The sequence below is a fragment of the Bidens hawaiensis genome, unplaced genomic scaffold (genome assembly GCF_021521415.1).
Source record: "Bidens hawaiensis isolate Kalapana, Puna unplaced genomic scaffold, B.hawaiensis_p1.1 tig00001521_1, whole genome shotgun sequence".
NCBI lineage: Eukaryota > Viridiplantae > Streptophyta > Magnoliopsida > Asterales > Asteraceae > Bidens > Bidens hawaiensis.
The window spans coordinates 2349635-2421723 of NW_027491087.1; the positions used below are offsets into that span (position 1 = coordinate 2349635).

The following is a 72089-nucleotide window of genomic DNA, read 5'->3' on the forward strand; positions in this document are numbered from 1 at the left end:
AGAAAAAGTAATAAAATACGAAATTTGCAGGTTCGTTCCCTCGGTATTGATAATGTCAGTTCTAATACGAGAATATTGTTTTTTTGTTTGATGATGTATGTTGGCTTGTCGGTACACCAAATTCTTCTTTGTTGAGGTTTTTAAAAGAAAATCATGATTAATAAATTTATTGGAATTTCATACCATTATAGTCATATCAAAAAGAATTCGCTTGCAACTCTGCATTTTAGAAAATGTATGTATTCTAGATATGTTGAGGTCAATAATATTTTCTAGCAGACTAGTTAAAGATAAATGTTATGTCGCTTTAGACGCACGCTACCTATTAATTCATCTGCATACAACAACTACTTAATTTCGTGCAATTAGAGGCTTGTTAGGAGGGTTATATTGTTATTATTTATCACGAGACTTGCACGTGTCTATTTCCATGTGTCTATTTCTGTTAGTTGGTAGATGAAATATATAAGAAGCTAATATTGTAATTAGGGATTTTCATGAACACGAGTTTTTCCCCTTTCAATTGTATCAAAATCTCATGGTATCAGAGCAGGATTGCTCTCTCTGATCTGTGTTTCCATAAACCCTAATCTTCATCATAAATCAATTTCGCATCTGATTTCAATTTTGTTCGATCATTTTCTTCAATTTCGTCTGAATTCTGTTCGACCTACTGATGTTTCTCAACTGTCTCTTTGGGAACGATGCAATAATATGGTCATCTCATGGATCTTGAACACCTTATCGCGAGAAATTGCTGAGAGTGTTCTGTACACAGAATCAGCGTATCAACTTTGGCAAGAATTGAACGATCGGTGCCAAGTTATATCAATTGCAAAAGAATTTGTGTCAGATTACTCAAGGTAACAGTGATATTGCAACTTATTTTGCTAAGGTCAAGACTAATTGGGATGAATTAAATTCTTATGACATAATTAGAGGAAGTATCCTCATGATGCAGCCTTTGCCTTCAATCAATCAAGCATATGGAATACTAATTCATGAAGAAAAGCAAAGAGAAATATCTGCCACAGGACAATTTTTCTCTGAGTCTGCATCGATGAATGTGAGTATTCAATATCAAGGATTTAAATCTGCAAAGTTTGATAATAAGAAAGATATGTGCACACATTGCAAGAAAACTGGTCATCTTGCAAGTAAATGTTATCGACTAGTTGGTTTTCCTAAAGATTTTAAGTTCACCAAGACTAGACGTGGGGCTGCAAATATGGCATCTGATCCCAATTCTGATTCATTCACCCAAGTTTCACAACCTAGTCCTTCTATTACTGTGGATCAATACAATGAACTGATGCAAATGCTGCAAAAGAATCAGTTAACTACAGAATCTAATTCTGATTTGTCTATCAAATATGCCAACTTTGCAGGTATGATAGCTTGCGATTCAATTCATTCTAAGGCTAATTGGCTCATAGATACTGGTGCTAGTGAACACATGTGTCATGATGAAAGCATGTTTTCGAATCTTTCACTGATTTCAAAACCTTTTTCAATTAAACTTCCAAATGGACATATTATTCCTATTCACAAAATTGGTACTGTTCATTTAAATCAAAGTCTTTCTCTTTCTAAAGTTCTTTTTGTTCCACAATTTCAACACAATCTTCTCTCTATTCTAAACTTTGTCAAGACACTCATGGAATTGTTTATTTCACTGATTCATGTTGTATGCTACAGGCCCCTTCACTGAAAAGGCCACTGGCTCTTGGTAAACTTTTGCGTGGACTTTACATTCTGCATGCAATAAACAAGTCTTGTCTTGATTCTGTTCATTTTACAACTTCATCTTGTAACTCTGTTGTGAACAATTCTATTTGGCATTGTAGACTTGGGCATCTACCTTCTTATAGGATGAAACAATTACCTGTTATTTCTAATGCTCATATGCACGATATTGATCATTGTGATGTTTGTCCTAAAGCTAGACAACATAAACTTTCTTTTCCACATAGCATTAGATCAACTGTTAATAGTTTTGATCTTATTCATATTGATGTTTGGGGTCCTTATAACACATCAACTTATAATGGTCATAGATATTTTCTTACCATTGTTGATGATTTCACTAGGACCACTTGGACACACTTATTAGCTACCAAGAGCAATGCATTTCCTGTTATTCAAGGTTTTATTGAAATGGTGAATACTCAATTTCACAAAACAATAAAGTGCATCAGAACTGATAATGCTTTTGAGTTAGGTTCAATAAATAAAGAAGCTGCCTACTTACTTAGTAAGGGCATTTTTCATCAAACAAGTTGTGTTCAAGTTCCACAACAAAATGGTATTGTGGAACGCAAACATAAACATCTTTTAGAAACATCAAGAGCTTTACTTTTTCAATCCAAACTTCCTTTAAAGTTTTGGGGTGATTATGTTTTAACAGCCACCCACTTAATCAATAGATTCCCTTCTACGGTTCTTAATGGATCGTCTCCTTATGAATTGCTAACATCTAAGCCACCTTCTTATACTCATCTTAAGGCATTTGTATGCTTATGCTATGCTTCTACACTCAAGCAAGGGCGTGATAAATTTCAACCAAGAGCTCATCCTTGTCTTTTTATCGGGTATCCTCTTGGTAAAAAGGGTTACAAGTTGTACAATTTACACACCAATCAGATTTTTATTTCACGGGATGTTGTGTTTTTTGAAAATCTCTTTCCTTCTCTTTCTCATTCTGATCCATCCTTTATTTTTCCTCCAATTGATCATTTTGATACTTTCTTTAATGATCATGTTATTTCACATGCTACACCTCCTCCTATTTCTGAAAATTCCATTTCTACCCGTGTTCCTAATACTCCTACATCTCATCTTCCTGTTCCCACTCATGTTCCTCACATTCCTACTGAACCTATTCTTTGTAGATCTACAAGGCATAGTGTTCCTCCTTCTTATTTGAATGATTTTGTATGTAACCATGTTTTTACTTCTTCTGAACATCTTTTTCATTGTCCTCATACTCTTGTTCATAGTTGTTGTGCTTCTGCACAAGTTACAGTGGATAGTCTCACTTTGCCTAGCCAAAAAATTATTCATTCTCTCGACATGTTGGAAGAACCTACTTCTTACAAACAAGCTATCAAACATCAAGCTTGGCATGAAGCTATGCAGAAGGAGTTCACAGCTTTGCAGAATAATAATACATGGGCAGTAGTTGATTTGCCATCAGGAAAGAAGCCTATTAAATGTAAATGGGTTTATAAGATCAAGTATAATGCTAATGGGACTATTGAAAGGTGTAAAGCCCGTTTGGTAGTTCGTGGTGATACTCAACAACATGGTATAGACTATAACGAGACTTTCTCCCTTGTTGTCAAGATGACTACTATAAGAAGTTTGATTGCAGTTGCCACAAAAATGAAATGGCCTATGTTTCAATTAGATGTCAACAATGCATTTTTGCATGGTGACTTAGATGAAGAGATTTATATGTCACCACCACTTGGTATGGAACTTCCCTCACATCAAGTTTTGCAACTAAAAAAATCGCTATATGGGCTAAAGCAGGCCTCTAGACAATGGTATGGAAAGTTGTCATCTTCTCTAAAAACCAAAGGTTATGTTCGTTCCCCAAATGACTACTCTTTATTTTCTAAATCCATGGCTTCTTCAACTGTTCATGTGGTTGTCTATGTTGATGATATATTAGTAACTGGAAATAATGTTGAAGATATTAATAGTCTTAAGGAGTTTTTGCATACCACTTTTCAAATTAAGGATCTTGGTATCCTTAATTATTTTCTTGTCATTGAGGTTTTACATCATTCTCTTGGCACTATTATGACACAAAGAAAGTTTGCTTTAGATTTGTTAAAAGATTTCAATGCAGTGGATCTAATTACAACAAATTGTCCTCTTCCTCCTCATTTACAACTCAAAGCTGATGATGGTGTTCTTCTTGAGGATCCTTTATTATATTGACAATTAGTTGGCAAACTAAATTACCTCACTCACACTCGTCTTGACTTAGCATTTGCAGTCCAATTTTTAAGTCAGTTTATGCAAACTCCTTGTATTCCTCATTGGCAAGCAGCTTTACATACACTTGCATATGTTAAAGGAACTGTCTCCCAAGGACTTTTCTTTAATAATTCTTCAACTTTTGATCTTCAAGTATATTGTGATTCGGATTGGGCTTCTTGTCCGAACACGCGCAGGTCAGTTAGCGGGTATTTTGTATCACTTGGTGGTAGTCCCATCTCTTGGAAGTCCAAGAAGCAACCCACTGTGGCTTTAAGTTCTGCGGAGGCAGAATATCGATCCATGCGAAGAGTGACTGCTGAGCTTGCATGGTTAACACGTTTATTGGATGAGTTCCATGTTACAAATATCACTCCAGTACCTCTTAAATGTGACAGTCAATCAGCTATTCACATAGCTAAAAATCCTGTTTTTCACGAACGAACGAAACATATAGAACTGGATTGCCACTTCGTTCGAGAGAAACTTCAAGAAGGATTAATTTCTCTATCTCATACACGCACTACTAATCAAGTGGCTGATATATTTACCAAGAGTTTGGCTTCTGCACAACATAAAGAATTACTGTGCAAGTTGGGGATTAGTGATCCTCCAACTTGAGGGGGGATGTTATTATTTATCACGAGACTTGCACGTGTCTATTTCCATGTGTCTATTTCTGTTAGTTGGTTTCAGTTTAGATGAAATATATAAGTAGCTAATATTGTAATTAGGGATTTTCATGAACACGATTCAACAGTTTTTCCCCTTTCAATTGTATCAAAATCTCATATATCGTGTCACTCTTTTCTAGTGACTTTTTGGGTGACTTATCACCATTAGTTACAACTTATGCATGATTTGTATGATGCTTGAAGAAACATGAATCTAATATCTAAGTAGTTAGACCAATGAGTCCACAGGGTACGGGTCGGGTAACTAACAATTCGGTAGTACGAGTCCAATCTCACAAGTCCGATGACGGAAACCTGCAAAACAACCACCGTGAGCTCGTTATGGGAAGGACAAAAGGGGGGGCGGTCTTCCCGTAACCACCATCCGGCGTGAGAATAAGTACCGTTCTGAAGAGAGAAAAGTACTTGAAGTATTTAGAGTAATCCGTGGGGAGTGAATGAATACCTTAAGATGACGGAGAAGGTATTTATAGCCGAAGGGTCCGGGAATATTATTGGACCAGCTGTCCCTTTCTAGAAGATGTCTTCGTAACAACCTAGACATGTGTCCGCATATGATAGGACGAGCTAGCTGGCCATGTGCACGATTATAACAAACTCGCCAGCTATCCTCCTCTAATTGGTTGTTCATCACGTGCTTTCCAAGGAAAGATCTTCGCGTAAATCTTCTAGAAGAAAGTTACTTACAGCTGATCCTCTGACGTCACCCTCTAGTCATCTTCGCGCACGAGGATAACACCTTGCGAATGACTTCTGTGGACGTCTTGATCAACCCGCATATAGTCTCTGGAGTTTATTCTTACCTTTCCTTTGACTTGAGTTATGCGGGTGATGAGAATGTTCCGCGGGTGAATTCTGATGGAGTCCTTGTTGACCAGCGGACGATATTTCATGGGTATTTGGGTTTTTTTTACTACCCTACCTCTATAATGCTTGTGATGGTATGTCCGACCTTAGACCACAATATCCACTCGCTCTCAACTTGCTAAAAGTTAACGCGTATGGTTGGGTGTGGAGCCAAATAGTAGGGCAGTTTGATCACTCATAATGTATGCAATCAATACTATCAAACATCAAGAGAAAGTCATGTAGTTCTTCATGTACCTCGTATATTTGTTGAATGTCACTAGGTGCCGGTCTATTCATATGTCTTTTCTCATAGAGTTCAATGACATCTTTTAATAATACTAGTAGTAGTAGTAGTAAGTAGTAACAAATATCAAATATCTCATCATACATGAGACTGTCACAAATTAATATACAAATGTTGTACAATTACTAGCAACCACACACTCTAGGTTAGGGCTTTTTACGAGCCGAGCCGAGCCCGAGCCAAGGCCAACTCGAGCTCGAGCTCGATATTCAATCGAGCTGGCTCGGCTCGAGCTCGAAATCTAATCGATATGAATATATGAGCTCAAGCTCGGCTCAATTATAAATCGAGCCGGCTCGGCTCGACTCGATTTAGCTCGAACAACAGCAGCAGTTATGGTTATTAACATCAGCAGCTTATAGTGATTACTATCAACAACGGCGTTATGGTGATTAATAGCAGCAAATCGATCGAAGTTATGGTGATTAATAGCAAAAACGAGAGATAGAGGAGCGGAGTGATAGGATTTTGGGAGAGGCCGTGCGTGACAGAGTGAGATAGAGGAGCGGTCGGCGGCCGGCGGCGTGCGTGATAAACTGATAGAGGAACGGCTGATGATGGTCGATGGGTGAGATTAGGGTTTGAAGAAAATGGTGATACGGAGCGGCTGGTGAAGTGGTGATAATCAAAGGATTTGAAGCTGCTGGGATGGTATTTTAATTGTATTGGGTATTTGGGCTGGATTAGTTGAGAAAGGAAGCCCACAGCCCATATGTTAATTGTTAAATAATTGGATTAGATAATTATATAAATGTATGTATATATATAATAAATTAGAATAAAATAGTTCGAGCCTATCGAGCGAGTTCGAGTCGAGCCGGGGCTAGCTCAGGCTCGGCTCGTTTAGAAATCGAGTCGAGCTCGGCTCAGCTCGTTTACAATCGAGCCGATTTCGAGCGAGCTTTTTTCGAGCGAGTTTCGAGCGAGCTTCGAGCCATGAGCTTTTTGAACAGCCCTACTCCAGGTCAATTTGGAAGCTGTTTTGTATACAGACATGAATTTTTGACATGATGGTGAATATATTGGATTGTGGCTAGAGCCATCTCTATGATTAGCTCGTCTTCCTCGGTGTATATATGATGCTGAAGACAAATTCATTTTAAAAACATGGAGATTTAGGTTGTGTTTGTTTTTGCTTATAAGGTAGGAGCCTATGTCTGCGGGCGCGCAGACATAAGCTCTTGAAGACTGTTTTTATGGTCTTAAAAAATAAGCTATTTTCATCATCTTCACACTTCTTCACATCATACCAAGTCCAACACTCGATGTTCAACACCACCACCACCCACCGTCCGCCACCACCACCGTCCACCGTCTGCCGCCACCACCACCCACCACAACCGTCTGCCGCCACCACCACCCACCACAACCGTCCGCCGCCACCACCCGCCACCACCACCGTCCACCACCACCACCACCACCACCCATCGTCCGCCACCACCACCGCCAACCACTCACCACCACCACCGTTAACCACCCACCACCACCACCGTCCATCACCACCACCACCCCCGTCGGCCACAACCACCGTCCACTACCACCACCATCCACCACCTCCACCCACCGTCTGTCGCCACCACCATCCAGCACCACCCTCCACCGCTACCACCCGCCACCGCCACCACCACCATCCACCACCACCACCTCGCCACCACCACCACCACAACCATCCACCACCACCATAGTCCACCACCCACTACCATCGTTTATCACCACCACCACCATAGTCCACCACCCACTACCACCGTTCATCACCCCCACCACCCATTGTCGGCCACCATCACGGTCCACCACCCACCATTACAACCGTCCATCACCACCACCCATCGTTCATCGCCTACCACAATTGTCTACCACCACCCACTTCCATAGTTCGTACACCATTACCAATTATTTTAGCAGTATATAAACGTTAAATGACTTTTATCTACTCTAATATATATGATTGGTAACTAATTTTCAGCTTATGCAGGCGATATCCAGTTTATAAAACAAACAGTATTATATTTTCAGATTGCAGACCTTCAGACCACATCTTCAGTTGCAGACATTAAATCAGATGAAAACAGATTGCAGACAATTTTTGTCTTCAAAAACAAACAGCACCTTAGGCTACAATGTTAGAGGCATTAAGAAAACAAGTGAAGGTTGAATGGTATTTAAAGATTTAAATTTAATTTGAATGAGCTGTTTGGCTCATTTCCTAACACATCCCCAATGGTCACCCCTTGGCCACTATCCCTCTCGTACCAACTACTTTGGCACTTGCGCCATGGAGGTGTTCCACGTCCAAGTCTACTCACAAAGTAGTTAAGTGGATGGTTTGCGCCCCCACAACGAATGGTGTAAAAGTAAACTTATAGTAGGTGTGTGACTTACGATCAAGATTATACAAGAAATCAAATATGAAACCACACCATGAGTTATATCCAAACCTTTGTAGTGAGTATACCACTATAGAAAATAGCTAGTACTAGCGAAAAGTCATTTAAATGACATTTGGTCTAATGGTATATAAGGTGCTCATGTGCTCATTTCATTTGAAGGTTGATGGTTAAATCTTACATACAATTGGTGATTTAAATGGATTTATGTGTAGAATATTAGTTTATAAAAACTACGAAAATTCAACTCCAAAATCTGAGAGAAGATATAAAAACCTTCCTAGTTTGTAATATACCCAATAATTTGTTAATGACAGTTGAAGTGAGTTAGGAAAAGACAACACGTTTAGGGAAGAACAACGTTATTATCCGAAAAGGTTCCTAGGATTTGGCGTGTACGTAACATCTCGCCCCCACGTTCACTCTTATATCCAACTGCCAACTTCCACCATATTTACAATATTTCTAAATTACATTATTAAAGTTGATTAGCATTTATGAAATTTGTATCTTGTTAATACATATTCATGAGCGAACATGTTTGGACGTATGGTTGACTTTTTTATTTTGTAACATCAATTTGTGATGTAAAGTAGAACTTAAAATGTTAAAATCTATAAAATAGTTCATGGAATGTTTAAATTAAAAAGAACGATATTATACTATGAATAGAAAACTAAGATACTCCCATCCGGTTAAAAGGTGATATGGTGTGAGAGATATATATTTTTATTAAAGATTTTTCATAATTTGTCGTGTTTTAAAAATGGTTTTCACCTAGACTTAACCACACACATAAAAGGCAAGTGTATTCATCGTGTGGTAATATAGTAACAGTGAGAACCGGGTATCAATCCATGGACATGTAAAAAAGATATTAAATCTTGCAAATATAATAACCGCGAGAAATTAGCTTAATTGAGTGGTTTTTAAGGTTAATTTTTTTTAGAAAAACTTGTAACAATAATTTAAAACAAGTAACACGATAATAGAGATAATCAAGAATTAAGAAGCTATCACCTTAACTTAGAATCCACTCGACTCCTAATGTTTGTAAACTTAAATATATAATGAAGGGTAAAGTTAAAATACAAAGGACAACAAAAATGAGAAAGGTAAGAATGATTTTAATTCATTGATCTTATATTTGTATTGTGGAGATTAATTCAAGAATAAAAATCAAATAAAAATAGATGAGAAGGGCATGAAGGTAATAACTCATTTATGAAGACTTTCTCTCTCCACATGCAAGACACATGTCAATTCCCCATCATTTTAAAACGTCTATAACTTTTTCATACGACATTTTTTTAGAAATTTTTCTATCATAATAACAAACGTTTTTTTATCTTTAATATAAATATCATATTGTTATATAAAAATAAAAAAAAAGTTTGTGGGTTTTTTATATTGTGTTATTTGGTTGCCCATTGTGTTTTTAATTGGGTTTTTCTATGCAGTGTGTTATAAATTTTGGTCATTGTGTTTTTCAATTGATACTCGTATTAAAGATAAAAATTAACACAAAGATTACGTCATTGTGTCTTTCGTGCGTCATTGTGTCTTTGTGCTCAACATTTGTCATTATACTTATCATTGTGTTTTAGTCATTGTGTTCAATATCACTTAATTTGAGAAAATTAGTATTATGTTGTTTGTGTATTACGTTCAAGGCATTGTGTAATATATAGATTCCATTGTGTTTTATATTTCAGGTCATTGTGTTATATGTATTTACCATTGTGTCTTGCGTTTCAGGCCATTGTGTTATATTATTTATCATTATGTTATATGTATTTACTAGCGTGTCTTACGTTTCAGGCCATTGTGTTATATTATTTACCATTGTGTCTTACGTTTCCGGCCCTTGTGTTATATGTATTTACCATTGTGTCTTACGTTTCAGGCCATTGTGTTATATGTATTTACCATTGTGTCTTACGTTTCAGGCCATTGTGTTATATGTATTTACCATTGTGTCTTATGTTTCAGGCCATTGTGTTATATGTATTTACTATTGTGTCTTACGTTTCAGGCCATTGTGTTGTTATATGTATTCATTATTATGTTTTACGTTTCAGGTTATTATGTAATATGCATTCATCATTGTGTTTTATGTATTAGATAATTTGTTGGTATTTTTCATTATATATACAATTACACAATGGTGTTATTAGTATTTAAAAAAAACACAATGATTAGATAAAAGACACAATGGCGAAAAAACACAATAACAAACAGAAAGACACAATGACGAAAAAAGACACAATGGTACGCAAAAAGACACAATGACGTAAATTTTTTTTTATTACTATATAACAAAATTATACTCATATTAAAGGTATAAAAACGCTTGTTATTATGGTGAATTTTATTTTTTTTTAAAATATCAGATGAAAAAGTTGTAGACGTTTAAAAACGATGGGGGAATTAACATGTGACTTGCATGTGGAGAGAGAAAATGTGTAATATTACTTTTATACCATTTTTCCTTTGGTCCCTACTTGACACATGTCAATTAGTTATGACTTCTCATTATTCTCATTTTTGTTCCCATTTTTAGAATAACTTGACCCATGTAATGAATTCACTATTTTGTTTTAAAAAATAATAGTTTCCAGTTATAGATAACCATCCAAATGATTTTTTGGAAAACCTAGTATGAATTATACAAACTAATCACCTCAAATCATACCATAGTGTAAGTGAATTTTGAAATTTAAAGATATAGATTATCATTCAATTACGAAATTCAAATCTAACAACTGGTCGAAAAGATTACAAGAACAAAACATAATCCACCTATGGTTGATTAAATTAGACGAAGTTCAAGTATTCCCTTGATTTATGAATTTTCAACCCAAATGTAATATTAAAATAGTTGTGTTAACAAATTATTTATAATATTACTTAACAAGAATATCAATTCATAACAAATGTTTAATCTTTTCAAATCTAAATATGATGATATGTGTTTAACCAATTTTCATGTAGCATACAAGAATTATTTTAACTATTTCTAGATTAAAAGTTATAAAGTTGCATGAACAACATTTATAAATAAATGATAAAATCAAGAGTCTTTCAACATAACAAGATGTACCATTTATAATTCTTGTATATTACTTTCAATTGTTTAAACACAAGGTTTCATCAAAAGATAACCAAGAACTAGTCATTATTTTAGCATAAAATTATCATTTATTAATTCCAACCATTAAAAGTTGTCAAGTTTCATCATGAGTTAAGGTGATATAAAGAGTTTTAGCTCATGATAATTATAAAAGATACACCAAAATAGAAGAATATAGCATTCATGTTTAATATTAAGATAACCTAACCAAGAAATCGAGCTAGATAAATATGATAATGCTAAGACTTCTTGATGTTGTATGAGGGTTAAAGAGCTTCTCTTTTCTTTAATTCTAAGGATTATGGGAATGGAAATGAGTGTGTTTTTCTCCAAAATCGGTCACTCCAAATGAGCAACAAGCATGGTCTATATACAGGCTCACTATGCACAAAGCATGACCCATGCCTAGAAGGGGCATGACCTATGCTAGTCCTCATGTAGTACACCACGTGCTCCTGTTGTACTCTTTGGCATATTGCTAGGCACGGGGAATGTTTGGGTGAGGCATGGCCTGTGCTGGTGTAAGGCCCCGTTTCCGGTGCCTCACTTTAGCATCGGATTTACTCATAAACACAGTTCTTACAATCAGAGTTAATTAAAACTTTCGCGGAATAAATAAAACTTCAATCATTCTTTACAAAACATTACAAACTTGTCTTTAGATCATAACATAAAACATCGTATTTAAAACATCATTTCCTCCATCTTCTTATGCCAGTCATTCAATCCATGTCATGTGTCATCCTCATGCCATCTCGATAAACATATATACATGCATGCATACTAAAAGTCAGCTACGCTGAGTGAGTTCTAGTTAATCAAGCAACTTACCATACAACCATTACATGCAATCACATACGTATCCGAAGACACATAGTCCACTGTCTGACCTGTTCACCTTACCACTTATGACTTAATCACTTAACTGTCTCCTACGTCCTAGCCACTTGTTTTACGGAAGCACATAGAGGCTTGCCCTCCCACGCACTCACGTCATGCCACTTAATAACGAAGGCACGTATAGGCTTACCCTACCACACACTCTCGTCATGCCACTTTAATAACGAAGGCACGTATAGGCTTACCCTACCACGTACTATCGTCATGCCACTAACACCCTTACTAGACCCTTGCCACATCTAACACACTCTACCTCTGCTTGACTACAGCACACTTTCTATCATTACATCATTTACATAATTACCAAGTTACATAATAACATTTACACACACTAATAACCACTTAGAGATCATTCCCATTGGCAGTACGTGCAATATCCGAAGATCGTTCACGCACCGACAAACATTCATTCATAACATAGTACTTACTATCACATCAATCATTATAGCATACATTTACCACTTAAGGTAAGTGTATTCACACTTCACATCGAGTATGCACACAGCCCCGAAAACATAACAAGGAAATGGGGCTAGAAACTCACCTGAAGTCGGTTACGTTCACTGTTAATGGTTATTCCTTTCTTGAGCTGTGCACGGCTAACTGTATAGCATTTACACGTATTAATTAACTATCACTACCCATATCGTCTTTGTAGTTTAATTACTACCCTCAACGAACGGGGTCCGGGGGCAGTGCCCCTGGCAGCGGGGTTTAGGGACGGCATCCCCTAGCAGGGTCCAAGGAGCAGAGCCCTTGGCTGGGGTCGAGCTTGCTATAACGAATTAAGCCTAAACCCTAAATTACTATTTAATTCGCTATCTCATTTGCTATAACGAATTAAGCCTAATCCGTTATCAAAACACAGCCTAATTCGTTATCTTGACTTAGCGAACTGAGTGAGCTAATTCGTTATCTTGCCATGACGAATAGACGAGTAACGAATCAGCTAACATGGTCTGATTCATTATCCTAGTTCGTCATTTCTCCTTAACGAATCACTTAGCGAACTGTTTCTAGTTCGTCATCCCACCATAACGAATTGCCATAACGAACTGTTATCCTTGCGTTAACAAATTACCGCTAGTTCGTTAGATTTCCGTAACGAATTAGGGTTAGGGTTTTGTCAGACGTCACATCTGATGTGACATAACCTCCAGCGCCGCCGTTGCCCGAAAAACGTGAATCTTGCCGGAAAAGCGAGATCTCACTTGTTTCACCACCGTTTTCACTGTTTTTCATCCCGTTTGATCCAGATCTGAGCTAGGGTGATCCCTAAGCTCATCTTTTGACCGGTTTATACCCGATTCCATCCGGATTTCGTGACTTTAACGGTTTAAGGTGTCGGATCATCGTTTCACGACTAAATCTAGCGGGTTTAAGTTCATACATTATCATACTATCATTACCTCGGGTCGGGATCGGTTCTTCTTCTTGGTTTCGGCTAGAGAAAAAGAGAAATATGAGAGAGAGCTTAAGTGTGTGTTTTGGGTGGTGTATGAAATGGATGGGAAATGAGGGATTAAAGGATGATTATGGTTTATATACTATTGATCATAGGCTTAAGCCCATGGTCTTTTCTTACTAATCCAGATCCCACCTTATTAATATATTATTATTACTCCACTAACTCAATCAATTCGTCCAACGTAAATATTATATTAAATATTATTCTAGAATTTTCGGGATGTTACAGCTGGTCCCTCATGCATTTATTGCGCATGATACTGATTTGTACTTTCTTGGGAGGCTTCATTGGCATGGGGCATGCCTGGGTGAGGCATGACCCTGTGTGTCTTCAAAAAGGTGGACAATGTACTTTATTTTGTCATCTTCTGAGGAGGCGTGGGGCATGTCTGGCTTAGGATTGGCCCATTCTTAGTTGATATGTCTTCAGATGGAAATGGGGTATGTCTGGCTTAGGCTTGGCCCATGCTTAGCTGACAAACTTTCATTTTTCTTGATTCTTTTCTTTGTTTTTCGTCATTTTTGGTTTCCTAAGTTCATTTCTCCTATAAAAACAAATAAAGACTTATTAGAAACGATTCTCAACAATATTATCAAGAAAATAATATGAATCAGGTATAAAATGATGCAATAAAGATGTATAAATAGTTATACATCAAAAGGTATTTTAGTTAAGTGGTGAAATTACCATTATGCCCATCATATGCTTGACACAAGGTGTCACTTAACTGAGTTTTTGAATAAAGATTAGGAAAAAGGACGAACTTTAAGTGAGGCATTTTTTTAAAGGATGAAGTACATAGTTTAGCAAACGCTAAAGGTTTTGAATTGTAATTTAGTCTAAAAACTAAGATAAAGATAAATGTTTATTACCAAACTACCCTTGCTAGCAGGGTATAAACGTCATGTTTGGTTTCCTAAGCTCACTTCTCCTATAAAAACAAATAAAAGCTTATTAGAAACGATTGTCAATAATATTATCAAGAAATAATATGAATCGGGTATAAAATGATGCAATAAAGATGTATAAATAATTATACATCAAAAGGTATTTTAGTTAAGTGGTGGAATTACCATTATGCCCGTCATATGCTTGACACAAGGTGTCACTTAACTGAGTTTTTGAATAAAGATTAGGAAAAATGACAAACTTTAAGTGAGGCATTTTTTAAAGGATGAAGTACATAGTTTAGCAAACGCTAAAGGTTTCGAATTGTAATTTAGTCTAAAAACTAAGATAAAGATACATGTTTATTACTAAACTACCCTTGCTAACAGGGTATAAACGAACCAAGCCGAATGATCTCTTGTTCGTGTTCGCTCATTAAGCTTTGTCGAACAAGCAAACGATTCATGAATACTTTACTAAATCAAACTTTGTGTATGTGTTCTTTAATTAAGGAATTGAACTTGTTCGTGTTCGTCCGTGTCCATTCACTATGTTTGTAAACAGACACTAACGGACACAAACAGATACTAACCGACACAAACGAATGTAACTAGACAAAAATGAACATATAAGAACACAGACGGACATATATTAATTTGAGAAGAATAATAACTATATCAAAACAAGATCATCTCAACAACGAATATAACTTAATCGCAATAGTATAAAATACATAAATAAATAGATAAAAGTAGTAATAGCAAAATTCTAATAAACGAACATATGCATGTAAACAAATGTAACCAAACAAACGTAAACACACATAAATAAACGAACACATTATCGAAGGTTCACGAACACAATTGAACAAGCATAGGTTCTATTCATATTCATTCGTCAAGCTTACAAACAAAATTCTATATTCATGTTCGTTTATTTATTAAACAGGCGACCATAAACAAACAATTCACCAGACGTTCAGTTCGTTTACATCCTAGTTACTAAGGCGGGTGAACATAAGAAGGGTCTAAATGTAATTGTATAATTAAAAATAGCTTTCTCCACCTTCCCACCCTTTTCTCATTTGAGCCAACTTAACGCTGCTTCCTATTTCTGGTAACATTTCCACCAGCCTTTCTTCCTCTTCCTTCCCATTATTATTATTATTCACACACACATTTACTCTGTGTTTCTTTTTCTTGATTTCTTTCCTCACCACACAATTTCAACCCACCCAAACAACTTCTTTGTGTTTTCCTCTCCTATACGCAACAAATATATTCATTCCAGATCAATGGCACGAGGTAAAATTCAGATTAAGAAGATAGAGAACTTGACGAACAGGCAGGTGACGTATTCGAAGAGGCGTAACGGCTTGTTTAAGAAGGCCAGTGAGCTCACTGTCTTGTGTGATGCAAAGGTCTCCATTATTATGGTCTCCTGTACCGATAAGCTTCATGAATACATCAGTCCTTCCATTACGTACGTTTCGCCATCGGTTTTGCTTAATTTCAAGTACTTGAATCGGTTGATTGTTTTGCAGTTTGTTATTGATCGATTTTGTTAGATGCTTTCGAGTACTCGAATAAGTTAATTGTTTAATTTACGGTTTGTTATTGATTTTGTTATAATAGATGCTTTCGAGTATATTAAATTGATTGTCTTCTGTTATGATGTAATCACTACTTTTCATTTATAATAATTCTAAACAATTTGATTATATATTTTACGGTTTTTTATTGATTTTGATTAAATGCTAATTTCAAGTACCTGAATCGGTTGATTGTTTAACGGTTTCTTATTGATTTTGAATATATAAGTCAGTTGATTATTTTAGGGTTTTTAAAATGTTAGATGTTTACTACGAGTATTTGGATCGGTTGATTGTTTTAAGGCTTGTTATTGATTTTGATTGTGATGAATGTTTTGATCATGATCAGGATGAAGCAGTTCTTCGATCAGTATCAGAAGGCGTCCGGAATTGATCTCTGGAACTCGCATTATCAGGTGAGTGTTTTGATTAATTGATATGAACATATTGATGATTTTGGCTAGAAATTTTGTCAAAAGGTTATGACTTATGAGAAGATTGGACTGGTACTAGTCTACTACTAGCTAGATTCATGTTAAAAGTATTTAAAACACAATAATTGTTGATTAATTAATTTAATCAATACTAAGTAGTTATTATTTGTAAATTAGGTTATAATTAATCATTTTGCTAATATGATTTGTTCGACTACTAACTAACATAAAAAGGAGAATCTCAATATCTCTTGCGGATATTTATAAAAATATTGATACATGAAACAATTGCGTGGGTCATGTATAATGCATATAGTAATTGTTGGAATAAATGAGAAAAACAAATTAGTGAATATGGGAAATGAATAATGTTATTAAAGGTTGTACTTATGAATAATGTTATTAAAGGTTGTACTTGATTGATACATGTTAATAGATCATCCGTTGTGTTTTCAAGTTGTGACAAATTGAAGGCACGCAAGGCTGTAAACGAGTATAAACGTTTTTGATTTACTTGAGATAAGCTTGTTAAATAATTGAATCGAGTCGAGGTTAAATGGACTGGAATATGATAATAAGCTATGAGCTCTCACTTTTGAAGATTAAGTTGGCTCTGGAGACTAAACGAAGCTATTGCTTACATAATTTATATAATCTAAGGAAATCTTTACATATTAGTTAAATGTAATTACATGTGACATCAATAAAAAATGACATAATAATATAGCTGTAATAGTGTAATTATATATAAAACCATAAATTTTAAAAATAAATTAATAAGATAGTTATTAAATGATAAACGAGTCATTCTAGAGCTTAAAGACTACTCAAATGTCGAGTTAAAGATTTAGACATATAGCTCAGAATAAGTTGATCTCTCGTAAGCTAAATAAGTAGAGCCTGGGCATGACCAGTGAAGGAATCATGATTTTTTTTCTTCAAATAGTTTATTGTGTTTGGATGCTCCAATTGCATAGGGTTAGACATAAAAAACATCGGGTCGGTTTGATGGGTCGGGTTAGATAAAGTTCATCACATTAGTTTCATATTCAGATGGTATTTGATAATAACAGAAAATTAAAAGTAACCTTTTTATAAAAAAAATGCATGCTTCAACGGACGTTACTCTGTCTACAAGACTATAACCAAATAAGTTATTATGTTAAAGAGGCATTTGGCTTAATAGCATATTCCTCTCAACCAAGTGGTATAGTGGGTATTTAGGTGGTGTAGAGTTAGAAGGTGCATGTCGCGTTATAAAAAAATAAGATTTTTTTATATATATCTTTAGAGACGGTGTGTTTTAAAAGCCGGTTGAACCAGTTAAACCGGATTACGCACAGTAGGCCGGTATTTTGAGTCCAGTATTTTTCACCGGTTTGTTAGAACATCGTATCGGCGGCTTTTGTCTAAAATACCGGTTTTTGCCGGCAAACCGGTTTTCAGCCAGAGAAATTTTTGATATTTGCGGCTTATGTTTTTTCAGAATTACTTTTAACCCTACAATTAACGTGTAAACTTTAGGACTAGTTTTTTAAAATTAAGTGTTTTTGCATTATTTTTTTATTATGGATTAACTTTTGGATTATTTTTTGTTACATAAATCATTTAGTTTTGGGTTATTTTTGGATTAAAGTTACATTTATAAGAATTTATAACGTAAACTATTCAACCGGTTAAACCTCCCGTTATAACCCAGTTCAACCAGTTGTACCATTTTTAGCTCAATCCGGTACAAGTGAAATACCGGTTTTTAAAACATTGTTTAGAGGTGTCTCTATTAAATTTTTATTTTGTTAGGCAAATCTTTCATAATTTTTGCCTTCTTTTGGAAACTCTAATTTTAACCAATTTTAGCCTAGAAGTACATTAGACCCATGGACATTTCCCACCTCCTAAGGCGCGCACCTTTTAAAACCAAGGAAAAAACAAGATTATTAACAAAAATCAACTTCACATTTAGGTGGCTATATGAGCCGTTGGCATGTTCTACATATAAAATTTTAAGTATGAGTTGAGATGTGTTGACATATTTATGTCTAGTATTAGTCTTATTAGTTTTATACATGAGATTTAAGTTATTTTATACGGGTTAAGAGATGCAAATTGCAAAGTATAAATTGGTATAAACTGATCTAATTTCAAACATGATGATGATCAAGTGTCAAGGCGGCCATGTCCCATTGTTGGGCATAGAGGCGTTGTCTCCTTGTGACGGTCTAAAACCTAAATGGTATGCATGAATTCAAGCTAGCAATAGTTTTTCTGCCAATTAAATCGTCTGCTTTTACAACAGAAAGCAATTTGTCGTCTAGAAATGCAAACATATTACCGGTTTGGAAGATTGAAAAATACACTTGAAAAATTCTTTGTATTGCTTTGTTTCATGTCTAAAACTCGAGGGCCATAGACACTTGTGGAATCAAAACACTATACTATCAAACTCGCCTAACAAACTGAACTGAAATTTCAAACACTCAGGTAGAATGATAACAATTTTATAATATATTAATACCATCCATCCTAACAAACTGAACTGAAATTTCAAACACTCAGGTAGAATGATAACAATTTTATAATATATTAATACCATCCATATAGTCACAATCCAACCATTTCAATAAAAAACTAATTTATCTCTTTTCCAACTATACAACTCCGCCAATCCAGATTTTCACTCCCATTCAAAACCTAACCCAAATCATCTAAGAAACCGCTTTAAATGATATCGGGTTGCACCAAGTGTTATTCATATGTATTATTAATCTTTCAACTTGGTGCTAATAACTAGGGAATTGGGAGTAGGTTTGAAAGTATGTTAAAATACGCATAATGAATAGAGAGAAAATCCGAGTTTTGGTATATCTTTTACATTTTATGTGAATTTTCACATTTTAACCGAGCGAGCGGTCCCTCATCTGGTTCACTACAGTGGGTGGTCTAACAACTTCAAAATACTATTATTATAGCTTCTAAGAGTATAATATATGTTCCTATGTGGGTATATGGACCCATTAAAATGTTTTGAACCCCTCTTACTCATTCTGAATGTTTTGGATTTCAAATCTTCCATCAGGTTTCGCGGGTTCACTTTTTTATTTACAAGTTTTTATATAACAATAAATTTAATAATAAACACCAGGAAATTCGTAATCGATTTTTTAACTGTATCATAAGCACCCAACTCGTTTATACCGCCACCTTTGGTGCAACATTGTGGATATCATATATAAATGAAATCATTGATTCAAAGGTATAATTAATACAATGTTATGCAGAAAATGCAAGAAGAACTGAGACAGCAGAAAGATGTGAACAGAAATCTTAGGAAGCAAATTAGGTACCATTATTTTCCACTTTACTTCCTCAAATTTAATTATACTATTTTTCTCTATTTTATTTTTCTTAAATTAAATTATATATATTTATTTGTATAATATATGTATTATCAAATATACATTCATGGGTCTCTTTTGCCTTTTTCTTTATTGATGGATTCTGTCCAGGCAAAGATTGGGCGATTGCTTGGAAGATATGAGTTTTGAAGAATTGCTTGCACTTGAAAAAGATTCACAAGAGGCTGTTTATGTTATTCGTGAGCGCAAGGTTAGTTTTGTAATTTTTTTTAAATTACGATTTGCTTGGTCAGTTCTAACAAAACAATTCAGCCAAACCGCTAACTACAGTTTCATAAACAACAAACCAAACCGACTGGGTTTGGCGATTTGTATATTTTAAATTTGCACCATTTTTTTAAAATAATAAAATCTTAAAATTATTTAAAAAACGATAAAAAATTCTGCATATTTTAAAAATGCAAAAAAAGTTAACCAATCAAGGTAAAAGGTTCGGTATGCATAACATACATATGCATAACTGCAAGCTGTAAGCCGAACCGTATAAATCTCAAACCAGCTGATTTACTTTGGTCGGTCTATGAAAACCACGAAAAATACACCTTTAAAATGTTTGGTATTTCTAATTTATCTTGTTCATTGGAAACCATCTGCAATCTGCATTAATTGGTTATACTTTTGAAGATGTCAAAACTCATAATCTGATGTTAACAAAACAATGCAGCTTAAAGTAATTGGTAATAAAGTGGAGACTTCAAAGAAGAAGGTATTTTTCTTTTTTTTTAAATAAAACTTGTTAACATATTTTTTTTAATAAAATTAGAAACTAACTCTGAATTTTCTTTCAGGTGAGGAGTGCCCAAGATGTATACAAAAAACTCATGCATGAATTTGTAAGTATTCTTAACTTCATCATTATTTTCACCATATTTAACCGGTTTAAAGTGTTACAACTTACAAGTCACATATTCAATTTATAGTGTTAATCTTTCATTTTTATGAAATGCAGGATATAAGAGGAGAGGATCCACAATATGGGTTGATAGAAAATGGAATGGAGTATGAAAATGTGTACGGATATACACAAATGGGTGCACCACCACATCTTCTGACTCTACGGTTGCAACCGGACCATCCCAACAATCTTCATGGTCCGGTAACCGCCTCTGGACCCACTGCATCTGATCTCACCACCTATGGCTTGCTTGGTTAGCTATTATTTGACTGACTAAATAATTCATTTGAAGTTTAAGACGGTTATAATGTGTGTTGACTGTTTGTCGACTTATGATAGATTGACATTTTGAGTGTTTCTGGCTTATGTTATCAAGTACTAGTAGTAATTTACATTTTCCCATATATGGTATTTGCTTTGTTCAAATATATTGTTTCTATTGAAATTAATATTCTCCACATATTCTCCATATTATCATGATTTGCTTGTCATGCATATTACTTTGACATTCGTGAATTTTGCCACTGTATGAGGCTTACTTCCTTATTTATTTTATTCCTTTAAGTATTTATGTATGGTCTTGGCATATGGTCAATTATTGAAATACACAATAAACTTTGATTCCTTCTATTTTGAGATGGCATCAGAGCAGACTTAACCTAAAACACCAACCCTAGCCGCCTCTTGTCTTACCTCATGGCTGGCGATAAAGAAACTCCAACCTCTTCAAAACCACAAAACACCATGGATACGAACTCTCCGTTCTATATTCATGCGTCCGACTACCCAAAACAAATGCACGTTAATGAAACTCTCACTGATAACAACTATGCCGAGTGGTCGCAAGAGATTATAAACTTTCTCTTCGCCAAGAACAAAATGGGCTTTGTTGATGGATCAATCCATAAACCCGAGAAGACTGATGATGAATATATGCCATGGATTCGTTGTGATGCAATTGTGAAAGGATGGGTCACAACCGCCATGGAAAAGGATATCAGGTATAGCGTCCGATACGCTAGTACAGCCGCTGAAATCTGGACCGATCTACACGAAAGGTTTGGAAAAGAAAGTGCCCCTAGGGCATATGAATTAAAGCAAAGCCTTGCGGCAATCCAACAGGAAGGTATGTCGGTTTATGCTTACTTTACTAAGCTGTGTGGTTTATGGGATGAGATTGAATCTGTTTTTATCTATTCCTCGATGTACATGCACCGGCTGCACTTGTGACATAGGGAAAACGATGACTAACTTCAGGGGTAAAGAAAGGCTTTATGAGTTCCTTATGGGACTCGATGATAATTTTTTTGTGATTAGGACACAGATTCTTGCAAAGAGCCCAACACTGAGTCTCGGGAATGCCTTCTGTCTCGTTTCAGACGATGAAAGCCAAAGAAACATTTCCGCCAATAGAATGTCACCCACCGATTCCGCTGCCTTCAAGACCTTCATGTCGGGTCGACCAGGAACAAGTGCGGGGCCGCGTCGTGAGAAATCTGCCTCAAAAGAAAACAAACACAGCGATGTCGTCGAACATTGCAATTTTTTGGGGAAGGATGGACATAACAGGGATGGCTGCTTTAAACGGATCGGATATCCTGATTGGTGGCCGGGTAACAAAAAACGTGATCAAACCAAACCTATGGTAGCCTACACTGATACTGGTTCAAGTCCTATTCCAGGTTTGACTAATGAACAATATGAGTCTTTCTTAAAACATTTTGCAGAAAGTGGCAACACCACCAAAGACAACAAGACTCCAATGGCACATATGACAGGTAAATATAATCATAATGATGAGTGGGTAATTGATTCGGGTTCTACCGAACATATTACACACAACACGAACATTCTTGAGAACATGATAAATACTCGAAATGAGACCCCAGTTATGATTCCAAACGGAGATTGCATACCCGTTGAAGGAAAGGGGGAGTGCACCTTACCGGGGGGAACCAAGATAAAAGGCGTTTTACATATTACTAAATTCACTTGCAATCTTCTATCAGTCAGTCGGCTAAGCAAAGATCTTCAGTCAGCCATAACTTTTTTTCCTGATTTTTGTGTTATGCAAAAGCTCTACACGAGGAACTTAATTGGTGCGGTTGAGTGCAAGAAGGATCTTTACCGAATGGGGATGTTTGTAACCAAGAAGAGAGCCTTGATGACGACTATTGATGCTTGGCATAAAAGGTTGGGGCATGCTTCTAGTGATAAACTTACCCAAATTGATTTTCTTAGTAACGTTTCCTTCAATAAATCATGTGACTCGTGTTCTAAGGCAAAGCACACTAGACTTTCTTTTGAAAACAGTGAAATTAAAACAATAAGGTGTTTTGAGTTGTTACACTGTGATGTTTGGGGAAAATACCGTACGCCTTCTTTTTCAGGTGCAAGATATTTTCTAACGGTTGTTGATGATTTTAGTAGAGCCGTATGGGTGTTTTTGTTAAAATTTAAACATGAAGCAGGTGAATGTTTAATCCGTCTACACAAAATGATAAAAACCCCAATTTGAAAAATCTGTTAAAAGAATTAGGTGCGACAACGGTGGCGAGTTCACATCTAATGAGATGTCAAAATTTTATGACAAGGAAGGTATTTTGCTTGAAACAACGTGTCCATATACCCCACAACAAAATGGGGTTGTGAAACGTAAGCACAGACACCTACTCGAAATCGCCCGAGCACTTAGATTTGAAGCCAATTTGCCTAAAAGATTTTGGGGTGAATGCATTTTGACGGCTTCCTACATTATCAACCGATTACCTTCAACGGTAATTGGAAACAAAACACCATACGAAATAATTTTTAAATGAAAACCGGATTATGATTTCATGAGAGTTTTTGGGTGCTTAGTCTAATATAGAAGCACCGAGACCAAAGGGGACAATTTTGAAGCAAGAGGGAGACCTGGGGTGTTTTTGGGTTATCCACAACGGACCAAAGGGTATAAAATTTTTGATCTTGAAAATAAGAAAATAATAGTCTCCAGGGACGTAAGGTTTCATGAGGACAAATTTCCTTTTGACCAATTTTCTTCTGAAACTAGTGAGTTATTTGAACCACATGATATGCCTGTCTATGATGAAATTGAAAACAAAGTTGAGACTGGTGATATTGAGGTCTCGTTTGAAAATGAAAGGCCAAATGCCACATTGAGTCAAAGTGAAAATAATGAAGCCCAAATAGAAAGCCTAAGTGACCAGAATGAATTGAGCCCAACTGCTAGTAATGAAGGCCCAGTCCATGAACAAGAATGCCCAACTTCATATTCAGATGCAACGAATCAAGATCATCAGGTCCAAAATGAACCACAATGCCCAAACATCGAACCATTGCAAGAAAAAAGAAGTCGATCACAACCGAAACGTTTCAACGATTATTTTGTCCAACTTCCCCCATCGGTTGACCATGCACAAGCCTCACCATCAGGGTTCCTCGACGGTACATCCCTTGGCTAATTTTGTTTCATATAAACATTTTTCTGAAACTCATAAAGCGTTTTTAGCTGCCATCGACTCGATAGATGAGCCAAAACATTTTTATCAGGCTGTCAAAAATACTAAATGGAAGGAAGCCATGAAGAATGAAATACAAGCTCTAGAACAGAATGGTACGTGGACTTTAGAAGAACTCCCGAAAGGAAAACGAGCCATTGACTCCAAGTGGGTATACAAAGTAAAATACAAGCCCAATGGAGAGGTCGAAAGATATAAGGCACGATTAGTTGCAAAGGGATTTACGCAAATAGAAGGAGTGGATTACCATGATACTTTTGCCCATGTAGCAAAGCTTGTCACCGTGAGAGCTCTTTTAGCTGTAGCGGTCAAGAAAAATTGGGCCATCCACCAACTTGATGTCAACAATGCGTTTCTACAAGGGGATCTAAAGGAAGAAGTATATATGAAAATTCCTCAATGGTTTTCTAAAGAAGGAGAGACCAGAGTTTGTAGGCTAAGAAAATCCTTGTACGGGTTGAAACAAGCATCGCTTAATTGGTATAAAAAATTCTCTAATGCATTGCTCGATCTCGGCTTCAAACAGTCTAAAGATGACCATTCTCTTTTCATCCGAAAACAAGAAAAATGTTTCATTGTAGCCCTTATTTATGTCGATGATGTCGTTTTGGTAGGGAACAACACAAGCAAAATGCAAGAAACAAAGGAAGAACTCGATAAAAGATTTAGCATAAAAGACCTTGGAAATCTCAAGTACTTTTTGGGTATTGAAGTAGCCCGGACCTCAGAGGGTTTAGTTCTAAGTCAAAGAAAGTATATTCTTGATATCCTAGAAGATTGTGGTTTACAAGGTTGTAGACCAAGTCCCTTTCCTATCGAACAGAATCTGAAACTAGACAAAGCCGAAAATGAACCAAAGGTAGATGCCGAGCAATATCGTCGAATAGTTGGGAGGTTGCTATATTTGCAAGCCACAAGACCGGATATTACTTACTCTGTTAATGTCTTGAGTCAGTTTGTTGCGAACCCGAGACAACCTCACATGGACGAGGTTCATAGAGTTCTTCGATACATAAAAGGTACACAGGGGCAAGGTGTTCTTTTCCCACGTGCAGGAGGTTGTACTCTTACCGCGTATTGCGATTCTGATTGGTAAGGGTGCCCTTACACCAGAAAATCTCGAACAGGATATCTATTTCTTCTAGGTGGAGCCCCCATCTCTTGGAAGACAAAGAAACAATCAGTTGTATCCCGTTCATCTGCTGAAGCAGAATACCGATCCATGGCATCCACCGTTAGTGAAGTACTTTGGGTTCGATGGCTACTAAACGAGTTGGATATCTCCTTTATAAAACCGACCCCCCTTTGTTTTGTGACAACCAAGCAGCTCGTCATATTGCAAATAACCCAGTCTTTCATGAAAGAACTAAACATGTAGAGATGGATTGTTATTTTGTTCGGGAAAGAGTCGAGTCACAAGAAGTTGAACCGCTTCAAATTGCAACCTCCTTACAAATCGCCGATCTTAAGGTCTCAACAACTCAGATTTCTGCTTAACAAGTTGGGCGTTAAAAATCTACACGCTCCAACTTGAAGGGGAGTATTGGAATTAATATTCTCCATATATATCAAGATTTGCTTGCCATGCATATTACTTTGACATCCGTGAATTTTGCCACTGAATAAGGCTTACTTCCTTATTTATTTTATTCCTTTATGTATTTATGTATGATCTTGGCATATGGTCAATTATTGAAATACACAATAAACTTTGATTCCTTCTATTTTGAGAGTTTCTATATTGTTTCTACTTTATTTTGCTTGACACTCAAGAATTTCAGAAGGAAAAACAGCCACTTTCTTGATACTTTGCAACTATGTAATTCACTTCTTTATCAAGTCCGTTTGAAATTGAGGGATTCTTCATGGATGGGAAGGAATTAGTAGCTAACCGGAAGACATTTTGCAAGCACGATATACGTTTAATGAGAAAAAAACTAAAATATCAGTCATATCTTGATATCGAAAGTTGACAAGTAATGGTCGATGACAACATGCGTGTATATCCTATACGAGAAAGACTTATAAATAATGTATTCTAAGAAATTGGAACATCTCGCTTATGGGTAAATAATAATAATAATAATAATAATAATAATAATAATATGCTATGAAACTGTTTAAATGTATTCGTGTGATAACAATAATTAATATAATAACAATAATAAACGTGCATATGGCGGTCACGTATAATGAAAATAATAATATATTTAAATAATGTATTAAAAAAAATACATAATAACAATAATGATAATAAATAATCTAGAAATAATATGTGGTAATAATTAAACGTGCATAGCACATATAATGAAAATAATAATATATTTAAATAATTGTTATATTAAAGGAATTAAGAATTTTAGAGTGTATGTGTGCATGTATAGGTGAAGGGAGTAATAGTAATTTATTTTAAAAATTCTATGGAAGTACACGTATACGTAGTGACCATACTCATTTTCTTAACGAATAAGATATTTGTATATGGCGGTCAAATCTTTTTATAAATTATAAACCAAGTTCATATGCATATGCACATTTCAACCTTCTCGTAAAGCAGTGGTACCCATAGGTATATTCCTTCTAAAGTATTTATGTTATTCAATATTAATTATATGTTTAAATACCGTTATAGGTAATTTAGAAATTTAGGGTAATTCGTAAGGAAAGAAATTACACTACTTTAATTGAGTATAGCGAACAGTTATAAGAGGCCATGGGCCTGAAATAACATCTAGTACGTGCACAACTAAATTGTGGTATGATATGACCACTTTGATCATGAATGATTAAGATTAACTGTAAATGACTGGGTATGGTTATTGAACCATAATATGTATGGACTTGAATGTGTGTGCACAATAATGATAGTTGTTATGTGAAGGGTCTACGAACTATTAGAATCTTACGTCATAGATATAATTAAGTAACCTAGTTTATTAAACTATAGATTTCAGTTGAAGTGGGATAAGCCAAAGTAGTTGTAGAAAGCCTATTCAGGTGAGTTACTTAAACTATTTTTAAAACTATGATACATGCTCATAAAACTGTTTGGACTGTGATTGATCTTGTATTTGCATGACACATATGGTGTGGCACCCAAGGTGTTATATATATTATAATGATCATTATTTTTTTCCCGAGAGGACATGCACTTAATACAACAGTAGACGTACGTAAAGTCTATATGTGTTAATATATAATGCTGACATGGCTTTAACGTGAAGCGGGCGGGTTATAATTATGGCATGGCATGCAATGAACTTATACTTGATCAATAAAATTGTTTTAGTATCAATTTATTAAATATGTCGGTTTATGTGACTCACCAGCTGTGTGCTGACGTATTTTTACCCGAGCATGTTTTTCAGGTTGATAAATAAGGGCGCGGAGTTAGCTGCTAAGTGTTGGAATAGTTTAGACGTTTTATTCTATTATCATAATGTTTTGGAGTATGTGTAATAGTCAGATATGTAACAAATATTTTAGTAGTTTTTATATAAGATTACGTTTCCGCTGTAATTATATGTCGACTGGTCACTGTAAGTGCCCCATCCTGAGTGCGGTGTGACAGAAATTTGTTAAACATTCAAGGAAAAATAAAAATAAATCATTTTAAAATATTTTAAGCATTTGTAAATTGTAATCCCATATATATATTTTAATCACATAAACATGATTCTTTTAACAAAAAGTGTTGTACAAAGCTAATCTCATTGCCGGTGACTCAAATAAAAGCAGGGTGCAAAATGTACTCAAAATGTGTTCCAAAATAAAGCTCACAAATAAGCAACAAATAACCGAGCTGTATTATCAATGTTGATCCATCCCTAGACTTTTCATTCCTTTTTAAGATTCTTTTGTGTTTTCTTTTATTATGAGATAAAAAATAAACAATTAACAAAACTTTATGAGTTTGGTGTGTGGCAGGGAGAAGCGTTTTTGGTATCGGTACTGAATCGGAACCAAGTTTTGAGTTTTTGTATCGGTTTGGTCCGGTACCGGGATTTCTCAAATTTTGCACGAAATACCAATACCGAACCAATATCAGTACCGTACCAGTACCGAAACGAACATTTCGGTACTGGTACCAAATATTTCAAATTTTAGAGATCGAGATTTTTAGAATCAGTATTGCTACCGTTCTGAGCTCATTCCTAGTGTGTGTTCACACATCAAATCAACCTACAAACATTTTGGAAAACAATATAGATATTATTACTATATATAATTAAAGAGTTTGGCGCCGCCAAGTGGCCTAATATATAATTAAAGAGTTTGGTGCCGCAAGTGGCCTACTAGGCTACTTGGCGGCACCGTATTCAGTCGGTGATTTTCGTTCAGTTCCAAAATAAACGTAATCAAAACCGACGAAACGTTAATTTTTTTTTGTTTTAGTTATGGTAACATAACAAATTTGAAAGAAACCGACCGAGTTCGCGCAGACTTGCCGCCTTATATAAAATCCATGACCGATAGCGCTATCGACCGACCCCCCCCCACCCCCAAATTGGTCGTTGGTTTACATCAAGTTTTATATTTTTTCGTATTTTAGTTCCGGTACCGTAAGGTACGTAATCAAAACCGATCGAATTCGTGTCAAGTTACCGCCTCAATGCTCAAGACCGACAACGCTTGAGTTTACTACCGCTCAGGTTTGCCAAACAAATAAACATCGTCTTAATTATTTTATTTTCTTATTTGTTAATGTTTTTATATGTTAATTTGACGAATTAATTTTTGGGTTATAACCCTCAAATTTAACCAATGGTGTCTATATTATAACAAACGCAAGACCGACCGAATTCATGTTAACTCATCGTCATAACGCTCAGGTTTCAACGATGGGGTTTTGCCAGCTGCCCCGGCGCAACACGCCGGGTTAAAAAACTCATTCTTTATAATACACAACTAGGTTGAACCGTTGAAGGCCGTGGCTATGTTGACTTATCTTACATAACCATTGTATAAACATAGAGGGGTTAAAAAGTAATTTTGAAAATTGAAGTGACCACTTTTCACAATATTTACTTGTATAAAAGTTTTTTGTAATAGCTTTTTGATTATCTTGTAAGTTAAAAGTTAAAAATAAACAAAATTAAACATAAATATAGTCATTCGATCGGGTTGAGTGTTAACTAACCAATGTTACATCCACTCGGTATCCAACAATAAATTATTATTTATTTTTATAAGAAACACAAAGTAAAGTAGGCATTGCTTACTTAGATAATTAAGATGAGAGAGAAATATACAAATATCAGGCACTAGTACAACGTGTCTTTAGGTCGTTAGTTCACACGTGTTTGTTGTCATATGTCCAAAAATCAAGTTTGTTGGAAAAGTAACGGCATTTAACATAAGTTTGTTGTGATATGTCCAAAAATCAAGTTTGACTATCTTTGTAATTAGGACTTAATCACTTAAAAATGAGAAAATTCGAATTTGCCTCCCTAGAAAATATCGTTGCGAGATGGATTAATTACTGAAAAAAAATTTGCGCATGTTGTACCATTGGATTTCTCGAGCAGGTTTTTTTGACTCCTATCGTCAGTTGACTGACGGATGCCAAGGGCATTTTGGTAATCATCTCTTAACAATAATAATAATAATAATAATCTCTCTCTTTCATCGTCATCTTCCACATTGTTCTCTCTCTCTATGTGTGTGTGTGTACATACACATATGTGTGACTGTGTGTTTGTTTGTGAATGCAAATGTTATAAATAATAATAATAACCCCACGCACCTTGTTCTCAATCTCTCTCTCTCTCTCTTTGTACATACATATATGTGTGACTGTGTGTTTGTTTGTGAATGCAAATGTTATGATGATGAAAAAGATGATTGGAGATGGCGATGATGATATAAATATCTGTCTGATCTTCATATTACAGATCCGAGCCATGGCGGTGACCGTACCCAGACTTTTTCGTCCCGGACTTTTTTGTCGCCGCCAGAGCAATTGGGTGGGTCGCCGGAACTTTCGGCGGCGGCGATGGTGGTTGATATGGGGTTTGTTGACTTTGGGTTTCGTGAAAAAATGGGTTGTCAGAAGTCGGCAACGACGGTGTGGTTGAGTTTGCTGGAAAAAATTGGTGGTGGAGGATTCTCTGGTGGTGGGTGTGAAGGATAGGGTGAGTATGGTGAAGGTGATTAAGAAAGACTACATGATGGTTGTTTGATGATTAATGGTTGTAATCCATGATATTGGAAAACCTGCAACTTTTTAGGGTTCTTTGGGTTGTTGGGTTGTTGTTTATCAGAGTTGTGTTTTTGGGTTGTGTAACACCCCGGCTAAAGCGGAATACGCCCGAGTGTGACGTACATATTGCCCAAAACACATGTGACACTATTAAGTGACAATATTATCATTAATTAATTTAAACATCAAGCACACAAGTTTGTAACAAGAAGTACAAGGAAAATACAAGAACAATTAATAACTTGTCCATTTATTAATATAACCTAAGTTCTGGTGTCTACTCCGTTTCATCCTCTAATAATTGTACCTATAACATATATATAAAATAAAGTCAACTAAATGAATAGTTGGTGAGTTCACACAAGTTTTGATATACGTACATAAAAATCATACAATTCCATGAACAAGTGTAAATGAGCAAGTAATGTCCTTTCCAACTGGGATTATGCACCAGCGTACTCAGATAAGCGCAAGTAATGTCCTTTCCTGTTGGGATTGTGCACCAACGTACTTGGATAATGAGGCCTTTTTCCACTCATAACAACAAATGTATTGAGCGCAAAGGAGGGGCGCGTGATCATACTATCTTGAAGTAATCCATGAGCAAGTAATTTGTAGCAAGTAACAAGTAAACACACAAGTCCATGTAACGAATTGTAGTTTGTAAATAATGAATAAACGAAATTGAATTGTTGATAGGATATATATGCTACCCCCAAAATAGTTAAAAAGGGTAAAAAGAGGGTGTGAGAAACTCACCTTGATGTTGAAGACAAACTTGAAATAAAACCGAAAGTACGTAAATGAAATCGAAGCAATTGAACGTCACGAACTAGAATTAAAAGCATAAAAATTAATATTAACTGACGACTTATAAAACGTAAATATTCATACAAGCACTATAAGTATTTTCTAAGCGGTTCCAATAATCCTTAGTATCCAAACAATCCCACGGATTATTAAAAGTTTGACCAAATTTGACCAAAGTTTGACTTTCGTTGACTTTTGACCAAAAGGTCCATGTTGTTGAACGTTGACTAAAAATATTGGCCATTGACCAAAATATTGACCGTTGACCCTAAATGTTGACCGACGACCCGTTGGTGGCTTTTGACCAATTATCTAGACTTAAAATAATCATAAGATATTCATAGTCGCAACCTAACAATCGATCATGTAATTTGCAGTTAAACATTTTTCATGCAACCCTATGACTAAGTCATACTTTTACCAATTTCATTTCTCATAAGTAAGACCAATCATTTAGTCAAATAATTTCAAGTTGACCAATAAAGTCAAATTCCAATATAACACAACAATCTTTGTACAAACTTCAACTATTTTTACCAAATAGCATGCTGGATAAATTTGGGCAGGTTTTAAGTCACCAAAACCTATTTTCTAACAAGTCAAAACATGCAAATAATTTACCAAATAATTCACACAGATACATTCAAGTATTAGGAACAACAAAAGTTTTCTTGTAATATTTCAACACTCACAAACATCATGAAAATTCATACACTACAGCAACCTATTTTCAGCTACCTTATCAGCACAACAGAATTAAAATATTTGCTAAAAATTCCATATATGTCCAATTGATGCAAGACCAATTGGATTGGATTCCTAATTCAATTTATAACATTCCAGAAGTGGAATAACACCCATATCTACTTTCAATCTCAAGTTATACAATTTACAATACATCTTAGAAAATTTCTCTTTCAATCAGGATTGCAACCTGATTTTGTAAATTAATAAAAACTAGTCAAACAAAGTCCAAAAATTATAATTCTTGACTTTTTTAATACTAGATTCAAAGTACTTAATCATAGTATCACAAATAAATCAGAAACACCAACGTATAATCAAGTTACACAATCTACAATTTAAAACACAGAATCTGTCAACAAGAAGATTCAAACCAAAAGTCACAAAAATCATGATTCTTATATCCTTATGATCTTTAATCATAAAGGAACCATTTTTTTATAACCAAGTCTCATGTGTTTGATTATTTTACTGATTTATAAAATAATATTTATGTACAAAAGGTTTCCATATTTTCTTTTATGACTAGACACACAATTTCTTTTAAACCATCAACTTGACCATCCTTTTTATTTCTTATGATTACATGAGTTTGGATACTCAATACCACAATCCCAAATCAAAGAAACATAAACAAAATATATATTAACCATGCTGACTTACTTGCTTGATCAATGCTATATAACTATTTGTTCTAAGAATCACCCAACTTGATTATGATATTTTGAGAGTGTTTTAGAAAAATAGAATGTATGTGTGTGTGAGTGATATGGACGGACAAAATGAAGAAAAAGAAAAGTTATAACATTAATTGTTATCTACTCATCATTAACACAATCATTAAGACATAATTAATTTTATTAAACTTTAGGCTATGTCAGTTTTTATTACACGTGACATGTTACGTTATATTATAAACATTTTCTAGTAACCATATGTTGTGTACTAGTCTTTTTGTTACTTGTCATGTAATATATCATAGGTCATGTTATTTTAATTATTCACTTCTCCTACAACATATAAGTATACAACAACTAATCGTGTGGCATGTAACACAATTTCACCCACCACATATAATACATGCAACATATCATGTGTGACAAATTTATTATAACATATCATATATAATAACATGTGTGACAAATTTATTATTCTAGTTATCAATAACTAGTTACTCTCACTTAGGTCACCAACGACACCACTGACTCAATGTATGCATACATGACACTATATGCATGGGAGTTCATTAACTTAGTTAACAGAACTAACTGGGTTTACTGACACAGTCAACATGATTTAACTGAAAATGCCGGGTATCACATCGGGGATTAGAAATGTTGAATGTATATTTTATTATGAAGTTGGATATTATAATATGTTTTATACATATATTTATAAATAAAAACCGAAAATTTAAAACGGATCAGATTTTTCAGGTTTGAAAAGTAACGAATGTTACAGGTTGTTGATTGAAAACGATGAAGGAGTTCGTCAATTTCTGGGTTAAATGATGAAGATGAAGAAGTTCATCAATTTCTGGGTTAAATGATGAAGATGAAGATATAGGGATAAATGGGTCATTTCAACAATTTTTTACAGGTCAAAGGAAAGTCAACTGACGGTAGGAGTCAAAAAAACCCACCCGAGAAATCCAATGGTACAACATGTGCAAATTCTTTTTCAATGGTTGATCCATCTCGCGACGATATTTTCCAGGGAGGCGAATTAGAATTTTCTCCTTAAAAATTAAGAGCTTTGGTTTGGTTTTTGTTTTAAACATAAGGGAGGGGAGAAATGCTTAATATGCTAAGCATCTTCTCTTAGAATATCCAGTTTGTCTTTGGTATCTTTGCTCATTCTGTGGTTTATGCCCCCGTTTATTTAAATCAACTTCTTTTAACTTGGTCTTGTGAAACTTCTCCTTTTATGAAAGATTTAACCATATTTGTGTGACCCAAATGTTTTATGTAAACTATCTTATAGAACTTTTGGGAGTTTATAAAACATTTGAGTGTATTTATTAACTTTTCCTTGGTATAGTCATGTCCATTTTTATCACTTAATATATGTTGAAATAATTGATTAGTCGTTTAAACACCTCGTCAATTTATTGATATTTGTCTAGAAGTGATACATTTGATCATATATGAAACCATGAGTTTTTTTTTTTTTTTTTTTTGCATGATTTCTTGTTTTGAGTTGTTAGGCAATCGTTGCACGGTTTGGCCATGGTACCTACTGTGAGTTTTTTAAGTAGCAACTAGACAATAATGCTGATGACCGATCCACGGCTTGAATGGCATTAGTTGTGTAGGTTTTGTTCGCTTTTTGAGAGTATCTTTTGATCTCTTTTGTTTATTCAATGAATGAGAGAAAAACATATAATCGGTTAACTTTCTCTAGGTGACAATTAATGGTAGATCCATGAATTATTTTCATGGGGGGTGATAGGGGGACTTGACACTAATGTTAAAGGGGGAGGGGGTCAAGATTTTCACATACGAATAACACTAAAAAACAAATTTAAGGTGCACGGTTGCCCCTTCTCTAAAGGATAGGTCCTCCTTAATAACACTTAGCTTATATGAGTCTAGTTTTTAACATTATCTTAATATGAAAATTATTTAGGCATGGATGCACCAACAACCATGTCGATTGCTATATATTAGCTACCCAAAACAATTGTCTTACCCAAATCACAAGTTTTATTCTCAACGTACACCAATTATTCATTAAGCACATTCAAATTAGTTTTCCAACAAACTCAAACAACACACAACTCACTACAAACCTTACACGTAAAACTTGGAAACCAAATCTGTTTATTAGCGAACATAGTATTATTACACAGCTATTTGCACACACACAAATGTGCACTTACTACGTGTCGATCTAAACATGTGATTATCTGAATTTTGTTTTCAGTGATAAATGGGTGAGGATAATAGCCTTCAATAATAACATTACAGTCCTTATTTTCGTTGTAACTTGTGGGGATCATGATCTTCATAACTGATGCCAAGGTAATCAGGTCCTCCATCATGCAAATTTAAATTCAACCTCATGAGAAACATGTTCTTTGTTTGACGAAGATCACGAGTTTCTCAATTCAACAACCAAATTTCATCAACTGCATAACCAATTCAATTACAACTGTTTAAAATTATCTATATACCTCTATTTGGTTGTATTCAAATACCTAAGAGTGGATTTGAGCTTCATTTGATCATTTACAATATGACTCCTTTTCAAATCGAAAATATAATTGATTTAATTCCATACAAAAATTTAAGTTTAAGGAAAACTTATGATCGATGGTATATTTAAACACGTAAACCAGTTATTGGACAATTTGGTCAATCATATTTTCAATTTGTCATATGTCTAATCAATTAAAATCAAAATCAACTTTTTGTTTTAAGTAAGAAACCACACTACGAATTTCCACCCAAATTGTTTAGAAGAGTGACTACAATCGATTTCAGTAAACTAATGATTATAACATCATACATAGTTTCTTACAAAAACACACATTTTGGTCAAAAATCATCAGGAACTCTTATATCCAAGTTGTTGGTTAAGGTATGCAATCAATATCAAAGCTAACCTACCATTCAGCATAGGGGGTTATATATTCGGGTTTCGGGTTGAACGAGTTGAGCTCAAAACAAATTGACCCAAGAACCAACCCAAATAAGTTCGGTTTGTTTGGGTTTCGGGTTGAACGGGTCGGGTCTCGGCTTTAACAAATTTTAAAAAAAATATCCAACTTTAACAATATCATGAACTAAAAAAACATATTCCAAATCGTTTTAAAACCATAATATGCAAACCATATTCTAAACAATAACATATATTATTTAGCAAAACATTAAATTTATCATACAAGCATACATAAATTCAATTAAATGTTTATAAGGATGTGACATATTTCTTGCCAAATAATGATTTATCGGCTTTTACAATTGAGATGTTGTTTGATATTATTTCCATCAACTTGTTTTTCCCTCTAATGATTTATTAACTATCCTTTTTCTTTGGATTACTTTATTACTAGGCAAACTATATATCGTGTAACCAATTATATTATTACATATTCATATCACAGTTATTTCCTCACTTATAATAACTTTTTATTAATTTTTTTTTTCAAGTAACACACATAATCTTATACCATTCAAATAAATTTTATTTAAAGCAAAATCTATTCCTAAAAAGGTTAACAGTAATATCAAAAAATCAGAACGAGTTTCTCACTACCTACAAATCGAATAAAATCACGCGTTTCACTAAAGTGACCAGACTTCACAAATTTTTCTCTCTTCTTCTTTAAATAACCACCACCATACACATGACACAATGACCCAAATTAATCAATATCGAAATCCATTTACTAATTCTATAAATATAAACGTGTAGAAAAATCTACATAAAAAAAAGTTAGCCAAAAATGTTATAAACAAACAAACAAACAAAACTAATTGGTTACCCAATAAGAAACCGCAGCCACTCACCCACCGTGCAGTCCACGCTGGCAACATACATACATACATATATAAACCCTCACAATATTATTTTATAATATTCAAAATCCTCTGCTCATTCACAGACTCAACCAGAATTCATTCACAGCCGCCGCCGCCATGGGAGCCTTCTCCGGCGAGTTCTCGTGGACAATGGAAGACGATTATCGCCTCAGAAAAGCTGCCGAGGTACTAACATTCATCTATTTAATCGATAATAATAATAATAATAGTTTATTATCATTCTCTCTTGCAGTTGTTATCGCTAGGGTTTATTGTTTTAATTGATCGTTACTAGTAAATTGTTCCTATTCAGAATTATTAGAATTGTGTTTGTTGCCTGTAGGGTTTGTGATTTTGATTTGTTTGTTTGTTTAGGATTGTTAGCATCATATTTGTTTGTATATTTGGTATTGACGCAAGAGTTTGATCAGTTATACTAGGGGTTTGTTGACTCAACAACATTCAAACAATTGATGATTCTTACAAAGAGTTTACACAAAAACTCGATGATTCGGACACAGAATTTACACAAAAACTTGATGTTTTACACAAAAAATCGATGATTCATAGTATGAATTTCATACAACAAAAAATCGATGTTTTACACTAAATCTCGATGATTCATACAAGGAATTTACACAAAAACTCGATGTTTTACATAAAAACTTGATGATTCTTACAAAGAATTTACTCAAAAACTCGATGATACACATGCAGAATTGATGATAAATTCAAAGAATTTGGTTTAGATTGCTGATTGGGATTTATTTCAACTTCTTCATTGCATAGAGGCTCAATATATTATGTTTTTTTTTCTTGAAAAAATATCATAAAAAAATTTTAGGTTTTTAAAAAATTGTACTTACTTTTGTGTGTTTGATTGTTTGAAATATCCTACTTTTCAAATATGTTTGTTTTCTTGTAAATGAGTCTTTATACTTGAATTCAGCCATGATATGGGACATTAACTTATGTATTTCTGTTTATTATTACTGTTATTGGTATTATAGACTGGCACTTCATTGGAATCACTAGCTAGAGGAGATGTAAAGTTCTCAAAACGTTTCACAATTCAAGAATTGCAAAACCGGTGGCTTGCCATACTCTACGATCCGGTTGTTGCTGCTGAGTCATCAGTGTTGGAATACCGTATGCCCGAGACACATAATTAGGTTAATGTGGCTAGCCGTGTTTGATCCAAGTCGGGTCATACCCAATAACGAGTTAGACACACACCAATTATGTATTTGTTAAGATAAGATCTATAAGACAAATACAGAACACGACACATTCAGAAAATTGGGTTTCTGAATATTTACTTGAAAGTGTTAAATAAATTAATCGGTTAATTTATTTATTCAAATAATTATTATTGGAATGATTATTTAACTATGTATTCTTTTATAAAATGGTTTATAAAAGATGGGGTGTTTATATATTTTATAAAGTATAAAATAAATAAAAAAAAAAAAAAAAAAAAAAAAACATTATTGGGGCCGGTTTTAGGGTGGGCCCCACACCCCATATCTTGGTCAAAATCATTAACATGCAAGGATGGAGGTTGAGTGTTTTACTTGACATAATACCTAACACCATGCTTCCTTGGTTTTATATATCATAAAAAGATCAAGATCATTATTTTTACAAGACTTTCAAGTAACCAAACCAAGACACAACTTTCCTTTCTTTCTTTCTTTCTAGCTCACGGCCAAGAGAAAAGAAAGGGCTCGGGTCTCGGGTTTTTCGTGTTCAAGCTTCCTAGCATAGCTCGGTGTGTGTTGGAGGCTCGGGGTATATTCCGTTTGAGGGTTTTCCTTTGAAAGTCTAGCATTCACATCATCATCTTCTTCAACCATCTACTAAACTCTTAAAGGGTTAAGAATGTAAGTTTTACAAGCTTTGATAGTTTAGCTTTCCCGTATTACTTGATCCTTACTTCGGGTTTCTAATATATAGATTATTGGTAATCTAATAACATGGATAAACTAGGTTGTTCATGAACATATATTATATAGACTTGTAATATATACACATATAAACACATGGATACATATGTTTAGTTTGCAAATACCACGCTTCCGCCTTTAATGTGACTAGTTAAATGGTTAACTAAGTTTGTAAATTCTATAGAAACCCAACAAATGGCATCAAGAGCCGGGATACGGGAAACTAAGCTTCGGGTTCTCGGTTTTATTTTTTTCCCCTTGAAAGATTTTATACAAAAAAATTAACATGCATGATTTTTCTTTGTATTTAATCTTGTTATTGTTTTTGGCTTTGTTCAAAAAAAAAAAAAAATAAAAAAAAAAAAAAATAAAACCGAGTATATGGGCCGAAGCCCAAATCGGGTGATTTTGGGCCGAAGCCCACTTGGATATGGTTATTGGGCTAACCGGACATAAAAGGGAAAAAGGTATATGGGCCGAAGCCCATTTTTGGTTAAATGGGCCGAAGCCCGTGAGCCTTTTAATTGGGCCGAAGCCCATGTGTTTTGCACATGTGGGCCGAAGCCCATAATCACGTTATTGGGTCAAGCCCAAATGGGTTGGGCTAGGCCCGATAAAGTCAAGGGGTTTTGGAACGGGTTCCTAAGACATAAAGGGTTATGTTTGTTAAATACTAGACCGAGCCGTAGACCAAGTGGATGTTTGTTTGTGGTTGATGTTGTGATTGTAATTAATTATTCAAGTTTCGGTTTGTAATAATTAATTAGGGGCAATTTTGTAATTTTGTAATTATTTATTCATATGGGTATGTAATAAATAGGTTATTTGTAATATCTTTATTTTATAGAAAAATGTATTAGGACATTTGTTTTGTAAAATAAAGAAGATTGCAAAATTGGAAGTTTGGGCCTAATTGGGCCGGGTATGGTGATAATGGGTCTCACAAGCCCATTAAGGGATTCAAGCCCAAAAGGACCTAAGCCCACCAATTGAGCCCAAATGGAAGCTTATGGAAGCTAAGGCCCAAGTTCAAGCCCAGTGGATCACAACGGGGTTGAAGAAGATGCTCGAAGCATTTGGATGCGGGATCGAGTGGGAGCTACAACATCCATGTGTCATGTGTCCCTTAGGATCGGACCTAAGATACACGCTTGTTTCGGCTAACAAGTGTGGTCTAATTTAGTGGCTCGTGTCTAGTATAATTGTGTATGCTTGTTAATTGATTGTTTGATTGTGTGGTTGTTAGATATTAGGATATCAACTTCGTCACATAGAATTAATTAACAAAGCATAAAATGGGTTCTAATAATTATCGGTAATTACGTGACACATAGTTTAATAAAATGGATTTATTAACTAGCCGTCTCACGCCCATAATAAAATGGCTTTATTATAAATTAGAATTTTGAAAAATGGTTTCAAAATATCGTGTTACTAAATGCATGTTAGAACATGATTTAAAGTTTTACAACTAGAATTATTAAAACTAAAAATCCCTTTTAAAATTAAGGATAATAAGTTAAACACCATCCTTTTGTATAACGCTTAACATATTAGTAAGCTCTTAGTGGGAAAAAGGTCACCTAACCGCGTAGAGTAAATTAATATGTTGAGGTAATATTGGCATATAAATGGGAAAAAGGTCACCTAACCGTTTGTATGTTAATATTACAAGTTGATACAAGTAGGACGACTTAAATTAGAACCATGTGAAGAGGGTCACCCAAGCATGGGGTCTAATAGGTGTTGATGGGATAAACATGCCGACACGAAATATGATTTCGAACCGGTCCCATAAACTCTAGAAGTTGCAAAAGGGTTTGCAATTGTTATGAATAACTACCTTGATAAATCGACAATGGGAAAAAGGTCACCTAACCGGAGTCGGGTTTATCGTTGGATTCTAGATTCTAATTATTAATTATATTTGGTATATATATAAAAGGGTATTAATAATTAAAAAGGTAAAACACTAAAATGAACTTAATTAAATTTCTGCAGATGGCCGCACACGTCGACGACAACATTATCCCTAACGTCCAAAACGTATCTCTCCGATCTATTCTCGCTAAAGACCGTCTTAACCACAATAACTTTTCGGATTGGTTCCGAAATTTAAGGATTGTTCTAAAACAAGAAAAATTATATCATGTTTTGGAAACACCTATCCCCGAAGAACCGGAAGAGGGAAGTGAGGTCGAATATATGAATTGGGTCAAACTTACGGAAGATTCCATTCAAGTGTCATGCCTCATGTTGGCGACTATGGTTCCCGAAATCCAAAAGGATTTCGAAAACCATAATGCGTACGACATGATTACTCAACTTAAGGAAATGTTCCTTAAGCAATCAAGAGTTGAAAGGTTCGAAACGGTTCGAGCCTTGCATGCATGTAGAATGGATGATAATCAACCAGTTTCAACTTATGTACTTAAGATGAAAAGTTACATTGATCGCCTCGCCAAGCTCAATTGTCCCATCTCAAAAGAGTTAGCAACGGATTTGATCCTTAACTCTTTGTCGAAAAGGTTCGACACATTCGTGTTAAATTATAACATGAACGGGTGGGACAAAACCATTGGAGAACTTCACTCAATGCTTAAAACAGCCGAGGCGAGCATGGGCAAAAGGGTTTTACCCATGTTTGCGATCAATGAAGGTAGATCCAAGAATCGATCTCAACCCAATCTTAAGGCTAAGGTAGCCAAAAGAAAGGGTCCTCCTATGCATCTTAAGGGTAAGGGCAAATCACCGGTTATGGCAAAGAAACAAAAGGTTATGGAACCGAGGGGTCATAAGGATGATCCTTGTTTTGGTTGTGGGGAGACCGGACACTGGAAACGCAATTGCCCGGTCTACCTAAAAGAGCTAAAAGACAAGAGGAATGCGGCGCATACCTCGGGTAATGTCTTTATGATTAATGTTGAGCTAAATCTTATTTCTTCTAACACATGGGTATTGGATACCGGATGTGGAACTCATATTTGCAATTGGTTGCAGGGGTTCAAAAAGAATGAAGACTTAAAGAAGGGCGAAGTGAATCTTTTCATGGGCAACGGTGCAAGGGTGCACGTGGTCGCTAGAGGAGACTTCACTTTATCGCTTCCAAGTGGTTTGGAAGTTGTTTTGAGAAATGTTTTGTATGCTCCTAGTTTGACTAGGAACATTATTTCTGTGCACCTTCTTAGACAATGTAATTTTGACTTTAAATTTGTAAGATCAGAAATGCATGTATCATCTAATGGTATCTTTTATTTTAAAGCTGTACCAAACAACGGTATTTATGAATTGGTTCATGATAATACCTTAAATAGCTCATTATATCAAACCTCTACTAAAAGACTCAAAAAGGATTTGAGTGATTCCTACATTTGGCATTGTCGCCTTGGACACATAAACAAGAATCGTATAAATACTCTCCAAAAGAAAGGTCTTTTGAAAACAAACGAGTTAGGTTCGTTTGATGAGTGTGAATCTTGTATTCAAGGCAAGATGACCAAAGAGCCTTTCAAAGGTACAAATGAAAGGGCTAAGGATTTGTTAGGTATCATACATACGGATGTATGTGGTCCTTTCAAGCCAACTAGTAGGAATAGTGAAAGGTACTTCATTACCTTTACCGACGATTTTAGTCGATATGGGTATGTTTATCTAATGAAACACAAACATGAAGCCTTTGAAATGTTCAAAGAATTTCAAAATGAAGTACAAAATCAGCTCGACCGAACAATCAAGGTACTCCGCTCCGATAGAGGAGGCGAATACCTAAGTGAAGCTTTTCAAAGTCATCTTAGAGATTGTGGAATTATTTCACAGCTCACTCCTCCTGGAACTCCTCAACATAACGGAGTATCCGAGAGGAGGAATCGAACACTGTTGGACATGGTTCGATCAATGATGGCACGAAGCTCACTACCGCCATCATTTTGGGGATATGCGCTACTCACAGCGGCTCGTATTTTGAATATGGCCCCGACCAAAAAGGTGGATCGAATACCCTATGAAGTGTGGCATGGAAAGGTTCCATCCTTTTCATATTTAAGGGTATGGGGATGCATAGTTTATGTTAAACGTGACACCCCAAATAAGCTTGAGGCTCGATCCATCAGGTGTATCTTCATAGGATACCCAAAGGATGATATAGGATATATATTCTATGATCCTAGTGAACAAAAGGTGTTTGTTTCACGCAAAGGATACTTCTTAGAAACTAGGTTCCTTATGGAAGGACCTAGTGAAAGGAGAGTGGAACTTGAAGAGGTTCAAGAATCACTGGATGATACACAATTGGTCGATACTAGCTTTCAACACGAGGATGTTGAAGATGATCAAATGGTTGATCATACACACGTTGCTCGCAGATCTAATAGGATTAGTCGACCTCCCAAGAAATACGGATTTCTTGTGGATGATTGCTACTTGGTCGATTCGGATGAACCGATCTCCTACAAAGATGCTATGTCACAACCTGATTGTGACAAATGGCTTGAAGCCATGAGCGCCGAGATGCAATCCATGCACGATAACCAAGTTTGGGAATTGGTTGATCGTCCACTTAACTCCAAACTGGTTGGATGTAAGTGGGTCTTCAAAAGGAAGACTGATATGCATGGAAATTTAGATACTTACAAAGCACGACTTGTAGCAAAAGGTTTCACGCAAACTCAAGGGATTGATTATGATGAAACCTTCTCGCCGGTCGCGATGCTTAAGTCGATCAGGATATTATTTGCCATTGCAGCTCATTTTGATTATGAGATATGGCAAATGGATGTCAAGACCGCTTTTCTAAATGGATATCTTGAGGAAGATGTCCATATGGTTCAGCCTGAAGGTTTTGTCGATCCATCTAATCCTGATAAAGTTTGTAAGTTAAAGAAATCAATCTACGGGTTGAAACAAGCATCACGGATGTGGAATCATCGTTTTAATGAAGAAATCAAAGCGTTTGGTTTCGTCCAAAACGGTGATGAGGCGTGTGTGTATAAATGGGCTAGTGGGAGTATAATCATTTTCCTTATTTTGTATGTCGATGATATACTTTTATTTGGAAATGATATACCAAGTATGGAAAACGTTAAAGCGTGGTTAAGTAGTCGTTTCTCAATTAAGGATCTTGGAGAAGCGACATATATCTTGGGAATAAAGGTCTATAGGGATAGACAAAGGAAATTGATCGGACTCAATCAAAGTGCGTACATTGATAAAATCCTGAAAAGGTTCAGGATGGAAAACTCTAAGAAAGGTTTGGTACCTATTCCTAGAGGAACCGTGTTGAGCTCATCCCAAAGTCCTAGCTCTAAGGAAGAGCAGGATAGGATGAAGCATGTTCCTTATGCTTCGGCAATAGGATCTATTATGTATGCAATGATGTGCACTAGACCGGACGTCTCGTATGCTTTAAGCATAACGAGTAGATACCAGCACAACCCAGGTGACAGTCATTGGATGGCTGTCAAGAATATATTAAAGTACCTTAGAAGGACTAAGGATATGTTTTTAATATATGGGTCTGGTGAGGAGGAACTCGTCGTAAAGGGTTACGTGGATGCGAGTTTCCAAACTGACCGAGATGATTCTCGATCACAGTCGGGATATGTCTTCATTTTGAATGGAGGCGCTGTCTCTTGGAAGAGTTCGAAGCAGGATGTTGTCGCGTTATCCACTACAGAATCTGAGTACATCGCCGCTTCAATGGCAGCCCAAGAGGCTGCATGGATGAAAAAGTTCATCATGGATCTAGGGATTATCTCTACCATTCAGGAGCCCCTAGAAATATTCTGTGACAATGAGGGTGCTATTGCACAGATCAAGGAGCCTCGTGCTCATCAGAAAACGAGGCACATTGAGCGCAGATTCAACTACATAAGGGATGAAGTTGAAAAGAGAAAGATATGTATTCATAAAGTTCATACCGATCAAAATATTGCGGACCCACTCACGAAGCTCCTCGATAGGCCAAAGCATGAGGGTCATGTTTGTGCATTAGGACTTCGGTATTCTAGTGAGTGGATTTAATCTGTGTTTAGTGTTTGTATAAGAACGAATGTAATGGGTATCTCATGAAATTAATTATGTTTTAATTATTCAATGAGTTATGTTCTATATTTGCATGTTTAATCCATGAATGACTTATGTTGTTCTAAACGTCCGTAGTCGATCATGCTTGTGGGAACAAGTATGAAGGTAAGACTATTATGAACCCGGATTGGTTGATATTCATGTGATGAATATAGGGCATAGGTTTGCCACCAAGGTTCATAGATATTTGTGGGATACAAATATTGGACATGATCCGCTCTCAAGGATCACTGCATGGAGTTAGTGCAACTGATCATAAGTAATCCTTGAGTAAAGGCGAGTATCATTGTGTCCTTTGACCTGAGATGCATATTGGATCTTGTTCCTCATCAAGTCTGATAACTTGACTCTCTTCTTTGTTTTTCGGTAACACGATGACGTAAAAGAAAGAGCTCAGATATCATACGAGATGTCAACAAGGATGTATGCAGTCAAGATGGGATTTGTTCCTCTTATGTGTTGAGAGTTTAGATGTCTAAGGCCTGTTAAGTTAAATCAATGAGAGAATGATCAGTCTGTGTCTCTTCGATTTGACAGGACATCTAGCAACAAAGGGATGTAATGATAAGACTTACCTATATCATATCAAGTGTGGACTTGAAGGGGATGATGTTATTGAATGGCACTTAGTCAAACACACTAGGGGTGGTGACCTGTTTGTTAGGCGGTATTCACCATTAGCATTAACTTCCTATGAGTCTCGTGCAAGTGGGAGATTGTTGGAATACCGTATGCCCGAGACACATAATTAGGTTAATGTGGCTAGCCGTGTTTGATCCAAGTCGGGTCATACCCAATAACGAGTTAGACACACACCAATTATGTATTTGTTAAGATAAGATCTATAAGACAAATACAGAACACGACACATTCAGAAAATTGGGTTTCTGAATATTTACTTGAAAGTGTTAAATAAATTAATCGGTTAATTTATTTATTCAAATAATTATTATTGGAATGATTATTTAACTATGTATTCTTTTATAAAATGGTTTATAAAAGATGGGGTGTTTATATATTTTATAAAGTATAAAATAAATAAAAAAAAAAAAAAAAAACATTATTGGGGCCGGTTTTAGGGTGGGCCCCACACCCCATATCTTGGTCAAAATCATTAACATGCAAGGATGGAGGTTGAGTGTTTTACTTGACATAATACCTAACACCATGCTTCCTTGGTTTTATATATCATAAAAAGATCAAGATCATTATTTTTACAAGACTTTCAAGTAACCAAACCAAGACACAACTTTCCTTTCTTTCTTTCTTTCTAGCTCACGGCCAAGAGAAAAGAAAGGGCTCGGGTCTCGGGTTTTTCGTGTTCAAGCTTCCTAGCATAGCTCGGTGTGTGTTGGAGGCTCGGGGTATATTCCGTTTGAGGGTTTTCCTTTGAAAGTCTAGCATTCACATCATCATCTTCTTCAACCATCTACTAAACTCTTAAAGGGTTAAGAATGTAAGTTTTACAAGCTTTGATAGTTTAGCTTTCCCGTATTACTTGATCCTTACTTCGGGTTTCTAATATATAGATTATTGGTAATCTAATAACATGGATAAACTAGGTTGTTCATGAACATATATTATATAGACTTGTAATATATACACATATAAACACATGGATACATATGTTTAGTTTGCAAATACCACGCTTCCGCCTTTAATGTGACTAGTTAAATGGTTAACTAAGTTTGTAAATTCTATAGAAACCCAACAATCAGCTCGTATGCTAGAGTTTGAGCATTCTGACTCAGCACCAGTTATAAAAACCGACCATCTAGGAAATGTTAAAGAGGATCTCGTTCCCGTATGTGTCAAGAGAAAGCCTGAAAGCATCCGAAAACGTTTCTATGCATTGCAAAAGAAGATAAGGCTGGACCACCTGCCAGCTGAACCTCCTGTTTTAGACATTTGTGGGCCCCTTCAAGATGAGCCTGTTGACATTTTGACTTATGAACCTGCTCATAACACTGGCATTGTTAATCTTGATGTTAATCAGTATGAAGAAGAATCTGATGGATTTGAAGAGATTCTTGAGTTACTTGAAGCTAAAGGACCAGAATCATTACCCCCCATTGATGAACCTAAATCTGAGAATTTTGATGAATATCCTATAATCCAAAACATGCAAAATGTTAATCTTGGTGATGCTGAGCTGGAAAACCAAATGTGTTGTGATGGCATTACAACTGGAGTGACTAATAGTACCAACTATTTGATAAATGACCTTTTTGACCTCACTATGGAGGAGGATGGTCTCCCGTTGATGGATGCTGATGGTAACTTAATCGACATGACATATCTTGATGATATGAGCTCTCGTTGGCTAGATTCTCCTAATGCTAAACATGATACCGTTTTAGCAGACGAGTTTCTTGATAATAATAACTATAATAAGGGTCAGAGTGAAAGTGACAATCTGGAAACAAAAACTTCAGATGGTTTATTGATGGCACCATTTAAACCACTGGTGACATCAGCGATCATCTGCACTTTAAACACCAAGGACCCGGATATACCTAGCAATGATGATGTGTTTCTGTTGAATCTTGTTCCTTCTACATCTCAAGAAATGCGAATGGATGCTTTCAAATCTCCACTGCCAACTCAGTCAACTTCCAAATCTAGGGTTTCAAAGCAGATAATCCCAAAAAGTAACCGATATGAACAGCCCCAGTTTTCTTCACCGATAATCGGTTCACAATTCCGTTCAGAAGTACAAGTGGATCACAGGATTAAACAGGATTTTTGTAATGAAGATCGGTCAGCAATAATATCTAGAAGCAATCTTTTTCCTGCATCTGAGAAAGTAACTGTAAAATCTGATCAGGATACGCATAATATCAGTTCTGTAAGGACTGTTGTTGATAATAAAACAGGCGGTTCTGATATCTTTACAAACCATGCTCAGTTCAATCCTATGGCTGCTGTTCAACAAAAAACATTACATCCTGACTTAGTCCCTTCAGAAGTGAATAATTCATGTTTTGTTGAAAGAAATTTGCCAATAAATGAGGAAGCAATTTCATCTCAAAGTGATGATGATGGTGATTATGATCATGATATGCCTAGTTTTTCTGATGTTGAAGCGATGGTAATTGTTTTTTAATCTATTTTTAGTTCTAACTACATTTATCTTTTATTCAGTTATTACATTTTTTTTTTACTTTTGTAATTTTGCAGATTATTGATGAGGATGCCAGTCTAGATGAACAACATTTATATATGAATCGAATTGGGAGTTCTGAGCTTCTACAAAGTATAATCTTCATCTTAAATATAGCAAAAATATGAATTTTATTTTATCATGTAGATTCAGTTGATCTTAAAACTAGGCCTGTAAACGAACCAAACGTTAAGTGAACCCTTCATGAACTGTTCGGAGGGAACTGGGAAGTTCATTTTAAAAAAACAAACGAACGTGAACAAAATAATTTGTTCATTATATTAAATGAACGAACATAAATATATGTCTCATTCGTTCACTTATGTTCGCGATCATTTAATTTAGATTGTGTTCGTTACCTTACGTTTGTTTAAGTTCATTAATATATTTATTTAAATTATATAGGCCGAGACAATATAGTCTAATTTTAGTAACCGTTTATGCCCAACACATTGTTCACATTTAAACATGAACATTTTCATTTTCTTAACGAAAGAACTTAAACTCGAATAAGAAAACCCCATTTGTTTAGTTGTTGGTGTTTGAATGTTTGTTGGGCTAAAGCTAAACGAATGAGCATGAACATGCTCTGTTTGTGTTTGTTTAGTTCGTTTACACGCCTTTTCAAAATGGATGTCATTTAGAAAATCTTATATCATATATCTGACTTAATTTGCAGCCTTTATATACGAGAATGCAGAAGCACGAAAGGCAATCATGAGACTGGAACAAGCTGCTAATGCGTTTGTAAAACGGGATATCAAATCACATGGAGCTTTTGCTATTTTACAAGGGAGGCATGTGAAGTATTATGTCAAGAAACCAGAGGTAAAAACGACAATTTTACAGCTGATTTCTTACATTTGATTTTTATGAATGTGTGTTGTGATTTTAGGTTTTAATCGGAAGGGAAACCGAGGAATTTCATGTTGACATTGACTTGGGAAGAGAAGGCCAAAACACTAGAGTATCTCGACGGCAGGTAAAGCAGTTGATCATATATTATCAAATACAATGATTTTCAAATTTATGACAATTATACCATTCCTGTAAACATTGGATTAAGATATGCGGGTTTGGAGTATAAGGAGAAAGAGAAGGGTATAACGGTCATATTAAATTGTATTTTGTGAAATCGCAAAGTAAGAAATTTAGGTCTTATGAACAGGTATATTTATCATATATACCCCAACAGAAAAATCAGAATATCAAATATAATCATTTTTTTTTAATTTATAACATTTGTATTCATCACCTTAACCTTGGATTAAGATATGAGGGTTTGGAATATAAGTAGAAAGAGAAGGATATAGTAATGGTCATATTATAATTGTATTTAGTGAACTCAGTAAACATGAAATTTTAAGTATTTTGGATGGGTATATTTAATATGAATTTATTTGGTTGGGAAATATAATATTATGTATGTTTCAAGAATCACATAATATAAGATTTTATCATAAAAAATTAATATTTGTCAGAATTTCAGGCAATTTTACACATGGATCATGAGGGTTCTTTCCATATGAAGAACCTTGGCAAATATTCAATATTCATAAATAACATTGAATTGGCAACCAACCAGAGTATTACATTGACTTCAAGTTGCCTAGTTGAGGTAATTTTAGCAAACACTTTGATTCAAAGTTATTATTATATTCAGTTTCTTAATGTTATATAAATGTTACTAACTGTGATAAGCTTTATCTACAGATAAAAGGAATGGCTTTTCTGTTCGAGACAAATAAATCGTTAATAAAACAGTATGTCAATAGCACGAAGAACAAAATCGTTAAGGTAGATAGTTAAATCATTCAAGTTTTTTCCCCTCTTTTAAGTGAATTGAGAAAGTGCTACTTTTTAACTGCACTTTCGGTCATGGTTTAGTGCTACAATGATTTCGTTTATTTTTGTTTACTTTTTTAACAACCTTCTTAGAGAATTCTTTTTTCTTGAGTCAAGTTTTATGCATATTCATCATGTTCAGTTTGTATTTTACATAGCATTTAGAATTTTATGAAATTCTGTTGAATGTGGAAAATTTGATGGTTTCTTGAGACGTAGAAGCTTATGGTTGATAATCTTTATGATGGTGTAACATTGAACTTATGTCATTGGTATATATGTGTGTGTGTATTATGTGGGACAACATAATGGAAGAATAAGTGTTTTTTTGTCCACATCACAAAATTTGGTCCATTTAATCTCAATTGTGATTGGGCTAATTTAGAGGTGCACAAATCGGGTTCACCTTGAAAACCCGAACCGGTTCGGAACCGGTTTTTTCACACTGGGTAGAAAATGAAACCGATGCCTAGAAATGCAAACTTTTAGGAACCGGGTAGGGTTGGAACCGGACCGGTTATTACGTAAAAACCGGTGGACCCCGAAACAAGGTGGTGAATATTTAATGATAATTTTTTCGGCCGCCTTAATATTTGATGCGTTGTCAAACGAAATCGAAAATATTTTATTTCTCAAATTGTAAGTCGTTATAACTTCATCAAGCAAGTCAAACAATTTTTCAGCGGTATGTGGGTACGTGAAGTTTTCAAAAGCTATGGTTCGTTTCATCAGTTGCCATGTCACCGGATCAACCCAATGAGCGGTGACACATATGTATGATTCAGGCAACCCGTGTGGTGCCGACCAAACATCGGTAGTTAAACTAACCATGGCTTCTAAAGAATGAAAAGACTCGATTAACTCTTTTTTAGCACACTCCCACAACCTGATACAATGACGTCTTAAGGTAGTACGACTTACATGTGTGTATCGCGTTTGTAGAGTTTCGCGAATCAACGACGTCAAATCCGGGTCATCAAAGTGGTTAAACGGCAAACCTCGTTTAATAACGAACTTTGCCATTCTATCTTGAACTTGAGTCGTGTTGTAACGAAATAGTGTACCATCTTTACCCAAGTCAATTTGATCGGTCGCGCCAATCCCTTTCAACGCCTTGCAATATGGCTTCTCGATGTGCTTTCTCAAAGTAGAGTTGGAATCGTGCTTTAATAGTGAACCACATAGTTTGCAACGAGCCTTTTGATAACCTTCGTCATCCACAATCAAATCCCAATTCTTCCATATGTCTTCGTTGCGGTTATGGTTGATTACCGTAACAACCCTTGGGTCCTCCGTAACAGGAACGGGGGCAACAAAAACACTCTTCTTAGCCTTCTTGTTAGTTTTTTTGATGGGTGCCATAATAATATTTAGTTGGATGGTCGGGTAACGGAACGGGTTTGCTAAAGGAGTAGTATTTTAGTTTGTTTTTGAGTTTGGTGGTGAAACAAGTGGTGGAAAACAAGTTATATATAGGTTTCGGGCATCAAAAACCGGTTCCAACGGCTATATTACCGTTGGAACCGGTTACAACGGCTCTATTCTCTCTCAAAAACCGGTTCCAACGGTTATATTACCGTTGGAACCGGTTCCAACGGCTTTTTTGTGTCTCAAAAACCGGTTCCAACGGCTATATTACCGTTGGAACCGGTTCCAACGGCTAATTTGGCCAATGTTTGACTAATCAAAAAAACCCGCCGGAACCGGTTTTTTCGGGTAGGAACCGAACCGGGTAGGAACCGGGTTGGAACCGATGGGGACATACAAATAGGAGAACCGGGTACGATTTTCGGGTACAAAAATACCCAAACCGAGTATTGGGCCAACCGGGTAGGAACTGGAACCGGTTCCGATTCGGTTCCACCAGTTAGGTTCCGGAACCGGTTTTTTTGTGCACCTCTAGGATAATTATGATTTGTCGAGAAAAACAAGTTGCCGAAAGGTTTTGATATTGGTGCAATTGATTTTACTCGGTTTTGGTTTTGGCTTTGCTTAATCGAATTCAAAGTGTTTTGGCTCGTACCATCTAGAGTTTGAAAGCCTAATCTTGATTGGTTTTCGTTGAGATCTATATGACTATTTCACTTATAGATGCACAAAACAGTTGACTGGTTTTCAAATAACCGGTTTGGCCAAAGACCGGTTTGGTTAATAATCGGTGTTTGTATCTCGAAAACCCTAGCTTGTCAAACCTGTTAGGTTAAATACTGAAACTGGTTAAACCGGTATTTTAATAAAAATAATTAAAAAAACCCTGAAAAATTGGTTTTGATTAACCGGTTTTAACCGGCTTGATGCATACATCCTTTGTATAAAATGTTATCTACTCAGGTATTGGGCAAGTGTTTGGGTATATTTTTGAGGTTCATATTATCTACTCAGGATTCCTAGTTATTTATAGTATAAAATGTTAGTATTTCTTAATAACGTGATCTAGTCGGCCCGGGCTTTTAATATCATGATAGTCGGTCCGTGTTTTTAATAATATGATCTAGTTGCCCGAGATTTTAATAACTTGATCTAGTCGGCACGGGTTTTTAATATTGTTTACCAGTTGGTTGTGATCTACTTGGCATTTTTACGACCTAGTCAGAATGTTCATGATTTACTTGGCCCAACATAGACATGAATGCAGTCGTCGGGCCGACTGCTTTGTTGGCACTTAGATTTGATCAGAGGAGACTTTATTGGCTACACAAACTAGTCGATGGACGCGTGTTTGTTTTTTATTGGCTACACAAGGTCGTCGTTTTGAATAATTAAAAAGTCATTCAGCCTGTTTAGTAATGGATATTTTGGATGATGTTTGTAAATGATGGATAAAGTTGAAAAACCATTTTATAAAATGGATATTATTGGAAATTTTCCATTAATAAATTATTAATTATTTTATGTCACATACTTTAAGGCGGCTTTGAAGTGAGGAAAAAAGGCAGAGGATGGATGACAAATGGTCAAACGAGAATTATGGGTTTCATATTCACCATCATCACATATTGATTTAAACTAGACGGGTGCCCGCGCGATGCAGCGGGTGTTTGAACTTGTTAATCACGTAATAAATATAAGTGTTTATGGTACGGTTAAAACCTTGAAATCGTTTAAAGCGGTCATTGGTTTGACTTCTTTTTTCTTTTTATTTTTTACTATCGGTTTGTTGGTCGGTTCCAAAATGTTCAAAACGTAGTGAACGGTTGGTTCGCGGTTTATACTGGCAACCGGCCATATGAAACCAGACCAGACTGTAAATGTTAAATGCATTTTAATGTTTTTTATTATTAATTATTAGATATGTTTTGTAATATATATTAGATATAATTAAAATTTATTTGAATATAATCTTTTATTACAAATAACTTGGCTATACAACTTCAAATTGACCTAATTGCAGTATGATTCATTTTGTGATATTTGTTGTTATTATTTCACGTCCTAGATCTTTCATTAATATTTACCATTTATGTGGCTAAAATTATCATTTTTTTTATTTATGATCCTCTCAAGTATCATATTATGTTGGTGTTTAATTAAAATTGATGGTACATTTAAGTTAATAATTATTTTAAACTAAATTTATTATTAAATTTTAAACCGTGAAACCAAACTGGAACCAGACCGTTAGTAAAGATTCGGTTTCAACTTTCAATGGTTGAGTTTGGTTTTGGACGACAAAAAATCAGTATTAACGGTTGGACTCACAAATTTAACTTAAAAACCATCAAAACCGGCACTGAACATCCCTACGTAACATATTAATTTATTTAAAATGAAAAAAATTATAACAATATCATATCAAAATTAAAGAGAATAAAATTCTCGTTTTTATGGTGTAATTTTTTATAAAAATATTAACGTTTGAAAAGGCTTTAGTCGTTTAAAAATCATGGGTGAGAAGTTAGTTTACAACTTAAATTAAAAACATAATATGGTTAAAGATGAGGGACCAAACTTGTAAGTTGAATGGATTGTGTTTAAAAGACAAATTTACCCTTACTAACACATGTACCTCATGCTTTAAATGTTGTAAATTACTTAAAAATGGGTGTCTTAATTTGTCATTGTTTGATGTATTATATATAGTATAGATAATAATAATAAGTTGTTTGATTGAAGTGAAGCACTTTTTACCCGACTATCATGTGCGTGCACCATTCCCGTGTCTCCCACTGCCCCCCATAATATCAGATTTTGTCCCATTCCTTTATATTGCTTCATTTGGAGTTATATTCATATTATAATGTCTATCAGTGTGTATGTATGAGTCAAGTCTGTAACGTCAAAATCAATATGAACGGTTGATATCCCGTATCAGGAATATTCATTTGGAGTTAAATATTGGGTAGTTCCAAACGTTGTGAAAAAAATAATGTATTAAAATCGAACATGATTAACTGCGGGCGGGTTTAGTTGATAGGGTTGAACCGACATTTGTTTGACATGACAGTTTTTTATGACGTTTGAAATAGTGAACCGGTCCAGTAGTTGACGTTTTAAGCTAACAGTGTTATTAACATTGTTTTTCACAAATTAGTGAGGTTACAAATACAAAGCTTATTCAAATAGTACAAAGTTTTTGTATGCTAATTTAGGATGATTTAATGTTATATTTCCCGATTATTAAACTAAATACTACCCCTTTAAACAATCTTTTTAGTGTTTCTGTTTTCTTAGAAAAACAATATAGATTTTACCTTTTAGTTATAAATAGTATGACCATATATCATTTAAATTTTATGTTATACAAAATACCTTTTAGAATTGGTTATGACATCACCTATTTTTTACAAAGGTTCAACCTATCCGATTAACGAATAAGTGGCGTGATCGGTTTAAAACCGGTCCAGGTTTTAACGCTTTGATAACAAGTTAGAATTTAAATATGCAAAATGGAAAGTTAACTTAAGAAAGTCCAACATGTCGCAATAACTTAAAACGTATTACTTTTATATATTTTCACATAATAAGTTATTATTTAATAATAACATTTTATCTATTCTTAAAACAGTTAATACTTTTATGATTTACTTTTATTATTAACTGTTTGTAGAAAGTAAAATTATCAATAATAATATATTACTATGCCGACTAAATAGATGTGCACATGATATAAAATGTCGCTATCCGTTATCTACTCTTTATGCCGGCCACTCTGATAGGGTTTGTTTATAACTTTTTTTTTGTCATTAGAATATACATAAATGAAATGGAGAATGATGGGAATATGGGAGATTTTCTTCAAAAAAAAATGGTTTTTAGCCATTTGACAATAAAGTAAATGGTATGTAAGTGTCTAGTCATCTTAGATGGCTGGATTGAATTCTTTTCTCTTAGTTTCTAGTGGTAATCCTCGTGAGGAATAACGTGTAAGTAGATGGTGACTGAAACAACCATTTAAGATGACTAAATCTAACTTTATTCCCTTTGTCACGCGACGACATAAGATGAGACAAGCTATTTGAGATAGCTGGTTTGAACTTATATTTCCAATCATGGCAAGTCACGGGTGCACTATTTTTGAAGATGGCAACATGATTTGCACGGACTTTTTTCAACCCCGAACACAACCCGGATGGTGTTTCCCCATCGTGTAGTCCATCTCCCACTCGATAAAATTTTGGTGATTAAGGAGAAGTTGGCCAGAGATGATTTGTTCTCTCTCTTGCTTAGTGTCGACTACGAATGGCACGCCTGTCAAAGGAAAATTAAGGTGACTGGAACAACCATTTAAGGGATGTTTCGTGATTTTCAGGTCGGGTTTCGTGATTTTCAGGGGATTAGGGATGTTTTTCGGTTTCGTGATTTTCAGGTCGGGTTCTTCGGGTTTCAAAGTTTTAAATCTTAACCCAAAACCCAATCCAAATCTCTCATGGGCTTTTCGGGTTCGGGTTTTTCGGGTTGGGTTAATCCGGTTTCGAGTATCCTAGAATTTTTTTAACTTCAATGCTAAAATTAGAACAACATATTCTTCTTTGCTCATAACACAAATAATCAAATATAAACCAACATAACGTAATAAAACTATTCAAATGAAGAATAAAACTAAGTAACTAACTCGAGCCATAATCTTTTCAATCGGATGTGATTTGGTTGTTCGATTACGGCTGCTATTAGTAACAAACAGAAAACATAAATTAACAATAAACAATCGATCAATAATAGTTGGAATAACAACACAACAACTGATAACTTTAGTGGCTATGACTAAGTCTACTATACCTAAAAATATATTTAATTTCAAAACTAAAAGTTTATTCAGGTTTTTCTAGTTGACCCGAAACTTATAAATTAAACCCGAAAACCAACCCAAATTACTTCGGTTCGGGTTCAGGTTAGTCTTTTCTCGGGTTTGGGTACGGGTTTTTTTGAATTAGTTTCGGTAAAAGTAACAGCCTTAACGGGGATTCATACCTCATAGATTAATCTAAGTTTTCTTAATGAAAATATGATTTTCTTTTAAAACAAATTAAATTAAAACTGTAGAGAAAATAATTTATGATAACCTCTTGATGAAGAACTTCTGATTCTATCATAAGTAGATGGTTAACTATCAATTAGTTATTCGTAGGGTTGTAAATGAACTTAACATCCAACGAATAGTTCGTGAATCATTCGACAAATTGTTCGTTTACGTTCGTTCGTTTGATAAATTAACGAATCTGAAAAATAAAGTTTGTTCGTTTAGTAAAATGAACGAATACGAACAGAAGTTATATTCGTGAACGTTTGGTAATGTGTTTACTTATGTTCGTTAGTTAAATGTTTGACTTATAATTTTAATTTTTATATCTTATTGTAATAACCAACCTAACATTTTTTATAATTTTATTGTTTATATCTTGAAGCCTTGCTTTAACTAACAAATCTAACTTATGTGTCGTTGGGATTATCAGAATAAAACTGCCGATTAGAAGATGATTGTGTTTATAATTATTACTGTTATCTTAAGTGCGTAAATTTATATTTAATTAAGGCGCTTATGTCTAATGTATTGGATTAAGAATGTTGCTTTCTTTTTTCTTGAATGGTACATGGTCATTTGTGTTCGTGAACAAGTTCAATTCCTTAACGAATGAACACGAACAAGATTTTCCATTCTGTTAGCATTCGTGAACAAATTTAAACTAAACGAACAAACATGAACAAGGCTTTGTTTGGTTCGTTTACAACCCTAGTGAGCAGTGTAGAAGTATTTAGAACGATAAACTATAGTTGCGGATGTTTGAATTATTTTAAACTATAAATCGTCACCGATATTGATATTTAGGTTAACTAAATTATTTTTGTTGTGTTATTATAATTATGATAACAATTAGCAGAAAACCAAACCCCTAATTCCCTAAACAACATCTCAAGCCAGAGTCCCACATATAAAGTTTATGTTATTTTACTTGTTTCTTTAGGCCTACCAATTAAAAATCACTAATTCATATTTGGCATATGTCTATTCATTATATCACATCAACTATTAGGGATGATTACCAATCTTAACCCATATTAATCATATATTTTATATAAAATCATCGCTTTTATACAACAATTTTATGAAATAGATTTTGCATTTCAAAAGTTACCCGACTTCATTTTTAAATATATTTTAGGTGTAAGATTAATCTAGTCATTAACAGCCTAGCATCAAAAGAGACTTATGAAGAATCTCACAAAAGTCACCAATATTTCCAACAGTATAGTGTAGAGCTTATATGATATTTATCATGTTTAATTTTGAGACACGTAAAGTTTACCTAGTAAAATTCTTTTTTTTTTTTGGGGGGGGGGGGTTGGGTGTATATTTTTATAATTATCTCTAATTAAAAGACAAGCCTTTAAATTTGAGGAGAGAAAATGTGAGAAAAAATTGGATTCAGAAAATTAAAGTAGTCATTTGTCTTCTTGTGCAGCAGTTTTCAAATCCATATCAAAATAATTTGACCAGACTTTCTCATACCCTATCGACAAAGCATTAACTCGAATTATTACATTACCATTATGTTATTCAACATCTTAATAAGTTGTAAAATAGTAATAGCATCACATTACCGTTTTGTGATACGTCACAAATTAGGGCATGTGTATTGATAACGTCAAATCGTGGAAGAGATTAATGTGATAGTGTTTTTAGGATGTTTTTTTTTATTATTCGGGAGCTACACCATGTCGCAGTAGCAACGATCTGATACGAAGCACAACGTTTGAGGGTGTCTCCACTACCGATGTAGCTTGCTTCTTTTGACGTAGGATGGCTCCAACGTCCTGGGCGTGGTGGAGCACTACGTACACATGCTCTAATAGCGAGAGTAAATGCAACTTATCTTATATGTAATAAATGTTACTATGTTCACATTTTTTTGTTAAAAGAAACAATAAATCAATGTTTTTTATAACTTGATCGGAAAGCGAACCGGACAGACAACCGGTTAACAACTTAGGTAAAAAAATGGAGGGTGGGGCTGAAAAAAGATTTTAAATTTTTTTTTCATAGTAAACCTGTTCAACCGATCCGATTTCAACAACATTACAATAGATTTTGAATATTTAACTTATAACTTAATAAAGGCAATAATTCATACCATCAATTTCAATGTATAACTAACCTTTACTCTTTTTTTTCTTTGTTTTGTTTCTGTTAAATAAAGTCCCAAATAACTTAACCTCCCTTAATCTATAGACTAATTTTTTTCCGCTATGATGTTGAAAATTGTTTTAAAACCACATAAAAGAAAGATAGGGACATGTAGTTGTTTCTCCTAAAAAGTGGAACTGTTATCGACAATCTAAACTCTCTAATAAAAAGCTACAAGTTTTGTCACTTGTCACTCTTACATTAAACTCATTATTTTTAACAAATTTATAATAGTAAAATAATAGTTACTATTCATAAAATTTATGTTTTAAAATTTGTTATTAAAATATTTACTTCCTGTTTTTTTTTTCAAAAAATTGATATCTATAATCTCTTTAAAATTGTTTTAAAAACTATTGTACAACGACTAATTAATAGTGTTTAACGAGTTTATTGTTTCTTGTATTTTTTGAAATGCCAATAACATTAAAAACCAAAGGGCCATTACAAGAAGCAAAGGCCAAAGACATGCAAGAAATGTAAATGAAAGACTAACAATTACAATAGGAAATTAACAAAATTAAACTTGCACAACTTCTTCCACTCAAGGGTGACACGTTAGCTTCTATACTTCACCCATAAATAGGAAGTCGTTTTTATGTTGTTCACCACTTTAGATATTGTTTCTTGCATACTGCTTATTTATTAAATATTGTATTTTCAAAAACTACCCATGTAGTACACGGGTTTCAAACTAGTAAACTTATAAACATGAAAGTTAGAACTGCGACTAGTCAAATAGTTCACAAATATTATTTCAAAATATCATATGCTGATTAATTTGCTATTTCAGTATTCATATATTTTTTCTATTAGAGAGTCTTATTCTCTTTATTCCAATTTTATATCATGTTAACATTATAAATTAATATAAAAAAGATAAAAGTAGTATATATTTTGTTTCATAACCATCCTGTAGCTTATGTATAATTTTTAAATTATATATAAGTTAATTCGTTTTTTTATATCAATAATTATTGATTAATTTAAGATACAATAATTTATGTATGCTATTATTATTGTAGCGATCATTAACGCCATTATGTTTTCTTTATTATATTCAACAATTATTAAAGGGGTGACGGTGTAGCTTGTCGCCCGTTTACCTGCTATGTTGATGTAATATCTATGTTTCTTAATAAAATTCACTTGAAGTTCTTATCTTCTTTAAAAAAAACAATTATTAAGTAACATCTGGAAAATGTGTTTTATGGTGTCCACATCATGGTGTGGAAATGGCATGCCATTAGGATAAGAGGTGCAGCCATTATAACAACGCCTACAAGTATGCCAAACCGTCCGTACGACTCGTCGGTATTAACTTTTAAGATGTAAATAATAGAATTAAGGAAAAAAATAGTTCAATATTTAATTATTTAGCCTCACCCCTTGTGATCTGTGCGTGTGATGGTAAATATATTGATACAAGGGTTCGAGTCTCATAAGAGAAAACATGTAAATAATAAAAAAAATTGTTTAATTAGTTTAACTACTTATTAATTTAAATTATTTAAATTACTTGTCAATGTATTTTGTAACGTTGACTACGAGTGCTTTATTTAAAGCATTCCCAGCTAGCTCCTTATAAATATGTGTGTGAGTTTTATAAATTATTTGGTATGATAATGAGTAATTGCGAAAAAAGGGGAGAGAACATGTTACGTGGGTCAGTTAAATTTGGTTTACATAGTTCACACCGTATAATTTTTTAATATTTTGAAAGTGGTTGTGAGTGGACGAAAAATAAAAGATAATGACAAAGATATTAAAAAAATACTATTTAACTAAAAATGAGAGAAAATGTGATGACTTTTATTGTAATTATATAGATATGAATAGGAAATGAGCTGAAAATGCTCTTATATGAAGTGAGTAATATATATGATTCGAGTTAAAAGTAAAAATAATTATAAAAGTAAGACGTGTTAAATGTAAAAAGGTATACATATTCTTGCCCATACATCTTTAACTTCATTGCGTTCTATTGTCACGCTCAAACACACGAACATCACTCACACCCATAGGCCTATAAACAAACTAACCGCTCAGTAAATTGTTCGTGAATCGTTCGTGAGAAATTCGGTTTTTCAACAAATTAACGACCAAGAATAAAAAGTTTGTTTTCATTTAATTATACGAGCGGACATGAACACATGTTTCGTTCGTTTATTTATGTTCGTGAATGTTCGTTTATGCTCACTCATTTATGTTCCTCTATGTGCACGTACATATTTAAAAATAATTGAATATTATTTGTATTTTACGAATTATATTTGTTCATTTAAGTGTGTTCATTTATGTTTATTTGTGTTCATTAACGTATGTATGTATATGTTCATTTGTTGTTCGTTTATCTTCATTCAGTTATGTTCTTTTATGTTCATGAACTGTTTGTTTAGATTAAAAAAAGAACCCGAACATGGACATGTTCAATTTTTGAATGAGAAAACACGAACACAAATATTTGTTCGATTAAGTGTTTGTTCGGTTCTTTTGCATGCCTACACGCCCATTCATCACTAAATTGTTGATGAGAAATCTATGATCTAGGTTATTAGTTAATTGGTAAAAGTTGGCTAAAAACGTAAAGCTTAAAAGAATTCAAAACTCATATCAGAGTTCCTAAAGTGTAATTGTGCCATTCAGTTTGAATTGTTTGACCTTGACGAAGATATATGAATCAAAATGCCTTTGCTCATGTGTCAAGTGTTTTTTCCTTGTAGTATCGAACCTCCTTACCTTACCTTCACATTCATGTTTTCGGCTATGGGAGAGGTTGGTTTGTTCCTATCTGAAGAGGTATGTACCCGCCTCAACACCGAGCAAGGCGTGTCAACCCACAAGATATAGACGAGGCTTGAAATCAAGACATTACGAAGGCACAAAGCCAAAACCTATGCGCATGGCGCATATCACACATGCTCAGGCATCATATGCCCAGGCACCACAGATGCTCAGGCATCATATATGCTCACGCATATCACATATGCGCGCAGCGCATCCGCGCGTGGCGCATATCACATGCTCGTGCATATCACATCTGCGCATGAAACATCTGCGCGTGAGAATAAAGAGAAGACCTCGCGCATCCTCAGGATAGGCGCGTATCACACATGCACATAATCAACCTCATCCTTATCCAAATCAGGATTAGGGCAACCTTGATTGTGCACGTCAGACAACCTTCCAGAAGGTATCTTTTTAAGGAATAAGAATATGCTGATGTTGACAGCTGCCAAATGAAAGGTGGACAACTCAGCATGACACATGTGCTACCACGTGATTACAACCAATGAGAAAGCACCTGGTGTCCCAGAGGACACGTGGCGCAGAGCAATTGGAGGAGGCCAAAAAGGCTGAGCCCAATCAGTGGAAACCCTAGCACTATAAATACAGCATCAACTCCACAAGGAGAGACATTCATTCATTCACATTCAAGCAGATTCAATTACATTCACTCACAGACAGTTACAGTCAGTAACACTCACAATCACAGCAAATTACAGAGTATTAAGCTATTAAGCAATACTCTTCAGATTTCCTTACTCACACATTATTATCTTCTCCCACAAATACTTATTCTCACACCGGAGGGTTACCCCAAAGAGGACCCCTCTGTCCCTTTCTGAGGGGTAAGTTGACGGTGCTGTTCATTTTGTAGGTGGAAGAACATAGATCCAAGAAAACCATCGGTGAAATAGTATAATCACACCCGAGGAAAGTAGATCGTCTATCAGTGAGTCGATCCACGCTTCTTCATTGGCGCCATCCACTGTTACAACGGCAATCAGATCTCATCAGATCTATATATAAAAAAAAATCACCATGGTTTCTGGCGTTCATAACGTTGATCAAGTTCTGGAGGATATTGAACGTGAGGATGTTAATGAGGGACAACAGTTTCTGAGGGTGCCGCGTGATTCTACGCGCACCACCAGTAACCGTCCCTTCATCACAACTCCTCACGGCCAGACTGAAACTCCTCCAGACGATCTCACGTTACAAAATCTTGCCGGCGCGAAACAAAAAGGACCAATGGGTCCAGAAGAGGAAACAAATGATCCTAAAGAATGGCTCATAAACGAGCAGCGGCGTCTAATGGACAAGTACAATGAGATGGTCAAACAGAAAAAGCTAGCCGACTTAACACAAAGGCAAGCGTTTGATAAGCAAACTGTTCATGGAACAAAAAGGCCGCGCGCGCCGGAAGAAGGACATTTTGTTCACACTGCACACACTGAGTTCAGTGATGAAGAAGTGCACAGCATGAGGAAGACGCGAGATACTCATGCGGGAGGCTCACAGCTCCGCGCGCCTGTGAACATGGCGCCTGGAGCCAGAGCCGATCTGGATCTGCACATGCCGTACAGCCCACCAGTTAGAGGGCAAGTGGACGTAACCACACCGTACAGACCAGCCATCTTGGTGAAACATTCAAAGTTCACTGCGCGCATCGCGCAGGCTCCCATCCAGCACAAAACCAAGATGCCAAGTGGTTTGGGTAAATATGACGGCACAACAGATCCAGACGATTTCTTGCAAGGTTTTTACAACACGGGAAACCTAGAGAGCTGGACGATGCCAACATGGTGTCACATGTTTGCTCGTTGCCTCACGGCGCGGCGCGTGTCTGGTTCGAGAGCTTGCCGACTGGGCAAATTGATGGGTTCGAGGAACTATTGGAAAAGTTCCAAGCCCACTTCGTACAGCAGCGCAGACACACGCGCGACCCTGATGACATCATGCACTGCGTGCGCAGGAATGATGAAACGATTGAAGACTACATCACTCGTTTCAATCAGGAGTCTCTGGCAATCGGAGGTATAACTGAGCAACTCCTGCGCATGGCCTTTATACAAGGCGCGCGCAGTGATCAACTCCGCCGAGCTCTCGTAAGCAGAGATGGCATGCCCACCACGTGGGCCAAGTTAATGGAAGCATCGCGAGTTTTCGCGAGGAATGAAAAACAAATTGCCCAAGATAGGGCAAGAGAAAGAGCGCATCAAGCTGAGTCACCGCGCAGCAAAGAAAAGAGGGGCAAGCAGAACTCTGTATGGTCCAGGTTGCAACCAACCAGTTTTTCTTCCGCAGAAAAGCAGGCGCAACCAAGCTCACCCCAGCCCTAAAAAGATGTTCGTAATCGCGGGGAGGGTGACAGGAGGGAGGGCGGCAGAGATCCTAACAGACCTCTGCCAAGAATATGGACTCCCCTCACTAAAACGCCTTCACAGGTGTTAAGCACTGAGAACGTCCAGTTCAAAAGCCCCAAGCCACTACATTACAAGGGACCATCAGACAGTGGCAAGTACTGTGAGTTTCACAAGTCCACAGGACACAACACTGATGCATGCCACCACTTGAAGGATGCAATTGAAAAGGATGTGAAATCAGGCAAGCTGGCTCACCTGGTAAAAAACTCAAGACCAGAAAATGAACAACCAGAAGGAGCCTCTGCCAGCAAAAAGTACAAAAGAATCTGTGTAGCCGAGGGAGGAAGGCAAGGGCAAATATCAAGAAAGAGAAGCGCGCAAATCCAAGGAGATTGGCGCGAGCAACAAGTCATCTTCCCGAGAATCAGGGGAGGCCCTTCCATCAGCAGTCCTCTTGTCATCACTACACACATTGCTCATTACGAAGTGTCAAAAGTCCTGGTGGACACTGGCAGCGAATCAGACATAATGTATGAGCAATGCTTCAGGAAACTGGATCCGGCAGACTAAGCAAGGCTTGAAATGTGAATGCACCGATCTCTGGTGTTTCCAATGAAATCATTCATCCCCTAGGTCAAATACAATTTGAACTAACCATGGGGGATGAGAAACACAAGCGAGCCGAAGTTGTCAACTTCTTGGTCTTGCCCACCACTTCTTGCCACAATATGATCTTGGGTAGAGGAACGATTGCCCAATTTAACGCCATACCGTCGCCAGCGCATGGCGCGTTGGGGTTCCCAACACCAACAGGTGTAACTTTTGTATACCGGGATCATTTGTGTGCAGTGACAAGTACTCCAGGGGAGGGGAGAATGAAACTTCCAATGGCAGACAACGCGCCAGAGGAATGGATTCTCAACCCAAAATTCCCGGAGCAGAAAATCACAATTGGCGCAACGATATCAGACGACACGAGGTTGAGAATGAAAAGGTTGCTCACAGCATATATGTCGGTCTTCGCGTGGCAACACTCTGATATGACTGGGGTTCCGCGAGACCTGGCGCAGCATTCTCTAAACACCTTCAAGTCTGTAGAGCCAATTGCTCAAAAGAAGAGATTCATGGGGGATGAAAAGGCGAGGGCCATGAATGAACAGGTTGAGGATCTATTGCGCGCAAACATCATCCGCCCGATACGATACCAGACATGGGTAGCCAATCCTGTGATGGTAAAGAAAAGTAACGGGTCATGGAGGATGTGCATTGACTTCAAGGACCTCAACAAAGCGTGCCCAAAGGATTGTTACCCACTACCAAACATCGATGCAAAGGTGGACTCCGTGGCGCCATTCAAGCTAAAATGTTTCCTGGATGCATACAAAGGCTATCACCAGATTCAAATGGCACCACAAGATGAGGACAAGACCGCCTTCAGAACCGACAAGGGTGTTTTTTGTTACACAAAAATGCCCTTTGGTTTGAAGAATGCGGGCGCCACCTACCAAAGACTTATGGATGCCGTTTTCAGCGAGCAAATCGGAAGAAACCTAGAAGTCTATGTGGATGATTTGGTGATCAAGAGCAGGGAGGAAAAGCAAATGCTCAAAGACATCGAAGAAACCCTTGGGCGCCTAAAGGAAGTTAACATGAAGCTCAATCCGAGCAAATGTACTTTCGGCGTACTAGAGGGAAAATTTCTAGGTGTAATGGTCACCAAGGATGGTTTCAAGGTGAACCCTGAGAAGGTGGAGGCCATCCTTGACATGCCCTCGCCATCCACCATGAAAGAAGTCCAGAAGCTGAATGGTAGATTGGTTTCAATCAACAGGTTCCTAGCGAACCATGCAAGCAAATCTACCCCATTTGTCAACACATTGAGGAATTGCTTAAAGAAAAGCCAATTCAAATGGACTCCTGAGGCCGAGCAAGCTTTCAGGGAGATAAAAGAATGTTTGATAAATCTGCCCGCGCTCACAGCTCCACTTCCTAGTGAAACTTTGACATTATACCTATCAGCAGGAGAGCGCGCCATCGGCGCAGTATTATTGGTGGATCGCAAGGGAATCCAAACGCCAATATACTATGTGAGTCGGGTGCTGACAGATCCTGAGACGCGCTACTCCATCCTGGAAAAGTTAGTTTTATCACTAACACACGCGTCGCGCAAGCTTCATAGATATTTCAATGGTCATCCCATTGAAGTTCTGACTGGTTACAATATCCAGCAAGTTTTGCGGCGCCCCGCGCTCTCAGGAAGGCTGACAAAGTGGGCGCTGGAATTAGGCGAGCACACGATCGCCTATAAGCCCCGTCCAGCAATAAAGGGACAAGTCTTGGCCGATTTCATTGCCGAGATCCCCGAAGGAAAAATTGAAGAGGCTCAGCGCGAGGTAGATCCTCCGCGAGCCAATGACGAAGAAAATGGGTGGAGATTGTTCACTGACGGAGCTTCAAACAACGAAGGGTCCGGCGCAGGCCTAAAACTGGTGGATCCAGAGAATCATGAATATACTTACGCCATCAGGTTGGACTTCAAAAGCACCAACAATGAGGCTGAGTATGAAGCCCTGCTGGCTGGCCTGCGCATCGCGCAAAAATTCGGAGTTAAAAAGCTAGAGGCCCATGTTGATTCATACTTGGTAGCAGCACAGGTCAATGGCCTTTATGATGCCAAGGAGAACACCATGCCTCTATATCTAGAGCAGGCGAAAAAGCTCATCGAGCAATTTGACTGCTTCAGAATCATTCATATTCCGCGCAGTGAAAACAAATCTGCAGACGCGCTGAGTAAGATGGCATCAACCAGTTTTGATCACTTTGGCAAAGATGTCAGGGTAGAAGTAATGAGCAACCCGTCAGTGGTAGCGAAGTCTGTCCTGGTAACTCATACAACCCCTTCATCATGGATAACTCCAATAATGGAATTCTTGAAGGAGGGAAAGGTACCAGATGATCGCGCACAAGCGAGGAAGATAAGACACAAGGCGCAGAACTATGAACTGCTTGATGGTACATTATATCGACGCTCTTATCTTGGGCCGCTCATGAAATGCCTAGATGCTGAGGAAGCAAGCTATGTGATCAGAGAGATACATGAAGGAATCTGTGGAATACATGCTGGCCCGCGCATGGTGGTTGCCAAGGCAATGAGCGCAGGTTACTATTGGCCTGGCATGTACTTGGACGCTCTAAAAGAGATCCAAAAATGCAAAGCATGTCAGAGCTATGCGCCAAACACCATGCGGCCAAAGAACAACTTGATTCCGGTGACCTCCGCATGGCCTTTCCACAAATGGGCAATCGATATTGTGGGTCCCCTACCGCAAGCGCCTGGGCGAGTAAAATTTTTGGTAGTGGCAGTAGACTATTTTACAAAATGGGTCGAAGCCAAGCCACTAGCAAAAATCACAGCCGAAGCGATGAAGCAGTTTATCTGGAGCCACATCATATGCCGTTTTGGCTTGCCCATGGAAATTGTGAGCGATAATGGCAAGCAATTCACTGACAAGAAGATATCCAGCTGGCTCAAGGAATTGCGCATCAACCAAATTTTCACTTCAGTTTATCACCCTCAGGGGAATGGACAAGTGGAACGAGCTAACCAAAGCTTGCTGAATGGACTGAAGAAAAGGTTAGAGGGAGAATCCCATTCTTGGGTTGAAGAGCTACCTAATGTCCTGTGGGCACACAGGACATTAAGCAAAACCAGCAATGGCGAATCCCCGTTCAGCCTAACCTATGGAACAGAGGCAATGATTCCAGCAGAAATTGGGTGCCCATCCCATAGAGTGCTCATGATGACCAAGATTGATAACGAGCGCGAAAGAAGGTTGGATCTCAACTTACTTGAAGGGCGCAGAGAGGCGGCTATCATCAGTGAGGCCAAATACAAGAAAAAACTGGAAAAATATTACAACCAGCGAGTGAAAGAATGCCACTTTAAGAAAAATGATTTTGTCCTTCGCAACAATGAAGCTAGCCGCGCGATACCCCCGGGAAAAATGTCCCCCAATTGGGAGGGACCTTATCAAATCTCAGAAGAATTGGGGAAAGGCGCATATGCTTTAAAAGATTTGAATGGAAAGAAGATCCCGCGCGCATGGAACGCGGCACAGCTTAGAAAATGTTTCATGTAAAAATGTCAAGTTTGTAATCAAGGCTTTTTAAGCCATTATGAATAATGATATGCGCTATCTTCTCTTAATGTGGATTCTATTACCTTTGGCATACATGTTTCACACTTCCCTTTATTGGTTTTGAGCAATATGACAACATTGTATTGACATCAAAACGAAATAAAAACGAAGTAAAACATACATGCGCGAGCTTCAAGCTCAAACGCGTTAACGAGTCTTAACTCTAAAACGTCAGGGCCTTAGCCCAATTATATTACCTTTTGCATACATGTTTCACACTTCCCTTTATTAATTTTGAGCAATATGACAACATTGTATTGACATCAAAACAAAATAAAACGAAGTAAAACATACATGCGCAAACGCGTTAAAGAGTCTTAACTCTAAAACGTCAGGGCCTTAGCCCAATAATGTGAGCCTTAGCTCAAATCACTCACAACATCCATCCTACATACTGCGCAGCCTGACCATAAAATACCTAAACACAACTAAGGCAGAGCAAACGCCAAAACATAGTTGTTAAGGTCTCAGGTCGAGGTCGCGCATAAAATTGTAATGGATATCTGAGTAACACACTGATGCGTAAGGCTAAAAAACTCATAATTCCATAAACGCGCGATAACGTCGCGCAAAAGAGGAATAATGAAAGCGCCAAGACACGTGTCAACATAATCAAGATATGGCAAAGTCACTTACAATATGACAAGGGTTAAGTATAATAAATTCCTTACAACCTTGTTCTTATTCCAACGTGCAAGCATATCTTATATTCAACAAGCAAACATGCGATATAAAGAGATGAATGGGAATGCGCAAGATGCGAAGAAGGGAAAAACAAAATTTCATTCCAAAGCATTGAAATTTACAAGTTTACAAGATGAGATACAAACTACAAATAAAAAAAAAAAATAAAAAAAAAATAAAAAACATGAAGGGCTTCTCAAGTCTCCACGTTGACATCAGCCTCTTCATCATCCTCATCATCGCCCTCGGCATCTGGCGCATCCTGCTCCTCGTCATCTCCAAACTGACCATAGTCAAGTTCTTCGTCTTGAATGGAGTCTTCTAGCACAACAGTGTCAGGAGCGGATCCTTTGGCCACGCCAGAGCCGCTAGCAACGCCAGCATTCGCCGCGCCATCATCGCCGCCGCCAGCCCCCTATCACTCGTCAAGTAATTTCTTTAGCGCGACGAGATCGGGCTGGTCAGCAAGCGCGGATATCTGCAAATCATAAGCGAAAATATGAGTACAAAGATACTTGGAAAATAAATCAAAGTAATCTCATTAAAGTTAAAACACCTGCGCAAGGATGGGAATGGGAGTATTCATATACTTCTCCCCCATCGCGGCCATGTCCGCGCAGACAACGGAGCTCTGATAAGGGTACTCGGATGGGTTCTTCTTCAGCATGCCATATTCATAGCCATCCGTAAACCCTTCAGCTCGCCCCACCAAGCGCGCGGCAGCGTTGCAGTCCATCACAAGGGCCTGAAACTCGTCTGAGTATTTCATCGCGAAAGCGCAACGAGTCATGCCCTGTGAGACTAGCCAGTGGCGATCCTGCGCGAGGCCAGTAACAGACGTCTCGAGGGCAGGAACCTGAGAGTTTAATAACTCAACAGTTTCCTTAGTCTTTTTTAGCTCCTCTTTGTCGGACGCTGCTGCCGCCAAGATTTCTTCTTTTTCCGCCCGCGCAGCATCAAGTGCTTCCTGGCTAGACGCTGCCGTCGCCAGGGCTTCATCTTTATCGGCCTGCGCGGCCGCCATCTCCCTCTTCAGGCGCGCAACCTCACTCTCCAGTGATGATTTTTCAGTGATAGACTGGACAAGAGCTTGGTCACGCGCCTCCACCTCCAGCTCCAAGTCGCGCGCTCTGCGCGCGTACTTGGCCGCATCTGCCTCCGCCGCCTGCAGCTTCTCTCGCGCCGCCTGAAGCTCATGCCCGCGCTTCACGAAGGCGCTGTTGGCACTTGCTCTGTTCTCACTGAGCTCGGCTTGGAGCTTTTCAGCTCTCTCGCGAGCATCAGAAAGATGCCAAGCAGACACCTTAGCCTCTTGCTTGGCTTCCGCAAGAGCATCACGTACTTTTACGTAATCAGAGCGAAGCTCTTGGGAGGCAGCAAAGAAGGCCGACCCAGCAAACATATGATCGTTGAGCAGGTCGTCGCGAGCGCGGTCCTCCTGGAACCTCCTTTCAGATGGAGGCACAGCATGAGCCCAGAATTCCGCACACACACCCATGGACTGAAATGTGCTGTCTTCAGTAATAGTCCATCTCGGGCGGTAAATGTGATCGGTTTCCTGCAAAAACAAAGTAATTATCTAAGTCATCAAAACATTAAGATGGAAGTCCGCGTAGCGGAACAAAAAATAACCTATACCTGCGGGGATGAAGCAGAAAAGTCAGCGCCAGCCCCACGAGATGGCTCCGCCGCGAAACCTCGTGGCGCTGCAGGGCTGGCGCGGGCGGCATCGGAGTCTTCAACTGCAAACTCCTCATCCTCCTCTGAAATAGGCCTCTTCTCCTGCGACCTAGAATCAAAATCGGTCTCGTAAGGAGGGCTGTGCGCAGGAGGAGGTGAGGGAGGTCTCGGCGCCGCCAGGTCGGCGCGCAAAACGGCCTCCTGCTCCTTAGTAATCCCAATGAGGGGAGATTCATCGCTTGCAGGAGCAGGAGCAGAGCCAGCGGCGCTGGCGCCAGCGCCAGGAGTGCCGCCAGAAGCTTGTACGCCAGCTACGGCTTCTATGAAAAAATCAACAACAACAAATGGTTCATGACTTGATCTAAAAGAAAGTCAGAAAAAAAAGAGCGCAATACGTACCTTGGCGCAACTCCGTTCGCGAAGCAAACATCGCCATGAAGTCCATTCTACCCTTCTTTGAGGGTAAAACAGGGGACTTCGAAGCGACCTCCGGCGCAGCCTCGGCATCTTGTTGCGCGGTTGCCGGCTCTACAAACATTTGAGTGAGCAAAGATTCATTAGTAATTCTATCAGAATCGCGCTCATAGAACCATAAAGATAAGCAAAAGATAAGGAGAGTATACCTGTCGAGGGCGCAACACCGCTTCCCTTTTCCGCCGCGGGAAGGGAGGAGGTAGCGCCACCATACCTCAAGTGGACAGGAGGTCTGCCCACTTTTTGAGGCAGGGAAGCCAAGGAAACCTTGGTGGTAAATTCCTGGGTTTTCCCAAATCCCCCCGCCTGAGTAGGAGGATCCTGAACAACAGGGGCAACATCTTTTTTCTGTTTCTTACTGGCCCCTGCGCCAGTTTTCCCCTTAGCTTTACGCTTTAGTTGGGGCGCCTCCTCTTCCTCCTCCTCTTCCGCGAGCTCCAGCTCGTAATTTTCAAGCGCATCTACAATACATGCAACAGAAGTGTTAGCCAAATTTGGTATTATAAAGGCAAATGCATAAGTACAAAGGCTTACCAGGCGCATCGCTGTCAAACAGAAATCCCAGATCAACAGGGATGAACATGTCATCAAAGCGATCGGGGAAGCCAACCTCCCCAGCGCCCAGCGCGACGGATCCACCCTCCATGTGCTCATCATAGGCGGCATGGATATACTCCTTGGTGACTTCACAAAACAAGTCAAATGATATCAGCAAAAAGAATTATATTCGCGCAGAAGTAAAGCGATGAGATTAACTTACATAACCCGTCGACTTGGATAACGGGCTCAAGCGCGCTGTCCGCCCACCTCTTGCTCATACCAACCCCCACCAGCGCCTCCTCACAAATGTTCTTGGCGGGGGATGGTTCAGCGGTCAGCTTATTAACCCAGGCGCCAGTTGGGTTCTTGAGGACACCCACATCCGCAGGCGCAGATGTGATCGCGCGCATGGTCATACGGATGGGGATCACGCCAGCCCTGATATAAAAAAACCTCTCAGACCAGTCATGAAGGCTCTTGAATGAAACAGTGGAGCACTTCACCTTCTGACTGCGAGGAATGAAGGAGAACCAAGAATCTTGGATCTTGGGCTTGTAAAAAAATTGAAAGCGCCGAGGGGTGGGCTCCTCGCGCTGGGATTTGCACATGAACTCAAAGTGAGTCATGCGCACAAGTCCAAACGGATGGACTTGGGATATATGAATCCCATAAATTTAAGCAGTGCACCCACAAACCTTGTCATCGGGAGACGAAGGTTGCAGTGGGTGAAAAAATGGCTATAAAGGGATATATAGCCGGTGGGCGGGTCCGCCGCCGTTTGCCCGGACCCAGGCAACATGCAGCCAAACAGGGGGGGAAAACCCTGAGAGGCGATGAGGCTCTCAAGATCCGCCTGCCTCAGTTTGCAAGGGATTTCATTCCACCTCTTCACGGCCTTGGTCCTCCCTACCTCCTCCGATGAGCCCTCAGCAGCCTTCTTCCCCTTGCCGGTCTTCTTCA

At 36.8% G+C, this 72089-nt stretch overlaps 2 protein-coding genes and 1 pseudogene across 5 annotated transcripts; all 3 read left to right on the top strand.

Annotated features, from left to right (window-relative positions):
* Window positions 1–4026: 4026 nt before the first annotated feature.
* LOC143583983 (secreted RxLR effector protein 161 pseudogene) lies at window positions 4027–4608 on the top strand (annotated as a pseudogene).
* An 11012-nt stretch (window positions 4609–15620) lies between these two features.
* LOC143584287 (agamous-like MADS-box protein AP3) lies at window positions 15621–21374 on the top strand. 2 transcript variants are annotated; one of them, XM_077066383.1, is made up of 8 exons: window positions 15621–15724; window positions 15899–16090; window positions 16549–16615; window positions 19912–19973; window positions 20140–20239; window positions 20714–20755; window positions 20838–20882; window positions 20999–21374. In XM_077066383.1, the coding sequence occupies exons 2-8, from the start codon at window positions 15903–15905 to the stop codon at window positions 21200–21202; spliced, it is 708 nt and encodes a 235-aa protein (XP_076922498.1). In that variant the 5' UTR covers window positions 15621–15724; window positions 15899–15902; the 3' UTR covers window positions 21203–21374. The 2 variants fall into 2 exon arrangements, with proteins under 2 accessions (XP_076922498.1, XP_076922491.1); XM_077066376.1 differs by lacking the exon at window positions 15621–15724 and having other exon boundaries at window positions 15839–16090.
* A 25119-nt stretch (window positions 21375–46493) lies between these two features.
* Window positions 46494–49918, top strand: LOC143584305 (uncharacterized). Of its 3 annotated transcripts, none has more exons than XM_077066389.1 (6): window positions 46494–47865; window positions 47955–48030; window positions 48617–48765; window positions 48833–48919; window positions 49427–49555; window positions 49651–49918. In XM_077066389.1, the coding sequence occupies exons 1-6, from the start codon at window positions 46498–46500 to the stop codon at window positions 49744–49746; spliced, it is 1905 nt and encodes a 634-aa protein (XP_076922504.1). In that variant the 5' UTR covers window positions 46494–46497; the 3' UTR covers window positions 49747–49918. The 3 variants fall into 3 exon arrangements, with proteins under 3 accessions (XP_076922504.1, XP_076922510.1, XP_076922517.1); XM_077066395.1 differs by having other exon boundaries at window positions 48617–48750; XM_077066402.1 differs by lacking the exons at window positions 49427–49555; window positions 49651–49918 and having other exon boundaries at window positions 48617–48743; window positions 48833–48921.
* Window positions 49919–72089: the final 22171 nt, after the last annotated feature.

Excerpts from the sequence above, each read along its gene's own strand:
- LOC143584305 (XM_077066389.1), top strand. The coding sequence starts at position 46,498 with ATGCTAGAGTTTGAGCATTCTGACTCAGCACCAGTTATAAAAACCGAC. Across the intron at positions 47,866-47,954 it reads TTTCTGATGTTGAAGCGATG|ATTATTGATGAGGATGCCAG; the intron begins GTAATTGTTTTT and ends GTAATTTTGCAG. Across the intron at positions 49,556-49,650 it reads CTTCAAGTTGCCTAGTTGAG|ATAAAAGGAATGGCTTTTCT; the intron begins GTAATTTTAGCA and ends CTTTATCTACAG.
- LOC143584287 (XM_077066383.1), top strand. The coding sequence starts at position 15,903 with ATGGCACGAGGTAAAATTCAGATTAAGAAGATAGAGAACTTGACGAAC. Across the intron at positions 16,616-19,911 it reads TCTGGAACTCGCATTATCAG|AAAATGCAAGAAGAACTGAG; the intron begins GTGAGTGTTTTG and ends AATGTTATGCAG. Across the intron at positions 20,883-20,998 it reads AAAAACTCATGCATGAATTT|GATATAAGAGGAGAGGATCC; the intron begins GTAAGTATTCTT and ends TATGAAATGCAG.